The sequence below is a fragment of the Hesperophylax consimilis genome, chromosome 22 (genome assembly GCF_061612785.1).
Source record: "Hesperophylax consimilis isolate HC1 chromosome 22, BYU_Hcon_1.0, whole genome shotgun sequence".
NCBI lineage: Eukaryota > Metazoa > Arthropoda > Insecta > Trichoptera > Limnephilidae > Hesperophylax > Hesperophylax consimilis.
The window spans coordinates 2,883,810-2,938,143 of record NC_142857.1 but is presented as its reverse complement, the minus strand read 5'-3'; the positions used below and the strand labels follow the sequence as shown (position 1 = coordinate 2,938,143).

The 54,334-nt window shown below is 35.7% G+C and overlaps 3 protein-coding genes and 1 non-coding gene across 4 annotated transcripts; all 4 read right to left on the bottom strand.

The window, feature by feature from the left end:
- Positions 1-2,308: 2,308 nt before the first annotated feature.
- LOC149412644 (uncharacterized) lies at positions 2,309-8,479 on the bottom strand. The gene is made up of 4 exons (XM_089645387.1): positions 8,434-8,479; positions 7,540-8,234; positions 3,574-3,652; positions 2,309-3,172 (listed from the first exon to the last, which is right to left on the bottom strand). The coding sequence occupies exons 1-4, from the start codon at positions 8,443-8,445 to the stop codon at positions 2,423-2,425; spliced, it is 1,536 nt and encodes a 511-aa protein (XP_089501513.1). The 5' UTR covers positions 8,446-8,479; the 3' UTR covers positions 2,309-2,422.
- A 5,236-nt stretch (positions 8,480-13,715) lies between these two features.
- LOC149412643 (uncharacterized) lies at positions 13,716-14,656 on the bottom strand. Its single transcript, XM_089645386.1, has 2 exons — positions 14,611-14,656; positions 13,716-14,411 (listed from the first exon to the last, which is right to left on the bottom strand). Exons 1-2 carry the CDS (start codon positions 14,620-14,622, stop codon positions 13,716-13,718), a joined length of 708 nt encoding a protein of 235 aa, XP_089501512.1. The 5' UTR covers positions 14,623-14,656.
- An 18,828-nt stretch (positions 14,657-33,484) lies between these two features.
- LOC149412641 (uncharacterized) lies at positions 33,485-52,982 on the bottom strand. Its single transcript, XM_089645385.1, has 6 exons — positions 52,885-52,982; positions 51,194-51,762; positions 39,984-40,062; positions 38,430-39,001; positions 34,473-34,551; positions 33,485-34,371 (listed from the first exon to the last, which is right to left on the bottom strand). Exons 1-6 carry the CDS (start codon positions 52,942-52,944, stop codon positions 33,682-33,684), a joined length of 2,049 nt encoding a protein of 682 aa, XP_089501511.1. The 5' UTR covers positions 52,945-52,982; the 3' UTR covers positions 33,485-33,681.
- Positions 40,302-40,420, bottom strand: LOC149412642 (5S ribosomal RNA). Its single transcript, XR_016304517.1, has one exon. It is a non-coding gene; the product is annotated as a 5S ribosomal RNA (ribosomal RNA).
- Positions 52,983-54,334: the final 1,352 nt, after the last annotated feature.

The window sequence follows — 54,334 nt, the reverse complement described above, 5'->3', positions numbered from 1 at the left end:
TGTGTATTCCACGTGCATAAAATACGTGTTCGCTTAGCACAAAATTCAAAGGATATGGTGCTAATAAATAATAATAATAATAATATAATAATAAAAACGTTTATTTGACAATAATTTTTTACATGTTTGCATATAGTTTGTACACATACATTTAGATGATTAATAACATTCTCTTGTAATAATGTTATCTTCTACATCCTTGAAGGATTACAGAAGCACAAAAAAGTCCTTTAAATTCATTGCAATGTGCGATTATAGGATACGTCAAATTGTTACTGTTTTCTTGGCGAGCATTATAAGTGCACAAAGTCTGTAATACAAAACTCTTTTCATGAATGTTCTTCATTTTTAAAAAGTGTGTTGAATTGCGACTGTTCTGAGTTATCCTGTTACCCTCTTTTGTTACTGACAATTCGTGGTGAAAATAATTTAAATCTTTAAAAACTTTTTGGAAACTTTACCGGTGTCAACCACAATTTATTTATTGCCCATTACCGATGTCAGCCTACGGTGGCCAACTTCAGACGGTAATGTCGGGTTCACACGAAGACCGGACAAAACTGTGTTGTTCCAGCTCCGAACCCATTGTCCTAGAGTAAACAGTAGTTTGGAGGACAGGATAGTGAGTTAAGATATTGTGCCAGAGATAGACGAGTTATTTATATCTGCAGGATACTGTCTTACCCCCATAATCGCGCCCGGCCGCGTAGTCCACTAGTTAACGCGTCAATGGGACAATACAATACTTCTTTGTAGAAAAAATCTAATATTTTTAGCTATCTCGCGACATCCTGTATCCATTTTCTCAGCATACCGCGTTTGAACTACGGTTTAATATGTGTATTAAAGGTAAGTATATGTTTAAAAGGCAAGGTTTTATTCAAACACAAAAGATAACAAATGATTATCGGCAATAATATATTAGCCTGAAACACAAATATAAATTGAAAAAATCTTCCGCGAAAATCAGAAGGAGAGGGTTCGATTCCCGTCGGCTTTTTCTCAGAAGATTTATTCAATTTAAATTTGTGTTTCAGGCTAATAATTATTGCTAATAATATAGTATGTTACGGTTTAATTGTTGTATTGTCCCATCTTGTGTGATCGAGGCTTTTCACGGAGCTGGGACAGGACAGTATTGTATTGTATTTGTGTGAACTCGGCAAAACGAAAACCGGTAAAGGAATATAAAAATAATTTCAAATAGTATGTAAATGAAAGAAAAAAATGTTTAAGCCGGAAGCTGCAGACTGATATTGAACTCCTACTGGTCACGTACGGGGTGTTAATATACGTAACCGACTAGTACCAGACTTTAACCTGTTTATGTGTTTATGTGTTTATGTTATACCCATAGGTATATGGAGGAAAAAATGTAGACGACTTTAAAAAAAATACCGTATCCATATTGGACAGTTCGGGTCGGGGTGGGGAGTTGGGCAGGTACTTGGCTGAGTGACCAGTGACATATGTAAGATTTAAAAAAAAAAAAAAAACAAAAAAAGTGAAATACATAATGTCTTTAATAAATAGTAAAATTAAGTCAGGCTGTATTTCTTGAATCCTACACATTACAATGTTCGTAGTTTCTTCATATTGTATTCATTAATTTTTAAACGTTATGGAAATTTTCAAGCTGTTTTTACGAAGATAATATGTTTTATCCAACTTCCTTCATTCGAATAGCAACATCTTTTGAGTAACTATTGGAATCGCTCACAAAATTATTTATACATTCGATTGTAAAAAACCGACAAGCGTCGAATGGTTGTGACTATGATAATGCGATTAATACCGAGATATCGGAATCCAGATTTTTTTTTTGAGTAGTCATGAATTATTTTTTTCACTTGCTCTCAAATTGCTCCATTAAAACAAATGGACATGTATTTTTGGAAACGATATTTTGAGATATAACATGAAATTGATATTTTGCCGAGTTTCTCCAGTAAAGTTTATTTTGCGTGATGTATCGTCCATAAATATAATAATGTATTAATTAATATTCAGTTATAAAATAGAAGAATAGATCAGGTAGGAATTGTGAACCATACAATAAAATTATGCAGAAAATTAATTAATTATAATACTTATTTTTTTTGCTTGCACTAAACTATAAATATAAGATTTCAGTATGCGAAAATTGTCGTTGTGAATTCAAGCAGCTTATATGTTACAAAATAAGGTGTTTTTAACGATATTGAAAATAAAATTTTGTAATTTTTTTCGTAAAATTTTATTTTGTCGGGAAGAAATCATATTAAAAAACGTAGGGGGGGGGGGGGGGGGGGGGGGGGGGGGAAACAAAACAGTAAAAAATCATGTTGGGAATAAGGGATGCAAATGTAATGAATGTATACAAAGAAATATTTCTTACAACTACACTTAAATAAACGCTATTATCACAATTCGGGGATATGAATTACCACTGTCCGTGGGAACCATAATGATGAGCTCCATGGTGGGCACCATGAGAAGCAGCGGCGACAGCGGAGTAGTGAGCTGCCTTGGCGTGGGCTACCTCGGGGGTGTCTACTACGCGACCATCATGACCGATGGGGGCGGCTCCATGAGCCCAGGCACCATGGGCACCATAGACGGAGGGGACTCCATAGACTCCATGGGCGAGTCCTCCATAGACTCCGTGAGCGAGTCCTCCATAGACTCCGTGGGATCCAGCGATTCCGTGGGAAAGACGGGCAACAGCGGAGGCGTGTGCGACCTTGGCGTGGGCAACCTCAGGGGTATCGACGACAACACCGTCATGGGCCAAAGGAGCGAGTCCATGAGCGTACACGCCATGGGCACCATAGACGGAGGGAACACCATAAGAGTGAGCTCCATAGACTCCATGAGCTCCATGGGAAGCAGCGGCGATGGCGGAGAAGTGGGCAGCCTTAGCATGGGCAACCTCGGGGGTGTCTACGACGCGTCCATCATGACCGATGGGGGCGGCTCCATGAGCCCAGGCACCATGAGCACCATAAACTCCGGCACCATAGGCTCCGGCACCATAGGCTCCGGCACCATAGGCTCCATGGGCGGCTACTCCCCACTGTCCATGATCCTGGCTCTCGGCCAGACCTTCTCCTTTCCATTGTCCATCTTCATGGTGTCCAGCCCACCCATGGGCGGAGACAACGGCTCCAACACATACCAGAGTTGCGAAAAACTAGAAAATAAAGAGAAAAACAAATCAGTCGGTTGCTCATATTATAATATTATGATCATTACACTTTTAAACTCTAAGGACGGGTTGTTTCGGAAAACTTGAACAATTCATCAAATTTCAATGTTCATTTTTGGGTTCTGTGAAAGTCCTATTCAAGTTCTGTTACTATATAATTGTAGGCTAGTTGCTTGACAAAACTGAAATAAAAACAGAACTTGATAAAATCTTTCACAGAACTTGAAAATGAACGTTGAAATTTGATGAATTGTTCAAATTCTCCGAAACAACCCGTCCTAAACTCTAAAGCCTGATCGGAAGAGAATTTTTCACTCGTCACTTGTCATATAACTAAATCACATATTATCACAGATTGTCCTTCAAAGTCTAATGCACCAACTTACCAGAGCGTTCATGTTGATTGTGTGGTGAGCCTTTTCTGAGAGGAAAACTGCTTGTGCCATGAGGGGAGAAAACGCAAGGCTTTATACTCGACGAAAGCCTTCGAAAATACTGTATTGAGAAGGGGGGTGTATGTAAACTACCTATCTATAACACCGTTCTATATACCAAGTGCGGACATTGAATATTCTATAAAAAACACGTTTGTGCCTACCTGTTAGGTTTCTAAGTAAATTATTTAAATGTATGTGTGTAATCACTTTATTATTTGTTTTTATTTCTTCGTTTTTCAGGAACTGTGTAACAAGACTAGAATATCGTTCTATAGGTTTGTATGTCTGGAATGAATAGAAACATTAAATTTTTTTCTGAAGATTCTATTCAGCTCCATAAAATATGCACAAATATTGGTGTTCTTGTGGCATTTTGTATCTTGCATACATTGATTCATCCGGTGACAGGATGAATCAATGATAATTCATCGATCTTCAAAAAGTTATATAAAGTCATGGAAAGTGATGAAACAAAAACTTTATTAACTGGGTTAAGTAGGTTAGGTTAGGATAGGATAGTTTTTAAAAAAAATTCATCGTTTTTAATGACTTCATATCACTTTTTAAAGGTGTGTTGAATTGTCCCTGTGTTGAGTTATCATGGAACCGATTCATCCAATTTTACGTTATCTTCATTTTAACCCCAAAACAAACAGATTTCGTCAACACAATGGGGTTTCAGAAGTACAAACATCTGCAAAGTTGCATTCTGGGGCATTTTTTGAAAATGGGAGAAACTTTTATACTTTTAACTCAACAATTTATGTCAACAAAGCATATAAAATATTACATCTAGATACCTTGACATAGTTTTTACGTAAAGAGTAATCATTTTTCGTTAATTTGACTAATTCCTTTAAACTTTAAACACTAAAAAAATGCGTTTTTGTTTTCAAGGTTTCTAACGTTCACGTTATTATATTAAATCAACTTTACACTGTAATCTTTTTTTTAATATGCGGGTTTTTGAACTTTATATTATTTATTTTAAAAGAAATAGACACTATCTTTTTGTGATCAAAAATAACGATTTTGGGTCAGTAAATCACAAAAATGTTAAGGAAAAAAGTGGGTTTTTTTCCTTTTCATCGAGGTTTCCGGTTTGAATTACTAATTTACTCTGCAAATATATATTTTTTTGTTTGGAAAAAAAAACTTCAATGGAAATTTTTTTTATTGGAAAATAAAAAGATAATTTTGAAAAGTTATCTAACACATTCACTTCTAAAATCATGTAGAATCACCTCCCTAAGTTAGTGCACTTTACATCCAGACAAACTGCGCAAGAGACTTTAAATGGTTCGAAATTTATAAAGATAATATAATTAAAAAATTTGAAACCCACTTATCTAAAAGATATCAATACAATATCAAAATTCCAAAAATAATACCAAACAAATGCAAAATAACTATAAATATTTAGGAATAAAGTATTTCAACAACCTTCCGATTGAAATAAAGAAATTAAAGGATATTAACATACTTAAACTAAAACTAAAGTTACTCTTTCAAAAACAATCAACTAAATAATTGCCTGTTTTTCCCTTCATTGATATTTATTATCAGTCTATACTTATCTCCACGGTATTTAGATTTTGTCTCTTTATATATTGTTCCTATCATATATGTATACTTACTTATAGCATAATGATTCTATTTTTCTTATAATTAGTGTAACTCTCTCACCAAGCACAAGAACCAGTTTCTTCATTGGTGAGATTGAGAACATAAATATATTTTGTAATGTAAATATATTCTTTATGTACTCATCTTATATCCTGTACCCGCTTTATATATATTAAATAAAAAAATCTAAATATTAAAAATTTTAAAACTTGGGATAAGTGAAAAATTATTTTTCTGAATCAAGAATAATTTATTAACACTTCTCTTTCGAATTTGAAGCTTCTAGCGGCGTGCCCCAGGGTTTGCACTTCGGTCCAATATTATTTATACTATTTATAAATTATGCCACTAAGTACCATATTCTCTGATGTTAACATATTTCCTGATGAAAATAATTAAAACTATCAAAAGTGTCTATCTTTACCAAAAATAAGACATCTCAATAACTGCACAACCTTCAATGTTAAACTATCATTTACTTTTCACATTAATATCATAACCTACTAGTAAAGAATGAAAATGTTGGGCTTCGTTGATTATTTATTTACGTATTTATGGAACGCTCGTGAGGCTTGCACAAAAATAAACTGTAATTTTTTACCAAATGTACACTCCTCTTCCATTCACGACCAAATGTTTCTAATAAAAGAGTAGTATAAATCATAAGATACAAAATAACCCACTGCAAAACCTGAATTATAATTATATTTACAAAATGTTATATTAAAAAAAATCAAGTCATATTTTAAAGCATAAATATCAGTAAAAGTATAAATAAACATAACATAACTTAACTGACAGTACTGCCAGCATGGTCACTATAAAATTCCACATACCGACTAGGAACACACGACAATATGTAAATTTTTTCCGTAATACGTACACAACCAACTATTAGACACACTCACTAACCAATTTGATGCATGATCTAGGCAAGTAGTTTGGGGGTACTATTGAAATATTTAATAACACAATTATTCTAGTTTTTATTTTATTTTATGTTACTTTTAAGTTTTACTATTATTGTTTCCTATTTAGTTATTTTTATAAACTATTTTTCAATACATCTTAACTATATTCTTAATCATAGTTTTATATTTCTGTATTAATAAATCTAATTTCTACCTTCTAAAATTTATTACATCTACATCCTACTACTGTTATTATTTCCTTTATAATACAGAAGATATTCTCCTATGTACGCTGCATCATGTCAAATGTCTTTAATTGAAAAGCCTTTTTAGGCGCATAAATAAATTAACATGTAATACATATCATTAGATACAATAAATACTTATCATGTTACAAACATAATATGGAAATACATATCAGTTTATTTCACAACAGTCTTATTCAACTGCTTTAAAGGTCTGTATTTGTATGTATCAGCAGTTCAGTGAAATAGTGATATTAGTGAATGATGTATGAATAGTTGGTACTAAGGGGGCCCACTCTTTATCTTTCGGGTTAACAAACCAGTAAATTCGTGATTTAACTTTTCCTTTCCGGTGCTGTCAACTAAGTAAACATCGTTTCTAATTAATAAAATATCTCTAAATCTACTAAACACAGGGTAAATTTTTTTGGTATTCCTCCGCAATACATTTAAGTATTGCATTAAGTAATTACATTTTATAAATATTTCCCGATTGTACAGCACCGGAAGACATGAATTTTTTAACTCCGTAAGGGAAGGGTTATTACAAGTTGTCACAGTGGAATATATGGTAGAATCTAGTAGATTTAATAGATACAGATATTTTATTACACTTACCATTTGAGGGCAGTCAGTGAAGTCATTCAGTAATATAAAAAGTAAAAGAATATCAATCGTTCTCCAGCTGGACTTTATACTTTTATATATTTCATAAAATTGATCACAAAATTTTATTGGAAGGATCCAAGAAAAACTGCACTTTATGAGTTTATGTTTAGATGGCAAACAAAGGATTTTGTTAATGCACAATTTGACTCAATGTTAAAAGGGTTACGAAAGGACCACATTAAGTCATTTTGATTGCAAATAAACTCCCCTATCATGCCATTTTATTTGATCATAATCTACGCGACAGCCTATGTAAGTAAAAAGGCAAAACATATTTTCAATTCGATTTATTTCGTTTGCTTTTGTGAAGGTGTAAAAATCAACACAGGTCTAGCACACAAGGGAGGTAGTTTTAAATAAGTTTTTTGAGAAATGGGAGGAAGATAATACACACAAAAATATTTACACGGACTTAAAACTACAATAACATAAACGCTGGGCTATCACATCTCGGGGATATGAATTACCACTGTCCGTGGGAAGCATAATGATGAGCTCCATGGTGGGCACCATGAGAAGCAGCGGCGACAGCGGAGTAGTGAGCTGCCTTGGCGTGGGCAACCTCGGGGGTGTCTACTACGCGACCATCATGACCGATGGGGGCGGCTCCATGAGCCCAGGCACCATGGGCACCATAGACGGAGGGGACTCCATAGACTCCATGGGCGAGTCCTCCATAGACTCCGTGGGATCCAGCGATTCCGTGGGAAAGACGGGCAACAGCGGAGGCGTGGGCGACCTTGGCGTGGGCAACCTCGGGGGTATCTACGACAACACCATCATGGGCCAGAGGAGCGAGTCCATGAGCGTACACGCCATGGGCACCATAGACGGAGGGAACTCCATAACCATGAGCATGAGCGCCATAGACTCCATGAGCTCCATGAGAGGCGGAGGCGATGGCGGAGAAGTGGGCGGCCTTGGCGTGGGCAACCTCAGGGGTGTCTACGACGCGCCCATCATGACCGATGGGTGCGGCTCCATGGGCCCAGGCACCATGAGCACCATAAGCTCCGGCACCATAGGCTCCATGAGCGGCTACTCCCCACTGCCCATGATCCTGGCTCTCGGCCAAACCTTCTCCTTTCCATTGTCCATCCTCATGATGTCCCCAGGGGTTGGCGGAGACCAGAGCTCCCATGCACAGGAATGCGAAAATCTGAAAACAATATACATTGTTAGAACTTCACATTTATGTAAATGCGTTGATACTGGTAAATTGTTTCATTCAGTATATGCCTAATAACAACCAAAAGTTTTTAAACTGTTTTGTCTGTTCACTTAGTGTTGGATCACTTGACACGTCATACGCAAATAAATCACTTGTTTTCTTTAACGAGTAATAACACTTAACTCACCAGAGCGTTCATGTTGATTGTGTGGTGAGCCTTTTCTGAGAGGAAAACTGCTTGTGCCGTAAGGGGAGAGAACGCAAGGCTTTATACTCAACGAAAGCCTTCGAAATCGTTGCCTTTCGGTAGGGGGGAAGGGGAGGGGGGTTCAGTCCAATTATGAAAGTTTGTTATTACTTGTCATGAGAATATGTTTAAATTTCCTGTTTGGTTTTTATGATTCAAGTTCATGATCAGAGTAATTTAATTGAACGCACTATTGCAGTCTATCTGGCAGAGTGTAATAACATTTTTTTATAAGCCGAAAAGACCGGTCATAATTTATCGGTGCGAAAATATTTTTATTCAAATAGCCAAAAATTCTTTTAAAAAAAGCCAGCTTGTACAGAACAATATTCCCAGATTGTGGGGAATTTCTGAGAATTTAAACCGATTAGGTATTTTGTGTTGTGGGCAAAATGCAAAGATTCAACAATATGTGAACTGACGTTACTAATACCGATTACGAGAGCATTTTCTAGCCATCGAACCATAATGAAAAATATTTTTACAGTTATAAGAATAAACTATAATTTAGTTTCCTTTCGCAAAAAAAAATCTATATTTTAAGGCTGAAGGAAGAAAACGGTCCTATAATGACTAGATAATAAAAAATAATTGTTGTAAAAAAAAATCGCTTTCTACTACACACATAAACCTGTCACACTTAATCACAAACACGTTAACACCTCAGCACAGGTTCTCCTAGTGAGGTGTTCACGTAACATACAATATCACCCACACACAGTTTTACCTATATCAACCTATGTTCTTTATTTTTTATACCTTTTTTCTGTACTTTTTTCTCTGTACTACAATATAAACCACTGTAATCATTTGTAAAATGTGTATTCAAGAAGAGACATAAATAAATAAATATCTGTTAAATATCCATTATTTTCTACGGCTTATAATATAATGCCTTCAAATGGGAAATAATCATTAAAATAACTCAAACTAAAGCCCTAAAAACTAAGCCCTAAAAACCTACTTAAGGCGAAGCTTAATGCCAAAGCACTATTTTAATTAATCTTTATAACGAATTGGTGTACATTATGAATACCAAAAAATATGCTTTAGATAAATTGAAGGTTTTCCTATCGTTTCGCTTGAGTAGAATACAAATAAAAAAATAAATTACTCAATAAAAAATATAAATGCAAACTACTAAAAATATATAAATGTATGAAAATAGAAATGTATGAAAGCATAAAGGAAACAACTTTTAAAAAATACAGTATTATAATAGCCAAAATTATCTAGACAGTATCACTTGATTAACTTTTTTGCTTTCTTATAAAATTATTTACAAAATAAATAAAAACCAGTTTTTTGCTTGAAATCGAACGTTTCTAGACTCCGTTTTTCAAGTGATTTGAATGCCCATTACCTACGATATAAGTTATAACAAGAATATACACATTTTTGGCTTGTAGCTTCCTCTTAATACATGTTAACTTAAACCTCCGACTTAAGTAGTTGTCTTTATTCGATAATTAAGTTGAAATCAAGTGTTGTTTTTTTAAAGAGCCCTTGCATTTAGCGGAATTTGACAAAACCAACATAATTACTACAAAAAACTATTTAGGTGGTTGGAAATGGTAAAAGATGCATTAATGTTTCATTTTTCTACAAAGTTGAGTTTGAAGGTTATGAAATACTCACAAATTATTAAAATAACCCAAACTATACTCTGAAAACCTATTTTGTGAGTGTTTACTTATACCCTTAACTCAAATAGTTTTCTCTGTTAGATATTTATGTTAAAATAAAGTAAATAATTTATCTCTAAATAGTATAAAACAAAGTCACTATCCGCGTCTGTCTGTTTGTGTGCTTAGTTATTCTAAACTATACAATGGAGTTTGATATGGTTTACACTACCTATCATAGAGAATTTCTTCGGGAAGGTTTATTTATTTATTTTTTCATGTTCTCCATAAAACGGTTATACACCAATATATCATGGAGAAGATTACAAATTAAAAAGTTTACAGAGACAGTTTTACTATTTTGTGACATATGTTAAAAGATAGTTACTTAATTGTCTGTAGGTGACATTGAAAATGTCGATGGCTAATGCAGAATCGTTAAGCAGTTGAGTCGCTCTGTTTATTGGCGCGTTCTGATAGGCAGAAGTCCTCGCTTTCGGAGCATATAGGAGTGCATGGGATCTCCCTCAAGTATAATTGTTAGGGACATAAAAGTTAACCTCTTTCAACATAGGCGGATTGTGTATTGTACCAGAGATTAACTTAAAAAAGTGTTTGCCTAAAAATATTTTTCTGCGGGCTTCTAATGTATTGAAATCGAGCATTCCTGTTAAGAACAAGGATGGAAACAGGAATGGACAGTATGTATATTCCCTCATATACAGGTAACGCATAAACCTATTTATACTTACATACCTTTATATATACAGTACATGGATATTATGTTTATGGAAAGTAGAGAAACGTTGAGCAATGTTTGGTACACGTCAGCAAGTTATTTTAAAGAGTTTTAGGACGGGTTGTTTCGGAGTATTTGAACAATTCATCAAATTTCAACGTTCATTTTCAAGTTCTGTGAAAGATTTTTTCAAGTTCTGTATTTATTTCAATTTTTTCAAGCAACTAGCCTATAATGATATAATAACAGAACTTGAATTGGACTTTCATAGATCCCAGAAATGAACGTTGAAATTTGATGAATTGTTCAAATACTCCGGAACAACCCGTCCTTAGCGTGCAGCGGAATTTGACAAGTTCATCAAATATTTGGGTAAACTTCGGTTTATGGGCGAAATTCCTAAAAATAAAACTAGTTATTTTTATACTAACTTTGGGCCGGGGAATCCGAATTTGGAAGAATGTATTTATTATTTGAAAAATGGCTGAAATTAGGAATTTCGCCCGTAAACCGAATTTTTTCCAAATGCAATTAAATTCGCAAGTATGTCCGCAACTGCCGTGACAGCCCGTAACACAAGTTTTAGCGGTAAATGCAGCGTCATCTCTGATCGATCAAATCACCTAATTTCAGCCATTTTTCAAAAAATCAGATTACTTTATGATTTCTCAAAACAACTCTTGCACAAGTAAAGTAAATAAGATTATCATAAACAAACCACTCTAGTATCATGCATAACATTTAATGTCAAATGTCAAATATATTTAGATGTCAAGGGCAACGGGTTATAGTGTTGCTATATTTAAAAATAAAATCATTTTGGAATTTAAAAAATATATCGAAGATGGAACATTTTTATATATAAACGTCACAAGGTAAAAAAAACAGATTTATTTATTTTATTATTATAAAACTTGGAATTTCTAATTTTTTTAGTAACTTCTTCATAATCTTAGTAGGAATTTTTAAAATCAATACAAAATTCGTGCAAGTGGCCAATTAGCGACCGAAACCTTCTCAACAAGTTAAAACCATTTATTTTTTTAAATTTTGAATTGCAATGTATTTCAATTTGTAAATAAAAAAATAACTTTAAAAATGAAATAGGTAATGTTGTAAGTGGTACTTTTTTTAATCTAGATAAAAGAAAATTACATTTTCACTTATCAAACTAGAAATAAATACATTTTGTAAATTACATTACGCATAAATACAAAACATAACGATATTATTCAATTTAAGGGTTTTTCTGATTGTACCTACCTAAGGCAATTATATATGTTGCTCCCCTCGTAACCAATGGATTGCTTGCCATAGTGAGTATGTATGGTGTTTAAATGTGTGTGATGACGTGTAAAATGTTTGTGTATTTGGTACGTTCTAATAAATTCTGTATTTCTATGAATGAGTATATTACATTTTTGTGTATTAGGAGACATGTATTATATTCGTATAGTGAATGTTAACAGTTTTTTTTTCGTTTATAATTTTTTGTGGATTTCTGGGTTTGAAGTGAAATAGCTTTTTGATTACCTGAAGTTCATTTATGTATATTTCATTAGAGCAGGTGGATGAGTTTGTGTATTTGTGGAGTATGTTCTAGAGAGATGGGAAGGCTGACAGAGATATTGAAAGAATAGAAAATGGAGTTACCCATTAATGAAGGACTGAACGCAGTTTTTGCTAACAAAAAATTGTCCAACGAAGCGAAGTTAGCAATCCAGAATGGAGTGCTGGTACCTACCCTGATGTATGGAAGTGAGACATAGAACTGGCAAAGAAAGGATGAAAGTATGCTGAATGCTTTTGAAATGAGATCCCCGAGGCGTATGCGTGGTAATACCATGTATGATAAAAGTGTAAGATTAAGAAAGGACGCTTTGATGGTTTGGGCATGTAGAGCAAATGAGCGAAGAACTGAGTGTAAGTAGAATATATTATGCGAATGCGAATGGTAGCAGAATTCGGGGACGCCCGAGGAAGACATGGAACGATCAAGTGAATCAGATTCTCGAGTCAGGCCATGTCAAGAGTCAGTAGAAGAGTTTTTATGAGACGATGTATGAATGTGAATAAGGATAAGAAGTGTATGCCAAGACCGAGTTGTTTGGTAGTCCATCTTATCTGCCTACCCCTGCGGGGAAACGGCGTGATGGTTAGTTAATTAGTTTTCTCAGATTACAATCAAGTAATTTAAATGTGAATGTACTAGGCTATAATACAGCCTTTTTCAATTTTATTTGGTAATAGATATGACCGGGTAAATATGCCTATTAAGGGGGGATTTTATGGTTAATATCATGAATATGCTGTTTAAATGCACAGCCCAAGATATTTCTCCTGTATCAGAATTTGCATGTTGTTATTTTAAATTTTATTAAGTAAATAAGGAGGAATGATTTAACGGGTTGAGCTTAAAAACATGTATCCAGTTTTTTTTACATTCATAGTAAGGATGTTTGGTTGGAGCCAACTGTTAATTTTTTCTAGGTCTCTTTGTGCATTTTCTAGTAAGATGTTTAACTCTTTACCCCAGTAGAAAATGGTACATAAAAAATATCGCCGTTTAAATCTAATCGGGAGATAACATTTATATAAATTTGCTCATAGCCGACCTATTTCAACAAAGCCTACGCGACTCGCTATGTAAATAAAAACACAAAATATATTTTTAATTCGATTTATTTCGTTTGCTTTTTTGAATTGCGATATAAATATCAACGCAGGTCTAGAACACGAGGGAGGTAGATTTGAAGTATATAGAGAAATGGGAGGAAGGTAAGATACGCAAAATTATTTACACGGACTTAAAATTACATTAACATTAACGCTGGGCTATCACATCTCGGGGATATGAATTACCACTGTCCGTGGGAAGCATAATGATGAGCTCCATGGTGGGCACCATGAGAAGCAGCGGCGACAGCGGAGTAGTGAGCTGCCTTGGCGTGGGCAACCTCGGGGGTGTCTACTACGCGACCATCATGACCGATGGGGGCGGCTCCATGAGCCCAGGCACCATGGGCACCATAGACGGAGGGGACTCCATAGACTCCATGGGCGAGTCCTCCATAGACTCCGTGGGATCCAGCGATTCCGTGGGAAAGACGGGCAACAGCGGAGGCGTGGGCGACCTTGGCGTGGGCAACCTCGGGGGTATCTACGACAACACCATCATGGGCCAGAGGAGCGAGTCCATGAGCGTACACGCCGTGGGCACCATAGACGGAGGGAACTCCATAACCATGAGCATGAGCGCCATAGACTCCATGAGCTCCATGAGAGGCGGAGGCGATGGCGGAGAAGTGGGCGGCCTTGGCGTGGGCAACCTCAGGGGTGTCTACGACGCGCCCATCATGACCGATGGGTGCGGCTCCATGGGCCCAGGCACCATGAGCACCATAAGCTCCGGCACCATAGGCTCCATGAGCGGCTACTCCCCACTGCCCATGATCCTGGCTCTCGGCCAAACCTTCTCCTTTCCATTGTCCATCCTCATGATGTCCCCAGGGGTTGGCGGAGACCAGAGCTCCCATGCACAGGAATGCGAAAATCTGAAAACAATATACATTGTTAGAACTTCACATTTATGTAAATGCGTTGATACTGGTAAATTGTTTCATTCAGTATATGCCTAATAACAACCAAAAGTTTTTAAACTGTTTTGTCTGTTCACTTAGTGTTGGATCACTTGACACGTCATACGCAAATAAATCACTTGTTTTCTTTAACGAGTAATAACACTTAACTCACCAGAGCGTTCATGTTGATTGTGTGGTGAGCCTTTTCTGAGAGGAAAACTGCTTGTGCCGTAAGGGGAGAGAACGCAAGGCTTTATACTCAACGAAAGCCTTCGAAATCGTTGCCTTTCGGTAGGGGGGAAGGGGAGGGGGGTTCAGTCCAATTATGAAAGTTTGTTATTACTTGTCATGAGAATATGTTTAAATTTCCTGTTTGGTTTTTATGATTCAAGTTCATGATCAGAGTAATTTAATTGAACGCACTATTGCAGTCTATCTGGCAGAGTGTAATAACATTTTTTTATAAGCCGAAAAGACCGGTCATAATTTATCGGTGCGAAAATATTTTTATTCAAATAGCCAAAAATTCTTTTAAAAAAAGCCAGCTTGTACAGAACAATATTCCCAGATTGTGGGGAATTTCTGAGAATTTAAACCGATTAGGTATTTTGTGTTGTGGGCAAAATGCAAAGATTCAACAATATGTGAACTGACGTTACTAATACCGATTACGAGAGCATTTTCTAGCCATCGAAACATAATGAAAAATATTTTTTACAGTTATAAGAATAAACTATAATTTAGTTTCCTTTCGCAAAAAAAAAATCTATATTTTAAGGCTGAAGGAAGAAAACGGTCCTATAATGACTAGATAATAAAAAATAATTGTTGTAAAAAAAAATCGCTTTCTACTACACACATAAACCTGTCACACTTAATCACAAACACGTTAACACCTCAGCACAGGTTCTCCTAGTGAGGTGTTCACGTAACATACAATATCACCCACACACAGTTTTACCTATATCAACCTATGTTCTTTATTTTTTATACCTTTTTTCTGTACTTTTTTCTCTGTACTACAATATAAACCACTGTAATCATTTGTAAAATGTGTATTCAAGAAGAGACATAAATAAATAAATATCTGTTAAATATCCATTATTTTCTACGGCTTATAATATAATGCCTTCAAATGGGAAATAATCATTAAAATAACTCAAACTAAAGCCCTAAAAACTAAGCCCTAAAAACCTACTTAAGGCGAAGCTTAATGCCAAAGCACTATTTTAATTAATCTTTATAACGAATTGGTGTACATTATGAATACCAAAAAATATGCTTTAGATAAATTGAAGGTTTTCCTATCGTTTCGCTTGAGTAGAATACAAATAAAAAAATAAATTACTCAATAAAAAATATAAATGCAAACTACTAAAAATATATAAATGTATGAAAATAGAAATGTATGAAAGCATAAAGGAAACAACTTTTAAAAAATACAGTATTATAATAGCCAAAATTATCTAGACAGTATCACTTGATTAACTTTTTTGCTTTCTTATAAAATTATTTACAAAATAAATAAAAACCAGTTTTTTGCTTGAAATCGAACGTTTCTAGACTCCGTTTTTCAAGTGATTTGAATGCCCATTACCTACGATATAAGTTATAACAAGAATATACACATTTTTGGCTTGTAGCTTCCTCTTAATACATGTTAACTTAAACCTCCGACTTAAGTAGTTGTCTTTATTCGATAATTAAGTTGAAATCAAGTGTTGTTTTTTTAAAGAGCCCTTGCATTTAGCGGAATTTGACAAAACCAACATAATTACTACAAAAAACTTTTTAGGTGGTTGGAAATGGTAAAAGATGCATTAATGTTTCATTTTTCTACAAAGTTAAGTTTGAAGGTTATGAAATACTCACAAATTATTAAAATAACCCAAACTATACTCTGAAAACCTATTTTGTGAGTGTTTACTTATACCCTTAACTCAAATAGTTTTCTCTGTTAGATATTTATGTTAAAATAAAGTAAATAATTTATCTCTAAATAGTATAAAACAAAGTCACTATCCGCGTCTGTCTGTTTGTGTGCTTAGTTATTCTAAACTATACAATGGAGTTTGATATGGTTTACACTACCTATCATAGAGAATTTCTTCGGGAAGGTTTATTTATTTATTTTTTCATGTTCTCCATAAAACGGTTATACACCAATATATCATGGAGAAGATTACAAATTAAAAAGTTTACAGAGACAGTTTTACTATTTTGTGACATATGTTAAAAGATAGTTACTTAATTGTCTGTAGGTGACATTGAAAATGTCGATGGCTAATGCAGAATCGTTAAGCAGTTGAGTCGCTCTGTTTATTGGCGCGTTCTGATAGGCAGAAGTCCTCGCTTTCGGAGCATATAGGAGTGCATGGGATCTCCCTCAAGTATAATTGTTAGGGACATAAAAGTTAACCTCTTTCAACATAGGCGGATTGTGTATTGTACCAGAGATTAACTTAAAAAAGTGTTTGCCTAAAAATATTTTTCTGCGGGCTTCTAATGTATTGAAATCGAGCATTCCTGTTAAGAACAAGGATGGAAACAGGAATGGACAGTATGTATATTCCCTCATATACAGGTAACGCATAAACCTATTTATACTTACATACCTTTATATATACAGTACATGGATATTATGTTTATGGAAAGTAGAGAAACGTTGAGCAATGTTTGGTACACGTCAGCAAGTTATTTTAAAGAGTTTTAGGACGGGTTGTTTCGGAGTATTTGAACAATTCATCAAATTTCAACGTTCATTTTCAAGTTCTGTGAAAGATTTTTTCAAGTTCTGTATTTATTTCAGTTTTTTCAAGCAACTAGCCTATAATGATATAATAACAGAACTTGAATTGGACTTTCATAGATCCCAGAAATGAACGTTGAAATTTGATGAATTGTTCAAATACTCCGGAACAACCCGTCCTTAGCGTGCAGCGGAATTTGACAAGTTCATCAAATATTTGGGTAAACTTCGGTTTATGGGCGAAATTCCTAAAAATAAAACTAGTTATTTTTATACTAACTTTGGGCCGGGGAATCCGAATTTGGAAGAATGTATTTATTATTTGAAAAATGGCTGAAATTAGGAATTTCGCCCGTAAACCGAATTTTTTCCAAATGCAATTAAATTCGCAAGTATGTCCGCAACTGCCGTGACAGCCCGTAACACAAGTTTTAGCGGTAAATGCAGCGTCATCTCTGATCGATCAAATCACCTAATTTCAGCCATTTTTCAAAAAATCAGATTACTTTATGATTTCTCAAAACAACTCTTGCACAAGTAAAGTAAATAAGATTATCATAAACAAACCACTCTAGTATCATGCATAACATTTAATGTCAAATGTCAAATATATTTAGATGTCAAGGGCAACGGGTTATAGTGTTGCTATATTTAAAAATAAAATCATTTTGGAATTTAAAAAATATATCGAAGATGGAACATTTTTATATATAAACGTCACAAGGTAAAAAAAACAGATTTATTTATTTTATTATTATAAAACTTGGAATTTCTAATTTTTTTAGTAACTTCTTCATAATCTTAGTAGGAATTTTTAAAATCAATACAAAATTCGTGCAAGTGGCCAATTAGCGACCGAAACCTTCTCAACAAGTTAAAACCATTTATTTTTTTAAATTTTGAATTGCAATGTATTTCAATTTGTAAATAAAAAAATAACTTTAAAAATGAAATAGGTAATGTTGTAAGTGGTACTTTTTTTAATCTAGATAAAAGAAAATTACATTTTCACTTATCAAACTAGAAATAAATACATTTTGTAAATTACATTACGCATAAATACAAAACATAACGATATTATTCAATTTAAGGGTTTTTCTGATTGTACCTACCTAAGGCAATTATATATGTTGCTCCCCTCGTAACCAATGGATTGCTTGCCATAGTGAGTATGTATGGTGTTTAAATGTGTGTGATGACGTGTAAAATGTTTGTGTATTTGGTACGTTCTAATAAATTCTGTATTTCTATGAATGAGTATATTACATTTTTGTGTATTAGGAGACATGTATTATATTCGTATAGTGAATGTTAACAGTTTTTTTTTCGTTTATAATTTTTTGTGGATTTCTGGGTTTGAAGTGAAATAGCTTTTTGATTACCTGAAGTTCATTTATGTATATTTCATTAGAGCAGGTGGATGAGTTTGTGTATTTGTGGAGTATGTTCTAGAGAGATGGGAAGGCTGACAGAGATATTGAAAGAATAGAAAATGGAGTTACCCATTAATGAAGGACTGAACGCAGTTTTTGCTAACAAAAAATTGTCCAACGAAGCGAAGTTAGCAATCCAGAATGGAGTGCTGGTACCTACCCTGATGTATGGAAGTGAGACATAGAACTGGCAAAGAAAGGATGAAAGTATGCTGAATGCTTTTGAAATGAGATCCCCGAGGCGTATGCGTGGTAATACCATGTATGATAAAAGTGTAAGATTAAGAAAGGACGCTTTGATGGTTTGGGCATGTAGAGCAAATGAGCGAAGAACTGAGTGTAAGTAGAATATATTATGCGAATGCGAATGGTAGCAGAATTCGGGGACGCCCGAGGAAGACATGGAACGATCAAGTGAATCAGATTCTCGAGTCAGGCCATGTCAAGAGTCAGTAGAAGAGTTTTTATGAGACGATGTATGAATGTGAATAAGGATAAGAAGTGTATGCCAAGACCGAGTTGTTTGGTAGTCCATCTTATCTGCCTACCCCTGCGGGGAAACGGCGTGATGGTTAGTTAATTAGTTTTCTCAGATTACAATCAAGTAATTTAAATGTGAATGTACTAGGCTATAATACAGCCTTTTTCAATTTTATTTGGTAATAGATATGACCGGGTAAATATGCCTATTAAGGGGGGATTTTATGGTTAATATCATGAATATGCTGTTTAAATGCACAGCCCAAGATATTTCTCCTGTATCAGAATTTGCATGTTGTTATTTTAAATTTTATTAAGTAAATAAGGAGGAATGATTTAACGGGTTGAGCTTAAAAACATGTATCCAGTTTTTTTTACATTCATAGTAAGGATGTTTGGTTGGAGCCAACTGTTAATTTTTTCTAGGTCTCTTTGTGCATTTTCTAGTAAGATGTTTAACTCTTTACCCCAGTAGAAAATGGTACATAAAAAATATCGCCGTTTAAATCTAATCGGGAGATAACATTTATATAAATTTGCTCATAGCCGACCTATTTCAACAAAGCCTACGCGACTCGCTATGTAAATAAAAACACAAAATATATTTTTAATTCGATTTATTTCGTTTGCTTTTTTGAATTGCGATATAAATATCAACGCAGGTCTAGAACACGAGGGAGGTAGATTTGAAGAATATAGAGAAATGGGAGGAAGGTAAGATACGCAAAATTATTTACACGGACTTAAAATTACATTAACATTAACGCTGGGCTATCACATCTCGGGGATATGAATTACCACTGTCCGTGGGAAGCATAATGATGAGCTCCATGGTGGGCACCATGAGAAGCAGCGGCGACAGCGGAGTAGTGAGCTGCCTTGGCGTGGGCAACCTCGGGGGTGTCTACTACGCGACCATCATGACCGATGGGGGCGGCTCCATGAGCCCAGGCACCATGGGCACCATAGACGGAGGGGACTCCATAGACTCCATGGGCGAGTCCTTCATATACTCCATGAGCGAGTCCTCCATAGACTCCGTGGGATCCAGCGATTCCGTGGGAAAGACGGGCAACAGCGGAAGCGTGGGCGACCTTAGCGTGGGCAACCTCGGGGGTATCTACGACAACACCATCATGGGCCAGAGGAGCGAGTCCATGAGCGTACACGCCATGGGCACCATAGACGGAGGGAACACCATAAGACTGAGCTCCATAGACTCCATGAGCTCCATGAGAAGCGGAGGCGATTGCGGAGAAGTGGGCGGCCTTGGCGTGGGCAACCTCGGGGGTGTCTACGACGCGTCCATCATGACCGATGGGTGCGGCTCCATGAGCCCAGGCACCATGAGCACCATAAACTCCGGCACCATGGGCTCCGGCACCATAGGCTCCATGGGCGGCTACTCCCCATTGTCCATGATCCTGGCTCTCGGCCAGACCTTCTCCTTTCCATTGTCCATCTTCATGGTGTCCAGCCCACCCATGGGCAGAGACAACGGCTCCAACACATACCAGAGTTGCGAAAAACTAGAAAATAAAGAGAGAAAAAAATCAGTGTCGGTTGCTCGTAAATTATGAAAGTAATATTTTTTTTTGTTTAGCTCTAGTACAATGAGGTTATAAAACTCTTTTTTACTTATAATATTATGGTCATTACACTTTTATACTCTAAAGCCTGATCGAATAAGAATTTAAATATGATTGAAGATTTTCACGGCCAAAAGTATTTTTGTGATTTGTTTTTGGGGTGTTATGCCGTGTTGCGCTAACTCCTTCTTTAGCCAACGTTTTGGACAGCATTGCAGTGTCCATCGTCAGGACACATCTGCCATGATGATGGACACTGCAATGCTGTCCGAAACGTTGGCTAAAGAAGAAGTTAGCGCAACACGGCATAACACCCCAAAAACAAATCACAAAAAAAGAATAAGAATTTATTTATCACTTGTCTCTTGTCACATAACTAAATCACATATTATCACAGATTGTCCTTAAAAGCCTAATGCACCAACTTACCAGAGCGTTCATGTTGATTGTGTGGTGAGCCTTTTCTGAGAGGAAAACTGCTTGTGCCATGAGGGGAGAGAACGCAAGGCTTTATACTCGACGAGAGCCTTCGATATCTTTGCCTTTCGGTAGGGGAGGGGGTTGAGTCCAATTATGAAAGTTTTTTATTACTTGTCATAAGTATAAGTTTCCTGTTTGGTTTTTATGATTCAAGTTCATGATCATAGTAAATTAATTGAACGCACTATTGCAATACGAGTATATCTGGCAGAGTGTAATAACATCATAATTTGGTGGTTATTGAAATTATTTTTATTTATCGTTGTTTTTTCATCTGGCCAATATACAAACTGTAACAAACCACTTTCCATCGTGTTACTTTCCAGTCTAAAATAAAGAATTTGAAGAACAATGTTTGTGGATATTCAGATCCTGTTTCAAAGAAAAAATTATGTTTGTGATCTTTAACTAGGACAATAATTCTGAATATATCTTTCGGTTTTTAATGAATTTATAATCCAAGTATGTTATCACATTTGAAATTAGACATCTTTTTATTAAAAAAAACTGTTAAAAAAGCAATCTGAAATTTCGGGAATATCGGACTTGGGACTGGTTTGTCCACCCATTTTTCTGATTTCTTGACCTCTTCATTTCGTCTGTGTCTGTCTGTAAATAATAATGATTTCTGTAGTAACTTGCTACTCACCTGTTGATCAATGTATATAGGCAGAGTCAATGAATCGCACCTAGATTTGATACTTATTACATATTTAAACCTTACTACTTTATACTTGTAGTGGCCGACACATTTTCTGTTTTGTTTAGATAAATTCAATTCTGATCATCTCTATATAAATCAGTCACTTAGATTCGCTCAACTGAGATATAAAGTATTGTTAAACAAAAGCTAGTTAGTAGCCCTTAGAAAAAATGAGTATTTTTTTTTTTTTTTTTTTTTTTTTTTTTTAGTGAATACCTCACAAGAGTCCCAACTGCTCCCGTCTGGAGCCAGTGAGACTATGGCATCCCCAATTGGGGGATGTTGTGAGGCTGAAGGTAAGTGGGGAAGGGAAAGAGGAAGGTGGGGAAGTACCTGGCTATTCAGATCTAGTCACTAAACACGGCTAAAGCCATTTGGAGCAACGTTTCAATTCTGAATGGTGGTCTTACACCAGGGCGATACTGGTAGTATCTTCCACTCTGGAACGTGCCGCAAATATACTATATATTATTTTAATTAATTAATTGTGAAATAACACAAATTAATCAAATAAAATTTATTTGCGCACGCCGGGTTCGAACCCGCGACCTTCGGAATGGCAGTCCAATGCGTTACCACTGGACTATGCCGGCCGTATACTTTTTTATAATATAATTATTCATTACGTATAAAAACAGTATATTTTTTCATTAAATATAAATACATTTAACCTTTTTTTTCAAATATCAATAAAAATGTGTCTAAAAAAACATAGAATGGAACATTACATTATGCATTTTATTTGGGTTCTTGTGTCATTGACAGCACCCTTATATGAATAACATATGTTCTATCATAAAATGTTTTTATCTGTTATTGAATCGACTTTTTCATGCATTTTTATTAAACCTCAACGTTTTTAACAATGAAGTCCTTCTGAACGCGATAGTGGTGTTAATGATTTTTCAATGAATTTCTGAACTATTTTGTATTTATTCAATAGAGCATAATCTTATAAGAAGAGAAAAATTAATTTAAATACATTTATTTTTATCTATTAGTTACTACAATACAATAGATACCACAATAGAATTACAGAATAATGATTATTGGACTGTCCAACTTGGAAGGTTTCCAGTTTCAGGACAATCAAATTGATAGGTTTAGTTCATATGAAGTAGGTAAGGTAACACAAATACATAAGAATAAGTTCATTTTATTGGAGAAATTACTTTGGCATAACATTGCAAAATATTATATATAAGAAATAATCAATTATGTATCGCTGGGTCCAACTGACCCTACCAGGCACAGCTCGTGAAATAATTAAATATCGCTGGGTCCAACAGATCCTATCAGGCACAGCTCATGGAATAATTAAGTATCGCTGGATCCAACAGATCCTACCAGGCACGGTTAGGTGTTTGTTTTAAGAGGATGGTTAAAACAACAAACGATAAAAAATTGTAATTTATAATAATATTTTTTTTTAAGTACGAATAATTTACTTTTCGAAATCAAAATTAACGGAGACATAAATCTTGATTTTAGAGCTTTTTTTTCTGGTGAAAATGTGTCCGGGATAAAGTGTACAAACATCGAGAGGTCATTCTATATTCGAAAAGTGATACACACTTTGGTTGTATTCGGTTGGCAAATATGAATAGCTAGGTACTTCCCCACCTTCCTCCTCCCATCACCTTCAGTCCTTCCAAGAGTGACTCGTGAATCCATTGCTCTCATTGCAGTGCAATAGCGGGTCGAGAGTGTCCTAGAGGAGAGCTCAAAGGGTATCATTCAACCGGCCTCTCCAATTAACCTCAAACGCTCACAACAAAAAACATATTTTTGCTATGACGTCTTCAAACGTTATTTTAAGAAATATTTCGATAATAAGGCAAAACACGTATTTTTAATTCGATTTATTTAGTTAGCTTTTTCGAAGTGCGATATCGAAATATCAACTTAGGCCTAGCAAATAAGGAAGATTTTAATAAATCTTAGAGGGAGGAAGCCAAATAAACGCAACTATTTACACGGATTTTTAACAACATTAACATAAACGTTGGGCTATCACTTCTCAAGGTTATGAATTACCACTGTCTGTGGGAAGCATGATGATGAGCTCCATGGTGGGCACCATGAGAAGCAGCGGCGACAGCGGAGTAGTGAGCTGCCTTGGCGTGGGCAACTTTGGAGGTGTTTACTCGATCATCTTGACCGATGAGGTCGGCTCCATGAGCCGCGGCACCATGACCCCAGGCTCCATAAACGGAGGGGACTCCATGGACACCACGGGCGAGTCCTCCATGGATTCCGTGGGAAAGACGGGCGAAGGCGGAGGCGTGGGCGACCTTGGCGTGAGCAACTTCCGGGGTATCCACTACAACACCATCGTGAGCCAGAGGAGCGAGTCCATGGGCACCATAGATGGAGGGAACTCCAAAATCGTGAGTCCCATAGACTCCGCGAGCTCCATGGGAAGCGGCAGCAATAGCGGAAAAGTGGGCAGCCTTAGCGTGGGCAACCTCGGGGGTATCTACGACAACATCATCGTGAGCCAGAGGAGAAAATCCATGGGCACTATAGACGGAGGGAACTCCAAAACCGTGAGCTCCATAGACTCCGCGAGCTCCATGGGAAGCGGCGGAAATAGCGGAGAAGTGGGCAGCTTTGACGTGGGCAACCTTGGCGGTACCTACGACGTGTCCATCATAACCGATGGGGGCGGTTCCATGAGCCCAGGCATTATGAGCACCATAAGCTCCGGAACTAAAGGCTCCCTGGGCGGCTACTCCCCACTGTCCATGATCCTGGCTTTCGGCGAGACCTTTGCCTTTCCATTTTCCATCTTCATGGTGTCCAGCCCATCCATGGGCAGAGACTACAGCGCCAAAACACACCAGAGTTGCGAAAAACTAGAAAATAATGAGAAAAAAATCAGCGTTCGATGTTTGTCAATTATGAAAGTGTTGTTAATTGTTTCATTGGCGATACTAAAACGTTCTGTTATTGTTAATTTAATTTTATACTTTGCACTCTCAAACTTTGCAGTTCGATCGGATACGATTTTTATATGTATCACTTGTCACTTTTCACGTATCTAAATCACATATTATCACAGATTGTTCTTCAAAGCATATTGCACTAGCCTACCAGATCGTTCATGTTGATTGTTGAGAGAGCCTTTTCTGAGAAGATAACTGCTTGTGCCATAAAAGGAGAAAGTGCAAGCCTTTATACTCGATGAAAGCCTTTGTATTTGGGAAGGAGGGGGGGTGGAAACAAACCTTTTATTACACTGTTTTGTACACCAAGTGCGGACATTGAACACTCTATAAAAACGTTCGTTCCTACCTGTTTGGTATTAATGTCGATTATATTTCCAGGAACTATGTGACAAGACCACGATAACGTTCTGTGGGTTTTACCGTCTAAAATACTCTGTCTTTTGCTTCCGTAAGAGATGTACATAACATTGTTGTTTGAACATGGGGTTTTGAAATATGAATAAAATTGATTAATTCAATTTCACGTTAATTTAAATTTTGAAGAATTCCGTTTTTCATGACGCGAAATAAACAGATCAGTTAGTTGTCGATCAAGCCAACACAACAGGCTTTCGCGGGTTCAATATTTTGTTTTGTTATTATATTTAATCTGTAAAATTGAATAAGTTAAAAATTGAATTTCAGTTTCGAAAATATTATATAACCTTTACTTAAGAATTTATGTCGACAGATTAGACACACTTTTAAATCTACGCCCTTTCATATTTCGCGCAGTACTTTTATTTGTTTATAGTACACAATTTTCTTCCGTCAACAATTTGCCATTTTGCAAGCCAAAAATTCTTCAAAGTTTAACCACAAAAAATATGTACCGAGTTAAATATTGAAAAACGGTTTCTGTACAATACACAAAACTTCATTTCGGTTATGATTTTATTGAATAAGAAAATTAATTCATAAAAAAGCGTGACATTCTGTTAATTGTTTTTGTTTAATTCGTAGAACTCCATTTATTAATTTATTTTTAAATTTATTGAAAATCGATTTTAAAAATGTTAAGTTCTGCAAGTATTTATGTTTTTTTTTTTAATTCTTGTGACAGTTTTTTCGGCGTTCAAGGCCATTTTGAAACTGTTGTTCAAGTTGTGTGACGACTTATTTATATGAATCTATTTCAATTTTTATGGTGTCTTAAATTATTTAATACCGCGTAAACCAATTTACTTACAAAGTAATTATGACTGTCGATTTTCTAGGACTATGGGGTATTTTGAAATCTGTTTTCCTTTCAGAATATGTATATAATAATGACGTTAATGCTGTTAGCTTATTAAATTGTGTTATATTGTTTACGTCTTGTGAACATACTTGTTATGAAAATAACATACGATTTTCACTCTAAGTAAGAACCTGTCAAATCTGTGATTTATCTTGTCTATTGTTTATGCTCTGGCAACTTAGAACTTTAACAGGAAGTGAGAAAAAATTCAAGATGGTGGCACTTCCCGGCCGGGCACAAGGGAGACAGGCTGTCCGGTCGGGGGGTCAATTATTATTTCTGGAGGTCTGAGGCTCTAATCGAAAGTTATTTCATGGATTTGCGATTAATACCGAAATGTTCAGTTTGTGCTTCGAGATTAGAAGTCTAGTCATATTTCCCGCGAGTGGAATTCGCCCCGGGTGGCGTGAATAATGAAAACGTTTTTACCATGTGTGGCCGTGGGGGTAATCATAGTTTATCCAAGCGATCGGTGATTATTTCTGCCGATAAACTGTTTTCGCCGTGTGCATTTTGATTCAGAGCATTACTAAGTTCCACCTTGCCTCGTGGAAGGGCAACTTACGGATTAACCGTCTACTCAGGGCTGGACCACACTGGGCCGTAGGCCAGCCACATTCTGATGCCGTCTACTCCTCTTGGCTGGACCACACTGGGCCGTAGGCCAGCCACATTCTGATGCCGTCTACTCCTCTTGGCTGGACCACACTGGGCCGTAGGCCAGCTACATTCTGATGCCGTCTACTCCTCTTGGCTGGACCACACTGGGCCGTAGGCCAGCCACATTCTGATGCCGTCTACTCCTACTGGCTGGACCACACTGGGCCGTCGGCCAGCCACATCCTGATGCTGCCGTCCTCTAGCTACATGGCTGATTCATCTACTCCGCCATTTGCGGCACTCAGTGTTCGTTCCTCATAACTAAATACGTTCTTATTATTTTAGACAGGGTAGATAGATTCTACGTTCTGGTCGATGGGGGTAAGTTTTCACCTTTTTTGTATTTCTCTGTGAAATTTATCAAATATAATTTGTTACGGCCAGTCCAAAGTTTATCCAGATTACTTTCATTCAACAACCTTGCAACTTCCTATCAAACATCATGCATCTATTATATAATTTTTCCCCGCCATGTATGCAAAATAGTCATAACATGGCGCATCAACGTGGTTGGTTCGTATTTGTTCTTATTATTTGATTTTGAATCGAAGTTGCAAGCGTTTTAATAATCATTTGTATTTGTTTTTGTTGTTTCGACGTCTCACATAAAACATAACCTATAAATTTCATTAGGTACATAAATGTCAGTCAACAGTGTGAGCTTATCAAAGTGCCATCGGTGCAACCAACATAAAGAACGATTTGTACGCATTATTATAATTTATTTTATTTTACGGGCAACACAATACTATGTGTCAACTTGACAGCTAGGAATGTCAAGCGTAAACAAACATCGCGATTTTGACAACAACTGTCAAAATAATAATACACTTTGAAAGTTTCGATAATTATGTTATGCAACCAATACTATACAGTGCTTATAAGTGCATTTAATTATATATTTGCCTCGCGGGAGTACAATATATTCATAGCTATCGTCATTAGCTAATTTATTATCATTTTGTATTCAATACTTGCAGTTTCATAAGTAAACTTCAAAATGTCGACAATAATAGACAACATCAATGAGAAAAGGAGATGTGTCATACTGAAACAAATTCCTCAGGGAACAATATTTATTGTTCTTTTTGGTAAATTAAGGGGGCATCTACTATCGGAATGTAGGAAGAAGAGTCACAACAACTCTAAACCTAGGGTTGCTTCTTTAAAATATAGAGAATCAAAACAAAAAAAAAAATGTGAGTCACTCTGTTCACGCGCCTTCCTTTGCGCAGAGGAAGTGCGAGTGGCAGAGTTGACTGAGGTGGAGGTACCGCCGCCGAAGAAAAACAGAAAATTTAATTTTACCCCAGTAGATTATAAATATTTATATTTTTAAGTTTGTCCTTTACGGAAAATTAATTTTACTCCAGTCGATTACTCGAGTATAATTTCTCATTAGAATAATAAGTTAAAATTTTGTAGATTATAAAATATACATATTTTTAAGTTTGTCCTTCACGGAAAATTAATTTTACTCCAGTTGATTACTCGAGTATAATTTCTCATTAAAATAATAAGTTAAAATTTGGTAGATTATAAAATATATATACAAATGTGAGATGCTTCGAAACACAAATACATACATATTTCTGGTCACGATCAGTTCAACTTAGCTCATATTCATTTTTAAGTTTATTTTTATGTCAACTTGGATTATACGACGATATGAACCCGCATATCCTCTTGTATTCTAAGCTTAATATCATATGAACTGTGTTCATATACCTTTATATTGTATTACTTTAAGTAAAAACATATGGAGTTATTCGCCCAGTATTTCAAGATGTTCCGAGTTTAAATATATTGTGCTTACATAGGTCTCATTGCCCATTTGTCTATGTAAGTATCTTTACTATTACAAAAAATTCTTGTTAAGTTTCTATAAACAAGTTACTACTGAACTAATATTAATAAATTTATATAATATTAAAACTTCATCATTTGGAAAATGTAAATCAATCCTAAAAATAAATTAGTGATTGATTGGTTCCTGTGAGAACCTCGGTAATTAGTTACACTAATACTACAATTTACAAATTGAACCCTCGGGGACAAAAGACGAATACTTAATTGATTGGCACCATTTTTAACGATGGTTGTAGACTATTTATAGCACCATTTATTTACGATGGTCGCTAACAATTCTATTGGCACCATTTTTAACGATGGTTGTTTACTAAATAATGTGGCATCATTTTTGCGATGATTGTAAGACTATTCATAACACCATTCATTTACAATGGTTGGTTATATCCTGTATTTCATATACCAATGGTAAAATAAACTTATATGTTGTTTTCTATTGTATAACTGTCAGAAAAACTAAACCCATGAGACCAGTTTAGGGAGTTAGATAGGAATACTCTTCTATAGAGGAACTCTTCTTTTCCAAAATGGATTTAGAATCAGTGATAAAGTGCAGATGGTACACCATCTACGAGTGTAGCCTACTTTGGCTTATTTAAAAAAGTGAATCTGAACAGTGATGCTTTGTGCATATTTAATGTTTTGATGTATATTGATGTCATGCTTTAGTGATAATATTTGTATACTAATTTTAAGTTCTATTCTGTTATAGATGCTACGTCTACGGTAGTCCCAGACGAGAGTCAGAATACATCACCCAGCGTCGTACATGCTGCGGGTGATTACGGGCCCCGTCCACGTATCTTCTTACTGCTAATTGTGTACAATTTAAGGTCTTTATTTCTAAGTTCTGATTTTGTTATATCTAATACTCTGAACTTCAATTGGATGCGCCGCAGACTCATCCATCATGTCTTACGCATGATGGGCGCGACTGATTTTGTGACACACCCTTTTGCAAGCATACTATTACTTTTAGTACATTTCTGCTATATAACTCGTTTTTTTATGTTATTATATCATGTATGTTTTAGGAACCCATCAGACCAAGTTAGGGTATCTCTTAGCTCAGGCTTTTATTTTGTTCTCCTTGTGTTTGAGGGCAAACACGTTGGGGGCGACCGGGGTAATGTTATGAAAATAACATACGATTTTCACTCTAAGTAAGAACCTGTCAAATCTGTGATTTATCTTGTCTATTGTTTATGCTCTGGCAACTTAGAACTTTAACAGGAAGTGAGAAAAAATTCAAGATGGTGGCACTTCCCGGCCGGGCACAAGGGAGACAGGCTGTCCGGTCGGGGGGTCAATTATTATTTCTGGAGGTCTGAGGCTCTAATCGAAAGTTATTTCATGGATTTGCGATTAATACCGAAATGTTCAGTTTGTGCTTCGAGATTAGAAGTCTAGTCATATTTCCCGCGAGTGGAATTCGCCCCGGGTGGCGTGAATAATGAAAACGTTTTTACCATGTGTGGCCGTGGGGGTAATCATAGTTTATCCAAGCGATCGGTGATTATTTCTGCCGATAAACTGTTTTCGCCGTGTGCATTTTGATTCAGAGCATTATTAAGTTCCACCTTGCCTCGTGGAAGGGCAACTTACGGATTAACCGTCTACTCAGGGCTGGACCACACTGGGCCGTAGGCCAGCCACATTCTGATGCCGTCTACTCCTCTTGGCTGGACCACACTGGGCCGTAGGCCAGCCACATTCTGATGCCGTCTACTCCTCTTGGCTGGACCACACTGGGCCGTAGGCCAGCCACATTCTGATGCCGTCTACTCCTCTTGGCTGGACCACACTGGGCCGTAGGCCAGCCACATTCTGATGCCGTCTACTCCTACTGGCTGGACCACACTGGGCCGTCGGCCAGCCACATCCTGATGCTGCCGTCCTCTAGCTACATGGCTGATTCATCTACTCCGCCATTCGCGGCACTCAGTGTTCGTTCCTCATAACTAAATACGTTCTTATTATTTTAGACAGGGTAGATAGATTCTACGTTCTGGTCGATGGGGGTAAGTTTTCACCTTTTTTGTATTTCTCTGTGAAATTTATCAAATATAATTTGTTACGGCCAGTCCAAAGTTTATCCAGATTACTTTCATTCAACAACCTTGCAACTTCCTATCAAACATCATGTAGATGGGATATATTTTTCCCCGCCCTGAATGGAGAATTATGCTCTACCGTCGGTAGGTCGGTTTGGCGAGCTCTTTTCCAGTTCAACCACTGGAAGGGACTCTGGCGCGTTGGCCTTCAAAGACCAACAAAGTCAAACTTGGCCACCCACTATTCAATCATATTAACAGTCAATAATGTACTTAGAAAAACCACACACAATAACAGCCTATTAACACATCTATGGGCTAAGTAAGTATCGTAACATGGTGTCAAATACTTATTCATAACATACTGTTGTAGGGAATATTTGTTTCTTTCTTTATTAATTAATGTTACGAGAAGATTATTCGCATGTTTATTGATTTTCAGTTTCGTTTGACAAAAAACAACATTTTGTTTTGTTTGACAAAACTACAGGTTTTTTTTGGCCCATGCCGAATAAAGGAGTTGAAATTTCTGATATGTTTTGTATGTATCTACTACAACATGAATTTAAAAATAATAAACGTTAATGTTTATAAATAAAATATAGTTGTCTAAGTGTCGCTGGGTCTCACAGGTTCAACCAGACCTACCAGATATAGCTCGTGGTGAAATTGAGCTATGTCTGGTAGGTCTGGTTGAACCTGACCTACCAGACATAGCTCGAATTGAAATTGAGCTATGTCTGGTAGGTCTGGTTGAACCTGACCTACCAGACATAGCTCGTAGTGAAATTGATTTCAACAGGTATACGGGATAAGACAACAACAATAATAATATGTTTGTAGTTTAGGAGGTAATTCTTGACTGTGTTCGGTGAAAAGATCTGAATATCTAAGTAGTTCTCCTCCATCCTATTCTCTACTCTCTTCTCCTCCCCAATACTTTTAGTGTCACAAGTTACTATAATTGGGGATGTCATTGTCTACCTGACTCCTGACGATTGGTAGCAATTATTGGGACTCTTGTGCGGTTCTCACACAAAAATAAAAACTAGATTTTTATTTTTATTAAATTTTACACATTTTACAAATATAAGGCAAAAAAGTTCCGATAAACTGCTTTTTAGCAGTTTGTCTAACGGGTTCTTTACATTATAAATCTTATTTTAGTGAGTTTACAGTTACATTTTTACAACAATATTTATAAAACAAAACAAAAAAATTAAAATTTTAGAGAAAATTATGAAAAAAACATAAATGACAATTTTAAAAGTCTTTAGAATAATATATCATTGTAAGTTAATACAAATTAATTCTTTCAGTAAGCCAAGTCTTCAGTAAGCTCACTAATTGTTTGTTTTGGGCACAGTTTTTAATTTCAGTAGATAACATATTAAAACAACTGGGAATCATATAAATTCTTTGTCCATATTTATCTTTATGCTTAAATACAATAAGTCCTTCATTAAAGTTAAAATGAGTATTACGATTGTGTTCTAGCCTGTTTATATGTAAGGGATTATTTACGTGCTGAAATATAATTTTGTACCACAAAATTGCTCTCACTGAACGAATTTTGAGACTCTGATAGAAGTATGGAATATTATGCCATTCTTTGTATAAATTTTTTTCAGCTAATAATTTAACCAATAAATTTTGCACGGATTGAACATGGTCGATATTAGTTTTACACGAAAATTCCCAAACTGTTATTCCATACCTTATAACAGATTCAGCTAAAGATAAATAAATTATTCGAGGTGTGCAGATTGGAACAAAAAAAATTAGTTTATACAATCTGCTTACAATTGATTTTATTCGTGCACAAACTTTATTTATTTGTATATCCCACTTGAAAAGGCAATCAATACTGACAGCTTAATAAACGTATTATTTAACTAGTTTCATATTTTCTCATGTACACATTGCAGGAATACCATTGTTTCTGAGTTTGGGTCTTAATTTCTGGTGACAATTTAGTTTTTTTGACATTTAGAGTTCTGTGTACCACTTGTTGATGCTGTACCTTAATTATTTAACATAATAATATCTAGCAGAGAAACGAAATATATTTAACATTGGCAATAACAACACGTTTTATAAAATATTTAATCAATCTCTTAAACTAGCTTTATACGTTACTTATTTTCGTTCCGATTCCCCAAATAGAAACCATATCGAGACCCATATGGAAAATCAGCGCTTTACACAACCATTATTTTCATTCTTATTATTTCATACAGAAATAATACTTGAAGACGATATTAAACTTCTCGTCAAAAGTGGCAACACCTTTCAGATAACGATAGCTTGCCTGAAAAAAGATAGTTTGGCTGTTAACCATCGGCAATCAGCATGTCTGATTTGTTGTGCTTTGAATTGTTGTTCAATCGGTCAACCCAAAAAATAACAAATCAATTTTTGATCCATACTGAAGCGTTTGACTCGTCTACGATAGAATTTTTTACATTAACTTGACATGGGAGGCTCTCAGGAAAATATTTTACCCTAGGGCCTATCATCTTTGGAAAACGCTGAGAAGAGGGACTTATTAAGTAAAGGAACGAAATGAAGTGAGGGAAGGAAAAATGTATTAGTAGGAATCTATGGGTCAATGTGTCCAAGAGTGATGCAGTGCGAAGCGTTGAGTCGAGAGTGCTATGTTAGAGAGCTCAAAGGGTCTCCTTCAACCGGCCTCTCAAATTAACCTCAAACGCTTACAACAACAACAAAAATATTTTTGAAATAGCGTTTTCAAACGTTATTTTAATGAAAACTGCTAGAATAAAAAGGCAAATCAAATATTTTTAATTCGATTTATTTCGTTTGCTTTTTTGAAGTGCGATATTGAAATATCGACATAGGTCTAGCAAATAAGGAAGATTGATTTGAATAAATCTTTTGAGAAATAGGAGGAGGGAAAGATAAACAGAACTATTTACACGGACTTAAAACTACATTAACACAAACGCTGGGCTATCTCATCTCGAGGTTATGAATTACCACTGTCCGTGGGAAGCATAATGATGAGCTCCATGGTGGGCACCATGAGAAGCAGCGGCGACAGCGGAGTAGTGAGCTGCCTTGGCGTGGGCAACCTCGGGGGTGTCTACTACGCGACCATCATGACCGATGGGGGCGGCTCCATGAGCCCAAGCACCATGGGCACCATAGACGGAGGGGACTCCATAGACTCCATGGGCGAGTCCTCCATAGACTCCGTGGGATCCAGCGATTCCGTGGGAAAGACGGGCAACAGCGGAGGCGTGAGCGACCTTGGCGTGGGCAACCTCGGGGGTATCTACGACAACACCATCATGGGCCAGAGGAGCGAGTCCATGAGCGTACACGCCATGGGCACCATAGACGGAGGGAACTCCATGAGCGTGAGCTCCATAGACTCCATGAGCTCCGTGGGAAGCGGTGGCGATAGCAGAGAAGTGGGCGGCCTTGGCGTGGGCAACCTCGGGGGTGTCTACGACGCGTCCATCATGACCGATGGGGGCGGCTCCATGAGCCCAGGCACCATGAGCACCATAAGCTCCGGCACCATAGGCTCCATGGGCGGCTACTCCCCACTGTCCATGATCCTGGCTTTCGGCCAGACCTTCTCCTTTCCATTGTCCATCCTCATGGTGTCCCCAGGGGTTGGCGGAGACCAGTGCTCCCATGCACAGGAATGCGAAAATCTAAAAAAAAGAAAACGTTTGTCGTATAAATATTTTAAATTTGGTTACATGTTCATATTATCGATGCTCATATTAATGATGTTTAGTGTGAAGAAACTTACCAGAGCGTTCATGTTGATTGTGTGGTGAGCCTTTTCTGAAAGGAAAACTGCTTGTGCCGTGAGGGGAGAGATCGCAAGGCTTTATACCAACAGAAAGTCTTCTTAGGCCCGCCAAGGAGGGGGCAGAAATAGATTAGCGGTACGGTATTCGAACACTATCGAATGTGGTCTTGAAATTTGTTTTGATACGTTTTTTATGTTGTCCAGTTCGTTTTACTGCTCAACATGTCAAATTAATTATTTCACGGCAGTGTAAGTGCTACACTTTTTAAGACTCATAACAAATATTGCAAAAACTTGAACTGTATTTATAGCACTGTATAAATATGTCAAACCCACAAAGCATATGTTGACAGCGTTTTCGTTTTATCTAGGTTTGTATATCAAACGCACACGTTTATCAGATATATTTTGATCAGTTTTATAGAATCGTTTTGAGATATTTCTTTAACAATATTTGCAATTTCAGCGTAATTTTTGGGGGGTGTTTGTTGATCTCTCGTGACTTTTTCTAGGAAGAAACACAAATAATTTTTGTTACAGTTAAGCGCACTCGAAGTGAAGTGACACTAAACTGCGCTATATAAATGCAATTTTATTATTATTATTATTAATAAAGAAAGAACTGCCATTCGGAATGAATCTATCAGTCTCTGTTGTCAAACGCATCATAATTACACTATTTCCAACTATATTAAAATTCAAAATTCATTTTTTAAAACAGCTGACCAATAATTCATTTGTGGCCAAATACTGTATAAATATAATTATGCTCATTACTCTAAGGTTTATTCTACGGAGACATTATTCTATAAATGGTTTCGATCACTGTCTAGCACATTTGTATAATCTAGCTATAATACATATTTTTTATTGTACAACAAAGAATGTCTATGTTTTTTTTTAAAATCTAAAGTTTTTTTTATTAAAATCTCAAGTTCCTTGAAATTTTGCACACTTTATCTTCAAAACAGGAGAAAGGTCACTGTTTAAACGAGATTTCGAAAAACCACCTCCAGCTCCTCTTCCCACCAAGCAGAATTTAGAGACTTCTTGATAAACGTCTAAATCTGATTTAAACAACCCTGCGTAAAGCACTGAGACTTAAGCTAGTTTATACTTTAATTTACAATAAAAAGCACATAAACTAATTTTGACAACTTAAATTTTATTTAAACTCTACCAGTTTCGGAAGAACCCTTTTTAAAACCAGTTTTTAATATTCTCATGATGAATTCCGAAACCGGTAGAGTTTAAATAAAATGAAAGTGATCAAAAACAAATATATGTGTTTTTTATTGTAAATTATGATGAGCCACAAAGTTTACAAAAACTTTAATTTATTTCTTAATTAACAGATCTCATCCTGTTTTGTTAATTCTCACTTCTAAACCAATCTTTCAATCCTTCAAACCTCTATGTTTTTCTCCTTGCTTTCACTTTCGTGCTTCCGCTTTTTTTAATTATAATCCATGCAAATTCTATAAATATAATAAACATTCCTATTTGAAGGAAAAAAAATGCTTAAATTTTTTGTCTTTATTTGAGTTTTTTCCTTGCAGTAGAATATCACGAAAAAGGGTTTCCACCAAAATAAGATATTAACTGAATAAAATATTTTCATTCGTGAATAATATTCGTTCTATAAATAAAGACATCGATTGTTAGTTCTACAAATTAGATTATTGTTGTATGATTAACCATGGAAGCCATCTTGGCCACTATAAAATTCCATCTACCGACTAGGGACACAAGACAAAATGTAACACTCTTCTGTAATACATACACAACCAATTACAAGACACACTCACAAACCAATAGGATGCATGATCTAGGAAACAAGTTTTGTGGATACCATTGATATATTTAAAGAGAGCAGCACTTTGTTGAATCTTACAAATTATAGAAGCGTAGGTAATGTGGTCTTAGTAATTTTTCTTATATGTAATATTGCTCTAGTTTATTTTTTATTTGTTACTGTTACGTTTTACTAATATTTTTTCATGTTTAGTTTTATTATTTTTTTATAATTTTTCATTATATTCTCACTATACGTATGATCACAGTATATAAAGATTATATTTGTGTGTTCATATATCTATTGTGTACATACTTTATAATGGATTACATCTTTATACATTTATTATCTTCTATATAATACAGATATTCTACTATGTACATTGCATCATATATCACTTTTGTGTAAAAACCTTTTTAGGAGTATAATTTAGAAAATTTAATATGAACAATAACTATTGTCCCTAAAATAATAACTGTTCAGTGTTCATTACTGTTTATACCGTTGTTTCAACATCGCTATATCCACCATCAAATACATGAACTCGTATGACTAGCGTTTTGACTTTTTATGTAATGACCTTGCACTCTATCAAAATGTGTCAGTCTTTATCTTACTAGGCCGGCCCAAACGATTATTCAATCAACTTTTAATATAAGAATATCTTCACTTTATAAGGATTAATGATTCCTTGTTAGCAAAAATACGAATTGATAAATTGCTTTTTACATTTTCATCAAACTTCTTCCAGTTTTCAACGCACAATAATTTTTCAAAATACAATTCCTCCTAAAAATACGATTTTTTTTCTTCCAAATTTCTTGTAACTAACGCAATCGTCATCGTAATACTTCGTACAAGTCACAAATTAAAATTTTCGGGGAACCATATAACATAAGATTTAATTACGCTCATTTTTGATATAGATATTCAATATTTTGGAAGGCGGGTGTAGATACCACCGCCGCGGGAACCATTCATTGGATAACCAACAGCTTTGCCATAAGTCAATTTAAGTGGTTCGCTACATTTAGTCGGATCGGGAGAGGACGGTTGAGGGAGACCCTTTCACTTCTCCAGCCGGGCTCTCTCGACCAATTGCCTTGCATCGCAATGGGAGGGATGGGTTCATACGTCTGTCACTCCTGGGTACACTGACCCCCATATTTTTACCCACGCTTCAAACAATTTCCTTCCCAGAACCTCCTCTCCTTCATTTCCTAATAAGACTCTTACACGGCATCCTCAAAGATGACACAGGCCATGTGTGGAGCTAATGTATCTGAGTAATTCATGATATAATTAATTAATGACATTATTTAATGTGAGAAAATCCATAAAACATTGGCGGGTGAGGGTCACGGACAGCTTCTTGCTTTTTTTGGTTAAGTATTTGGGTGACATACACTTCGCTAATCATATGTTTATGTACCAACCCCAATAAGTGAGGTGTGCGATAATCTTTTTACAAACTTCGGACACTGACACATTTAAACGTTTTCAAAGAAGAGATTTCTTTTTCATGTGTATAACAGATTTACATAATCCTATTACATTACACGTGACATTGTGTACATAAGTTTAAAGATTTATCAATAATTTATTTTAGAATTCTTGCCTAAAATGTCTCTTGAAACCATTGAGGCCATTGCTGTAAATGTCGATACATTTAGCAGCACCATACCTCTTGTCATAATAATAAAGATAGCCCGGATGTCGACCCTGGCGGTAGTTGTTTGGTACGAACAATATATAGCATTGTAAGAGGTAGGGCTGTCATTGAAGTAATTTGTGTAGTTTCTATAAATTCCCCCGAGATCGGAGACTTTCGTAGCGCTTTTCTTTCAAGTGAAACAAATGATCTATGAATCGCGTGTACTCACAAGGCATTCTCATATAAAGATACCTTAAAAACTACTTAAAAGACATGGATTTATTTTTATTCGATTTATTTTCGTTTGCTTTTGAGGTTTTAATAAAATCTAATAAATAAGTACATATTTACAAAACAGAGAAAACACTTATCTACACAGTTAATCAAGAAATAATTTGGGAAAAAATGATAAACTAATATTTACACTGGGATATGGTATTGCAACTAAAATCATATAAACGCCTGGTCATCCACAACCGTTGAATTGTGTGAGGGAGTAAGGAATTACCAGAGTCCATGGACTCCATAATGATGAGCTCCATGGTGGGCACCATGAGAAGCAGCGGCGACAGCGGAGTAGTGAGCTGCCTTGGCGTGGGCAACCTCGGGGGTGTCTACTACGCGACCATCATGACCGATGGGGGCGGCTCCATGAGCCCAGGCACCATGGGCACCATAGACGGAGGGGACTCCATAAACTCCATGGGCGAGTCCTCCATAGACTCCATGAGCGAGTCCTCCATAGACTCCGTGGGATCCAGCGATTCCGTGGGAAAGACGGGCAACAGCGGAAGCGTGTGCGACCTTAGCGTGGGCAACCTCGGGGGTATCTACGACAACACCATCATGGGCCAGAGGAGCGAGTCCATGAGCGTACACACCATGGGCACCATAGACGGAGGGAACTCCATAAGCGTGAGTTCCATAGACTCCATGAGCTCCATGTGCAGCAACATTTCCCCACTGTCCATGATCCTGGCTTTCGGCCAGACCTTCTCCCTTCCATTGTCCATCTTCATGGTGTCCCCAGGGATTGGCAGCAACCACGGCTCCGACACACACCAAAGTTGCGAAAAACTGTAAAAAAATAATCTTATTTAAAACCAGAACAAGAAAAATAACTATGCCTTTCTATTAATTATTATTAGAATGGGAGCTAATTCAAGAATGGACGTGTCTCGAGATCTCTCTGATAATCAAAAAAGCATTTTATAAAATTGCTTGAAACTTTACGACAGATCATTCATTGTGAAACACACGAGTGTTAGATAACTTTTCTGATAACATATTTCCAACCGTCCGTTCTTTAGTGCTATTTGCTTCGTAGAACTCCTTTTAATTTTTAAATACATCTATTGGATTTCACTTTTGTTTTGAAAGAATGCAAATGGTAATGGTAATTACGAACAAGCACGCGGATATATGGACGTTTTACTGAAATTTAATGATATTACAGCAGTTCATGTACAAAATGAATGTCGGTCCTACTCGATCGACCTTTGGCTAGGTTGGTAGAATGTTCAACTCTAGTTGTTGGGTAGTAAGGTTCAAATACATTTGAAAATAGATGTATTATACGAAAAAAAATGTTTTTTTTTTGGGTTGATACTATTTTAAATTTAACAGATGTTTCAGCGTTAAAAACCGATAAAAAAATAGTATTTTTATTCCCGTACAAAACAAATCTTTTTAACAGATTCTAAATTTCGTAGTAAAAGAAATATCTCTTTACAAATTTTCTAGTTATTTTTTTTTTTTTTTTATAGTGAATACCTCACAAGAGTCCCAACTGCTCCCGTCTGGAGCCAGTAAGACTATGGCATCCCCAATTGGGGGATGTTGTGAGGCTGAAGGTAAGTGGGGAAGGGAAAGAGGAAGGTGGGGAAGTACCTGGCTATTCAGATCTAGTCACTAAACACGGCTAAAGCCATTTGGAGCAACGTTTCAATTCTGAATGGTGGTCTTACACCAGGGCGATACTGGTAGTATCTTCCACTCTGGATATTAGTTATGACGGTAGTAAATGCATAATATATTTTGTAAGCACGTCTCAACTTACCAGGGCGTTCATGTTGATTGTTGAGTGAGCCTTTTCTGAGAGGAAAACTGCTTGTGCCATGAAGGGAGAGAACGCAAGGCTTTATACTAGCAGAAAGTTCTCAACAACTAGTTTTTAGGAGGGTGGGGCAAACGTTTTTTTGTCAACAATATCCTTGAACGCTGTTATTGTTTTGATTATATATTTTCTGATCATTTTAACCGGTTAAATAATTCCTGTATGATGGTTGTTAAAACTTAAAACAGTCTAATGTTTAATATTTGGCTAATTTATATAGCGCCGTTTTCGTGAGAAATCACCTCAAGGGCGCTGGAAAAGGGCCAACGGCACGCAGTGTTCCCAAGCGGTCACCCATCCAAGTACTGACCGCGCCCAATATTGCTTAACTTCGGTGATCGGACGAGAACCGGTGTGTTCAACATGGTATGGTCGTTGGCGTTTCTTATATATAACATAACAATTGCAATTCTACTAATAATTCAACACTGCTTACACCAATACCAAATCAGCCTTTAATTCAGACATACACCAGCAGAAAACACGATCACAAAATCAAAATCACTTATCGTCATATACTTACACGACTAAATTTTGAATTGACAACACATCGCATAAACGTAACACAACGGATTACCTAGTAACCAAAATTTTCCAGTCACAAAGGATAAAAGATTGGCAAATCTCTTATTAGATATTTTCTCGGCAGCTTCATTAGCGAGACACAATCTTCCTTTGGAACTCTCTAATTTTTGTATATCTTCGTTAAACTATTTAGGAAATATTTTTCAACTAACTGTTTTAATTCTGTCCAATCAGTTTTAAAATCTATGTACATTGTTCATAGAACAAGGTACCTTTTAAATTGTATTCTTATGTAAAAATCATTTTCTTTTCATTGTACAATGATGTCTTTTTCGAAATGAACTTTTTTATAAACTCATTGGAAATAACGTATTATAAATATTTAAAAAAAAGATATTCATGTAATAATACCGAATACTCGTTTAATATCATTCATTGAAAATTTGTTTAAGCAAATACCATTTCAAATATCATTAATTTTAATCTGTTAGTCCACAGTTATTAATAAAACTATTTTAATGAAGACATTTGTGTTTTGTTGTAAAAAGGAGTCAACTCCGGTATTTTATGTTATGAGAATACCCCACAAGAGTCCCAACTTCTCCCAGCAGTCTGTAGCCAGCGAAACCATGGCATCCCTAATTAAAGAATGTTGTGAGGCTGAAGTCAGTCGGGTAGAGAATGATATGGGAATGTGAAAGGTAAGGATGTTAATTGTACCTGAATATTTTGATCTGGTCACCAGACATGAATAAAACCATTTCAAGCAACGTTTAAATTCTGTATTATGGTATTTCACCAAGTCAATATAAGATTATCTACTACTTTGAAACGTTTTGCAAATAAACTGTTTTGATTTTTTTTATATATTTGGCGTGTTTCCCTACGATAAACCGGTAATGAAAAGATCAACGACGCTAGTTCGACGAAAGTTCCTCGGAGCATCTTCTTTTGAAACACCGGTAGAACGAGTACATCATTCCAATCTGATGCCTGTACTCTAAAGATTGCAAAGCGTTTGTTAGGATAGAGGAATCTATCAAATGGATGTCCGTTTTTGCAGGGAGTCAAAGCCAATCCTGCTACATCACCGATTTATATTTACATCCACTCGCACGTCATAATTTTACACTCCTTTTCTTCTTCTTATCATTTCTCTCTTAGGCTCAGTTGTTTTGCAGAAATTCACGTGTGATTTTGTCATTAAATAGCCATTCAGTACCTTCTTTTGTAACATTTAGTTTTGATTTGTTTATCTTTAACCACATATAAATTTCATGTGGTTTTAGTGATTTGTCTAATATGTAGAATTGTTCTAGTTTATTTTTTTATGTTATAGTTTCGTTTTACAAATATTGTTTCATATTTAGTTTTAGTATTTTTTCATTATATTCTTATTATACTTGTGATTACAGTTTTATATTTGTGTATTCATAGATCTATATTGTAAATAATTGGAGTAGATTACATCTATACACTGTTATTATCTGATGCATAATAATGATATTCTCCTCTGTACACTGCATCATGTATGACTTTTAAGTAAAAACCTTTTTGAGTATATTAATTTCATAAATTTAATATGAACAATAACTGTTGTCCCTAAAATAATGACTGTTCAGTGTTCATTACTGTTCATACTATTGTTTCCACATTGCTATACCCGCCATCAAATACATGAACTCGTATGGCTAGCGATTTGACTTTTTATGTAATGACCTTGCAATCTATCAAAATGTGACAATCTTTATCTCACTAGGCCTGACCAAACGATTATTCAATCAACATTCATTATAAGAATATATTCACTTTATCAGGGCTAATGATTCATTGTTCGTAAAAATAAGTATCGATAAATTGCTTTTCTTACATTTTTTATCAAACTTCTACATAACCAGTTTTTCATAAAATATTTTTTCAAAATGCTAATTCCTCACAATAATAGCAATTTTTTTCTTCCAAATTTTTTGTAACTAACGCTTTCGTCATCGTAATACATTGTACTAGTCTCAAATAAATATTTTCGCGGAACAATATAACATAAGAGTCAATTACGCTCATTTCCGACAAAGATATTCAATATATTGAATCTGGGAACCATTCATTGGATAACCAATCTCAGTTACAATTACAGTTCTCGTCCTACTGTCAACCAGGAAGGTCGCGCGCAACTGTATAAAACTGCTGACGTTAAAAACCGATCTTGCCACAAAATTACTCGGGCGTTTGCGCCTTGCGCATACGCGTCAGCGAATCATGGACATTGCCATCGAAAACATAAAAGCGGAAATTCAAAACATCACAACAGTGAAAGATTCCAAAGCTAAAACAAATCTAGAACAAAATGTATGCATACTAGAAGAAATTTGGAAATCTGAACGAATCAAACACCAAGAAGAGATAATTGAACAGCAAAAAAAATCATCGAAAATCAAGATGAACTCACCAAAAAAATAGAAAATATTGTAGAAAGAAATAATAACTGAAAATCATATGCTCAAGTTCTAAGTGACAACAATAAATCAGTGGATTCAAATACATTCAATGTTGAACCAAAATATGCCATCTTAATTACCTCAAAAACACCTTGAAGGCCGAGGATATAAAAATAAAAGTTCAAAAAAATATCAACTTAACGAAACTAAAAGTCGGAGTTAATGGAGTAAAAAAGATTGGCGATTAAAAAATACTAATCTCGTGCCCAAAAAAAGAAGATGCAGAAAAATTAACCATAGAAATTAACAAGGTAGTTGGTAAAGATGTATTGACCGAAGAAATAAAAAAAATAAACCATTTCTAATGTTGAAAAGACTCCAATGCCTATGGACGGAAGAAGAAATTACAGACGGAATCACACAACAAAATGAAGGAATAAGCCAAGAAGATAGAAATGATATTAAACTTATCAAGGAAATAAAAAACAAATACAATGAAGGAAGAGAAAACGACACCACTAACTACATAATCGAAACAACCGGAAAATTGAGAAAAACGCTAATAGACAAAAAAAATAAACATCAAATTTCAAAGAATATACATCGAAGACTTTAACCCCATTACACAACGCTTTCACTGCCTGAAGTTTGGCCACACAGCGATAAGATGTCTCGCCAGGACGGAGCCCCCCATTTGCCCTCATTGCGCTAAGGAACACATACTATCCAAATGTGACAACAAAGAACAAGACCCAATGTGCAACAATTGCTGTGTCCAAAACAAAAGGTATAATATAAAGTTTTCCATCGACCACAGAGTCAATAGCACTAAATGTCTCTATCGGCAAAAAATGCTACAAATCGCCAGAGAGCGCATCGACTACGAATAAATATGCTAAATTTTACTTATTTAAACTTAAAACTTTAAAATGGCTGATTTTTTATGTAACGCTCTAGATAAAAATATATATATAGAAGAAAAATTATCTAATATATAAAAATTATGTCAATCCATAAAAGATTTCAATTTAACCTGCCCTGAAAAAGGATTTAGTCTATTTCATGTAAACATTAGAAGCATAGAAAAAAACATAGAAGAATTAATAATATCATTAAAAGATTTAAATTATTCTCCGGGATGCATAGTGTTAACAAAAACAGCCGGGATTCTGCCGGGGAATTGAATTATACTTTTCCGGGGTATTCATATTATACAACAATAACAAAATTAAACAAAAACTCTGGTGTCGGAATATTCATATCCAACCAGTACAATGTAAGTACTCAATATTAAAGAGATTAACAGTGTTAGAAATGTTAACATTTTGAATATTGAATTTAAGGACATAAATAAACATTACAACATTATTGCTATTTATCGTACGCATATGTCGATAATATCACAATTTATAGATGAATTAGAAAATATTTTATTCAATTTTAGAAACAAAAATAATGTTATTGTTGGGGATATCAATTTAAATATCGCAAACGGCTACTCTAGTATGGATAAAGATAAGTACCTCAATATGTTAGCGGAACTCAACTATTTATCGTGCGTAAATTCATATACTAGGAACGTTCCAGGTCAACGACCTTCATGTTTAGATCATATTTTTATGAATATTCCTGATATCCACAACATAAAATCAGCTGTCATTCATACAAATATTACTGATCATTACTCATGTATGTTTATCCATAAATTTAGCAATCCAATATTGCCATCATTTAAACAAAATAATACCTCAAAAAAAGTACTCGATATGGATACATTAAAAAATAAATTAGAATCGGAAAATTGGATAGAATTATTTCAATGTAATGATGTCAATGTTTGTTGTAACATATTTGAAGAAAAAAATTCCAAATACATAAATGACTCATCAAATAATATAATACCCAAATCCAAACTATCTAAATTCAAACCTATAAAACCATGGATTACTCACGGTTTAATAGTATCTGTACGACATAAGGAAGCTCTATACAAATTGACTACTCAACAACCAAATAATAAAAAATTAATCAATCATTTTAAAGCATATAAAAACAAACTTTCTTATATTATAAAACATACAAAAGAAATTTATTATACACAGGATCAGTCGGATCAGGCTGAAAATGATAGTAAAAGAGTATGGACGGTGATAAATTAAATAATTGACAAAAAAATACAGGAATAATGAAATCAGTGCTATTAATCATGATAACTCGAAAACATGTTATAAAGAAAACCCATCAAAAGCGGAAAATATATTTAACACCTATTTTGCAAACGTAGGGAAAAATTTACACAATCTTATACATATTGACCCAAATATAACATCTCCAGACTGTAATATTGATGCTGAACAAAAAATGGCAACATTTGAAATCACTACAGAGGACGAAACAGTTTCTATTATAACTGATATGAATGGAAGTTCTGCTCCGGGCATTGATGCAATTACAGTTGATATTTTAAAAAACATTAAAAAACTTATTTCCAAACCATTAATGCATAAATAAATACAAGTTTTCAAAGCGGAGTATTCCCATCAGTTTACAAACAAACTTCCATTACTCCAATATTTAAATCAGGTAATCCAGAAGAAGTAAACAATTACCGACCCGTATCAGTCATTTCAAATATAGCAAAAAAATTTGAAAAAATTGTTAAAAAAAGAATGAGCCAATTTATAAAATGCAATGGTATAATTAATGAAAACCAGTTCGGTTTTATGGAAGGGAGAAGCACACAGGATGCAATTGCAAAATTGAGTAGCCTAGTATATAATTATTTAGATAAATCATTAAAATGCCTTGGAATTTTCATAGATCTCAAAAAAGCATACCATATCGCATGACAAACTTATAAGTAAATTAAGAAACATTGCATTAAATGGTACAGCTCTAGAATGGGTAAAAATTTACCTTTCCAAACGACCTCAAGTCGTAAAAATTAACAATGTATTTAGCTTGCCAAAAACGAGTCGATTCGGCATACCGCAAGATACAGTTCTGGGTCCGTTACTGTTTATCATCTATGTTAATGACATATTCATACAAAAACTAAACGGGAAAATAATATCGTATGCTGATGACACTGTCATAATTATCGAAGGTACGGATTGGAATACTGTTAATAACTTGGCAAATGCTGATATTAATATACTGAAAATTTGGTTCGATAAAAATCTTCTCTCGCTAAATATGATTTAAGATTTTCACGGCCAAAAGTATTTTTGTTATTTGTTTTTGGGGTATTATGCCGTGTTGCGCTAACTCCTTCTTTAGCCAACGTTTCGGACAACATTGCAGTGTCCATCATCAGGGCAGATGTGTTATTTAAATAACACATCTGCCCTGATGATGGACACTGCAATTCTCTCGCTAAACATAGAAAAAACAAAATTTATCCCATTTTCAATCAATAAATTTAAAATAGAATCAGAGTTAAACATTATAATACACCAACATAAATGTGGCAGAACTAACTGCAATCAAACTTGTCTTATCCTTAGTCCAACATCCAAAATCAAATATCTTGGAGTATATATAGATCAATATTTTAAATGGAAAACACATATTTGTGAACTCGTCAAAAGGATTAGGAAATGTATTTATATATTTATAAGACTTAGAAATAGGGGGTCGAAGGGTTGGTAGGTCGTGGCGGGACACATCAAGCTGGAAGATGCTTTCCTCAAGAAATGCTACAAATGACATAGCTGCATCAGCAGCACTACCAACAAGTCCAACTCTCTGGCGTCCACGAGCGGTCATCATGGCCCCGCCATCCCTGGGCAATGTGATCACCGGTGTGGGACGACCATCCCACCATCGAGGTCATAGCCGACAGAGAGGGGGCGAATGGCGAAACTCTGGCGCCATAAAACCAGAACACCCCAGCTAAGGGAAGGAAAACACCTACATAAAAACCTTCGCCTCCAGTAAGGGGTTGGGCGAGTGGCTAATAACCACTCCCTGTAAAAACAACATTATTACGAAAACGGAAACTAAGCCTCGGACAGCGAAAACACCCGGCAGACAACTTGGCAACCGAAATATGGACTTGAGAATAGCAACATTGAATGTAAGAACGATGTGTAGAAGTGGGGCCCTCGGAGAAGTACTTGGAGAAATGGAAAAGTACAACATAGATATACTAGCAGTGCAGGAAACTAGATGGATAGGCACTGATACATTTGATACTAGAACGCATACAATATTGCACAGTGGCAATGAAAAATACTATGAGTTCGGAGTAGCCTTCATCGTTAATCAAAGATTGAAGAATCAAGTAATTGGTTTTAAGGCTGTAAACGAAAAAATATGCATACTCCGCATAAAAACCAAATTCTTTAATATTTCCATCATAAATGTTCACGCTGAGACAGAAGACAAAGATAAAGCAACTAAGGATACATCTTATAACAAACTGGAGCAGACATATGACACCATACCATCCAATGATATTAAAATGGTTATTGGAGACCTTAATGCTAAAATCGGTCAGGATCCGGCACACCAACAGGTTACAGGAAAAAACAGTCTTCATATGGAAAGCAATAACAATGGATCAAGGGTGATTGACTTTGCAGAATCACGAAACATGATAGTAGCTTCAACACAGTTCTCAAGGAAGAATATACATAAATAGACATGGACATCACCTGGCGGCAGATACCATAATCAAATAGACCATATCCTAATTGAAAGAAGAGGGGCGACCAGTATCACAAATGTAAGAAGTTACAGAGGAGCTAACTGTGATTCGGATCACTATTTGTTAGTAGCCAGCTATAGATGCAGAAAAGCAAGAGATAGAAGAGGAAATCAGCCAAGTATCCCAAAGCTAAACATCGATGCTCTTAAAACACCAGAAGGATTGGATAGATACCACGACTCACTGTCAACAAACCTACCAAACCAACTGAGTGATCAGCTCTCCTCAAACGATTTAGAAGAGGATTGGACCAGTCTGAGAGATGCACTGCTGACAGCGGCAGAATCAGGCATTGGAAATAGACCTAGGCAGGTTAGAAATCCCTGGTTCGATGAGGAGTCCATACAGAGCGTCTGCAAGAAAAATGAGCTAAGAAAATTATGTATAGAAAGAGGAACAAGATCAAAAAGACAAGCCTACGAACAAGCACGAAGAGATGCTAACCATTTGATTAAAAGAAAGAAGAGACTATATTTTTACAACATATTGTTGAAAATGGAAAATGATTTTGTTAATAATAATCCACGTGAGGCATATAAAGGCGTCAATGTATTTAAAAAGGGCTTCAAACCCAACACATCCCTGTGCAGAGATAGTAATGGAGACATAATAGGAGATAAGGAAAAGATTAAGACTAGGTGGAAAGAATACTTCCAACAGCTCTTGAATCCCAATAACAACCTGACAGTCGAACCAACTCACATTCCGGATGAGCTAAATAATGATGAAACGACTAGAGCGCCATCGGTTGCAGAAGTAAGGGCTGCCCTAAATAAATTGAAAAACAATAAAACACCGGGAGGAGACAATATCCCGGCAGAGCTCTATAAATATGGAAACGAACATCTGAAAAACCTGCTACACAATCTTATTGTAAAAATATGGACCGCCGAAAGAGTACCAGAAGAGTGGCAAACTAGTATAATATGCCCCATACATAAAAAGGGAGACAAATTGAAATGTGAAAATCACAGAGGAATATCGCTACTTTGTACAGCGTATAAAATCTTCACAACGATTTTGAAAGAAAGACTAGAACGTCATTCAGAGAACTTGCTGGGAGAGTATCAGGCAGGTTTTAGGAGGGGGAGATCCACCACTGATCAACTCTTTACTACTCGACAAATCCTGACAAAATGCTGGGAATTCGATATATATCAACTATTTGTTGACTTCAAACAGGCATATGACAGTATAGATAGGGAGAAAATATATGAAATACTCCTAAATTTTGGTATACCGCCCAAAATAGTCAAGCTTGTAAAAGCAACGATGGTTGGTTCACGATGTCGAGTAAGGATAGGAAGTGAAACAACGGAGGATTTTAACGTCTCCCAGGGACTGAAACAAGGTGATGGCTTAGCTCCCACTCTTTTCAATATTGTTCTGGAGCACGTCGTGAGGAAGACAATGATTGTTACCGACTCAAACATTTGCTACAAAAGCAATCAAATAGTTGGATATGCAGACGACCTTAACATTGTCGGAAGATCCTTACAGGCTGTAAGAGAGGTGTTTGACCCTTTGGAGACTGCAGCAAGAGAGGTGGGCTTGCAAATCAATGAGAACAAAACTAAAATCATGATGCAAACCAGAACCCCACACCGCAGAATAAAAGATAAAGTGAATTTTAAAAACTCCTATAACTTTGAAGTGGTCGAAGAGTTTGCCTACCTGGGCTCCATCATAACGCAGGACAACGAAGACCCAGTAGAAGTAAGAAAACGCATCACAGCCGCTAACAACACTTACTTCGCGTTGCTGCCAGTGTTCAAATCCCGAAACGTCCATAGGAAAACCAAAATAACCCTGTATAAAACAATTATTAGAACGGTCTTGGCTTATGGATGTGAGGCGGGAACACTGACAGCAAAGTCTGCGGAACGGCTGGACACCTTCGAAAGAAAGGTACTTCGAAGAATCTTAGGAGCAGTGCGAGAGGGAGAGGCATGGAGAATCCGCCACAATAAGGAGCTATATGACATCTACCAAGCTCCCAGACTCTCTACTCACTTACGGCTCCAAAGACTAAGATGGGCCGGACATGTGCACCGAATGCCAAACACACGTGTACCAAAGAAGGTTCTAACAGGACACCCGGGAGGCAAACGAAAGGCGGTCAGACCTAGGCTGAGATGGGAGGACGATGTCAGGAAAGATGCCAGAGGACTACTCCATGTTGCAGATTGGAAGACGACGGCCGAGGACAGAGGGCGGTGGAGGCTCATGTTAAAGGAGGCCAAGGCTCGAAATGGGCTGTAGCGCCAGACTTAGAAATATTCTTAGACTAGAAAACCTAAAAAGAGTGTACTATGCAATTGTTTAATCTATATAACAATATGGTATTATTATTTGTTGGGGAGGAACATATAATAAAATTTTGAACCCACTTAAAGTAGTTCAAACATTGGTAATCAAAGTAATTTTGAAAAAACCGTCAAAATTTTCACCGAAACTCTTTTTAAAATTTTCAAAGTACCTACAGTAGACAAAATGTATCAAAAATATTCAATACTTCAAATTTACAAAAAAATACAGTCAAATACTCATAACTTGCAATTCAATACATCAGCAAGATACCAGAAAACTATTAAAATCCCAAAATTTAACACTAAGCAAAAATTAAAATACCTACTAAATCAAAATACCTATCTTTATCTGGGCATAATTTATTTTCATAACCTTTCATTGAATTTAAAAAATATCGAAAATATTCAGGAATTTCACCTTAAATTAAAAAAATTACCTTAAACTATTATAAGTCCAAAATACGTTCACTACTTACATCTAGAAGTAATATTGTTTAAATCTTGTGTTGTTTCTTAATTATTTATTTACCTTAATACTAACATAAACACAAGAGCATTGTCTCTTTATGGTGAGAAAAGGCTACTTTAATTTCTATTGTTTTATATCTTGTATACTTATCTATGTAAAAAAAATATTTTTTTCATATATTAAATAAAAAAAAATAAAAAAATAAATTAAAAAAAGGAAAAAACCAACACCTTTGCCAAAAGTCTCTCAAAGTGGTTCGCAACATTTGGTCGGATCGGGAGGAGACGGTTGAGGGAGATCCTTGCACTATTCCAGCCGGACTCTCTCGACTCATTGGACAATGGGAGGGATAGATTCATGCGTCTGTCACTCCTAGGTACACTGCCTCCCAGATTCCTACCCACGATTCACACAATTTCCTTCCCAGAACCTTCTCATATAAAGATACCTTCAAAACTACTTAAAACACTTGGATTTATTTTTATTCGATTTATTTTCGTTTGCTTTTGAGGTTTTGATAAAATCTTATAAATAAGTACATATTTACAAAACAGAGAAATTACTTATCTACACAGTTAATCAAGAAATAATTTGGGAAAAAATGATAAACTAATATTTACACTGGGATATGGTATTGCAACTAAAATCATATAAACGCCTGGTCATCCACAACCGTTGAATTGTGTGAGGGAGTAAGGAATTACCAGAGTCCATGGACTCCATAATGATGAGCTCCATGATGGGCACCATGAGAAGCAGCGGCGACAGCGGAGTAGTGAGCTGCCTTGGCGTGGGCAACCTCGGGGGTGTCTACTACGCGACCATCATGACCGATGGGGGCGGCTCCATGAGCCCAGGCGCCATGGGCACCATAGACGGAGGGGACTCCATAAACTCCATGGGCGAGTCCTCCATAGAATCCATGAGCGAGTCCTCCATAGACTCCGTGGGATCCAGCGATTCCGTGGGAAAGACGGGCAACAGCGGAGGCGTGTGCGACCTTAGCGTGGGCAACCTCGGGGGTATCTACGACAACACCATCATGGGCCAGAGGAGCGAGTCCATGAGCGTACACACCATGGGCACCATAGACGGAGGGAACTCCATAAGCGTGAGCTCCATAGACTCCAAGAGCTCCATGGGCAGCTACATGTCCCCACTGTCCATGATCCTGGCTTTCGGCCAGACCTTCTCCCTTCCATTGTCCATCCTCATGGTGTCCCCAGGGATTGGCAGCGACTACGGCTCCGACACATACCAAAGTTGCGAAAAACTGTAAAAAAATAATCAAATTTAAATCCGGAACAAGAAAAATAACTATGCCCATACTATTAATTATTTGAATGGCAGCTTAATTCAAGAACGGACGTATCTCGAGATCTGTCTGATAATCAAGAATAGCATTTTATAATATTGCTTGAAACTTTACGATTGATCATTCTCTACACGATCGAAACACGCAAGTGTTAGATAACTTTCTGTTTAACATATTTCCAACCGTCCGTTCTTTAGTGCTGTTTGCTTCGTATAACTCCATTTAATTTTTAAATACATATATTATATTTGACTTTTGTTTTGAAAGAATGCAAATCTTGGAATCGGAAATTAAAACAAACAGATCAAGCTGAAACTCGAAAGATAGACTCGTTTGCGATAACAATGCATTTCATAAATTGGTGGTAATTACGAATAAGCACGCATGCACATATAGGCGTTTCACTGAAATTGGATGATATTACAGCAGTTAATGTACCATTCGACCTTTGGCGAGGTTGGTAGAATTTTCATCTCTAGTTGTTGGGTAATAAGGTTCAAATACATTTGAAAATAGATGATATTATACGAAAAAAACTTTTTGTTTTTGTTATTTGTTTTTGGGGTGTTATGCCGTGTTGCGCTAACTCCTTCTTTAGCCAACGTTTTGAACAGCATTGCAGTGTCCATCATCAGGGCAGATGACACCATTGTTTATGTCTATTATTTATAATTAGTTTTATTAAAAACCCTGAAGAAGTGAGCGTTGCTCATGAAACATGTTGGTAATAAACAATAAAAGTGGTAAAAACGAATTATTTTATTAATTTCAATAAGAAAAATACTTTTGGCCGTGAAAAAATTAAATCATTGTTTTTTTTGGGTTGATATGTATTTAAATTTAACAAACACGTAAATCCAATATTTTAATAATGTGTTTTTTAAGTTCTGCAAGTAATTTCAGTGTGTATTATTGTAACAGATGTATCAGTGTTAAAAGCCGATAAAAAAATAGTATTGTTATTCCCGTACAAAACAAGACTTTTTAAAAGATTCTAAATTTCGTAGTAAAATAAATATCTCTTTACAAATTAACTAGGTATGACGGTAGTAAATATTTTGTAAGCACGTCTCAACTTACCAGGGCGTTCATGTTGATTGTTGAGTGAGCCTTTTCTGAGAGGAAAACTGCTTGTGCCATGAAGGGAGAGAACGCAAGGCTTTATACTAGCAGAAAGTTCTCAACAACTAGTTTTTAGAAGGGTGGGGCAAACGTTTTTCTACTTGCTGTAGAGTTGTCGTTGAACGTTAATTTGCGTCCTGTCAACAATATCCTTGAACGTTGTTATTGTTTTGATCATATAATTTCTGATCGTTTTAACCGATTAAATAATTCCGTTTTTAATAAGTATTTAGGAAATATTTTTCAATGAACTGTGTTAATTCTGCCTAATCTGTTTTAAAATCCATGTACATTCTTCATAGAACTACATTTTAAATTGTATTATAATGTAAAAATCATTTCTTTTTCATTGTATAATGATGTCTTTCCCAAAATAAACTTTTTTATAAACTCATTGGAAATAACGTATTATAAATATACTGTCTTTTTTAATAAAAATTAAAATTTATGTAATTCATTAATAGAAATTTTTTTAAGCAAATACCATTTCAAATATCATTATTTTTAATTTGTTAGTGCACAACAAAATGTGATGTGACATTGTAGTACTGGTGTATATAATTCGTCAAACTTGTATCTACACGTATTTAAGAAATTAATATAACCGACTTCATAACCCCAAAACTCAAATATGATTTAAGATTTTCAAAAGTATTTTTGTTGTTTGTTTTTGGGGTGTTATGCCGTGTTGCGCTATAACACATCTGCCCTGATGATGGACACTGCAATGCTGTCCGAAACGTTGCTACAGAAGGAGTTAGCGCAACACGGCATAACACCCCAAAAAACAAATAACAAAAAAAAACCCAAAACTCATCAAAAACGAATTCCACAAAAATAAATTTTAGAAACCTATAATAATCCAGACGCAATAATAGCCATGTTTGATGGCATTATGAGAATCAGAAAAAGATAACTACCAAATCTTTTGAATCAGTATTGTCTTCAATAATTAAATATTACTATTTGAGGTCTTACTCATTAAGTTATTCAAAAAAATAAAATAATATCATATTTTTTAAATTCCTTTTTTCAGATGATCTTCTGGTAGAATTTTTTTTTAATTTAAATGAGGCCATGCTCCCCGTGTATGGAGTTCATTCATCACCAGTTTGTTAGTCATCAACAACAAGTTTTCGTTTTTTGGAGATGATTTTAGTAAACTGGTTTCTTGAAATGCTCTTCTAGAATAACATATTTAGGATGTTCACCCTAGCTTGTCGCTGTAGTGTATTTATACAACTTGTTCCGTTATTTTTACAACTATGCTAATCCATTCAAAAATGTTCTTTTTTATAATTTATCTTCATTAGCGTACAATAATATGGTTTGCCTTGTGCTATTATTTAAAAAAAAACTTATATTTGTAACGCTAAGTATTATTTATTTATATATTATACGCCAAAAT

Coding starts and splice junctions, on each gene's coding strand:
- LOC149412644 (XM_089645387.1), bottom strand. Junction 3,653..7,539: donor GCTTCCCACGGACAGTGGTA/ATTCATATCCCC, acceptor TCGAGTATAAAG/CCTTGCGTTTTCTCCCCTCA. Junction 3,173..3,573: donor CAATCAACATGAACGCTCTG/GTAAGTTGGTGC, acceptor TTTATTTTCTAG/TTTTTCGCAACTCTGGTATG.
- LOC149412641 (XM_089645385.1), bottom strand. CDS start 52,944: ATGGCACAAGCAGTTTTCCTCTCAGAAAAGGCTCACTCAACAATCAAC. Junction 39,002..39,983: donor CAATCAACATGAACGCCCTG/GTAAGTTGAGAC, acceptor ATTTTTTTACAG/TTTTTCGCAACTTTGGTGTG. Junction 34,372..34,472: donor CAATCAACATGAACGCTCTG/GTAAGTTTCTTC, acceptor TCTTTTTTTTAG/ATTTTCGCATTCCTGTGCAT.